This window comes from Cherax quadricarinatus, chromosome 3 (genome assembly GCF_038502225.1).
Source record: "Cherax quadricarinatus isolate ZL_2023a chromosome 3, ASM3850222v1, whole genome shotgun sequence".
Classification (NCBI taxonomy): domain Eukaryota; kingdom Metazoa; phylum Arthropoda; class Malacostraca; order Decapoda; family Parastacidae; genus Cherax; species Cherax quadricarinatus.
This window is the reverse complement of record NC_091294.1, coordinates 39,930,231-40,002,319: the sequence shown is the minus strand read 5'-3', so window position 1 is coordinate 40,002,319 and position 72,089 is coordinate 39,930,231. Positions and strand designations below refer to the sequence as shown.

Here is a 72,089-nt window from a genome sequence, read left to right as displayed (position 1 = left end):
TGTTGCATCGTCTGCCAAGTCTTTTGCTTTCGTAGTGAGTGATTTTCGTGTGCAAGTTCGGTACTAGTCCCTCTAGGATTTTCCAGGTGTATATAATCATGTATCTCTCCCGCCTGCGTTCCAGGGAATACAGGTTCAGGAACCTCAAGCGCTCCCAGTAATTGAGGTGTTTTATCTCCGTTATGCGCGCCGTGAAGGTTCTCTGTACATTTTCTAGGTCAGCAATTTCACCTGCCTTGAAAGGTGCTGTTAGTGTACAGCAATATTCCAGCCTAGATAGAACAAGTGACCTGAAGAGTGTCATCATGGGCTTGGCATCCCTCGTTTTGAAGGTTCTCATTATCCATCCTGTCATTTTTCTAGCAGATGCGATCGATACAATGTTATGGTCCTTGAAGGTGAGATCCTCCGACATGATCACTCCCAGGTCTTTGACGTTGGTGTTTCGCTCTATTTTGTGAGACTATGATCTAGATTATTAATGTTTGAAGGTCTAATGAAAATATATTTAATTTTGTTTAAGACTGAACTAACTGTTGCTATGTAATGTGCAATATGAGTTGCAGCAATTGTTGCAACACCAGCAGTAGGAACTTTATATATATATATTTTTATTATTATTAACACACTGGCCGATTCCCACCAAGGCAGGGTGGCCCGAAAAAGAAAAACTTTCACCATCATTCACTCCATCACTGTCTTGCCAGAAGGGTGCTTTACACTACAGTTTTTAAACTGCAACATTAACACCCCTCCTTCAGAGTGCAGGCACTGTACTTCCCATCTCCAGGACTCAAGTCCGGCCTGCCGGTTTCCCTGAACCCCTTCATAAATGTTACTTTGCTCACACTCCAACAGCACGTCAAGTATTAAAAACCATTTGTCTCCATTCACTCCTATCAAACACGCTCTCGCATGCCTGCTGGAAGTCCAAGCCCCTCGCACACAAAACCTCCTTTACCCCCTCCCTCCAACCTTTCCTAGGCCGACCCCTACCCCGCCTTCCTTCCACTACAGACTGATATACTCTTGAAGTCATTCTGTTTCGTTCCATTCTCTCTACATGTCCGAACCACCTCAACAACCCTTCCTCAGCCCTCTGGACAACAGTTTTGGTAATCCCGCACCTCATATATATATATATATATATATATATATATATATATATATATATATATAGATATATATATATATATATATATATATATATTTATATATATATACATATATATATATATATATATATATATATATATATATATATTTATATTTATATATATATATATATATATATATATATATATATATATTTATATATATATATATATATATATTTATATATATATATATATTTATATATATATATATATATATATATATGTATATATATATATATGTATATGTATATATATATATGTATATATATTTATATATATATGTATATATATATATACATATATATATATATATATATATATATATATATATATATATATATATATATATATATATATATATATATATATATATATATATATATATATATTTTATATATATTGTATATATAATATATATAATATATATATATATACATATATATATACATATATATAAACATATATAATATATATATATATATATATATATATATATATATATATACATCTAATATATATATATATATATATAAATATATATATATATATATATATATATATATATATATATATATATATATTTATATACATATATATATATATACATATATATATATATATATATATATATATATATATATATATATATATATATATATATATATATATATATATATATATATATATATATATATATATGCACGTTTCTCAGGTGTATAAATTCTAAAGACAGCATAATGCAATTCACATCAGAACAAAAGGCGGATAATAAATAATCTTATTTTAAATTTATTTATTGAAAACAATGGCGGTGCACTTAGCGCATCCGCATATATAAAAAGCAACTTTCACAGGCTTAACTACTAAATTTTCTTCTTTAATGCCTTTAAAATATAGCAAGAATTTGGTGTGGGTTCCCTGCGTGGGTGTGGGTTCCCTGCGGGAGTGTGGGGTTCCCTGCTTGGGTGTTGGTTCCCTGCGTGGGTGTGGGTTCCCTGCTCGGGTGTGGGTTCCCTGCGTGGGTGTGGGTTCTCCAGCAGGGATCTCAGATGATACCCGTGAAGGAGCTGTGAGTACACACAACTCTGGCGGCTTCCAGGAACTGCTGGTGGGTGTAGCCGTGCTCACACAAGTTGACGATGATCTTCAGGACTCTCAGAGCGTACGTGTTCTGTATGACAAAAAATGTATATTTAAGTATGTATGTATATTTTATTTTATTATCACACTGGCCGATTCCCACCAAGGCAGGGTGGCCCGAAAAAGAAAAACTTTCACCATCATTCACTCCATCACTGTCTTGCCAGAAGGGTGCTTTACACTACAGTTTTTAAACTGCAACATTAACACCCCTCCTTCAGAGTGCAGGCACTGTACTTCCCATCTCCAGGACTCAAGTCCGGCCTGCCGGTTTCCCTGAACCCCTTCATAAATGTTACTTTGCTCACACTCCAACAGCACGTCAAGTATTAAAAACCATTTGTCTCCATTCACTCCTATCAAACACGCTCATGCATGCCTGCTGGAAGTCCAAGCCCCTCACACACAAAACCTCCTTTACCCCCTCCCTCCAACCTTTCCTAGGCCGACCCCTACCCCGCCTTCCTTCCACTACAGACTGATACACTCTTGAAGTCATTCTGTTTCGCTCCATTCTCTCTACATGTCCGAACCATCTCAACAACCCTTCCTCAGCCCTCTGGACAACAGTTTTGGTAATCCCGCACCTCCTCCTGACTTCCAAACTACGAATTCTCTGCATTATATTCACACCACACATTGCCCTCAGACATGACATCTCCACTGCCTTCAGCCTTCTCCTCGCTGCAACATTCATCACCCATGCTTCACACCCATATAAGAGTGTTGGTAAAACTATACTCTCATACATTCCCCTCTTTGCCTCCAAGGACAAAGTTCTTTGTCTCCATAGACTCCTAAGTGCACCACTCACCCTTTTCCCCTCATCAATTCTATGATTCACCTCATCCTTCATAGACCCATCCGCTGACACGTCCACTCCCAAATATCTGAATACATTCACCTCCTCCATACTCTCTCCCTCCAATCTGATATCCAATCTTTCATCACCTAATATTTTTGTTATCCTCATAACCTTACTCTTTCCTGTATTCACTTTTAATTTTCTTCTTTTGCACACCCTACCAAATTCATCCACCAATCTCTGCAACTTCTCTTCAGAATCTCCCAAGAGCACAGTGTCATTAGCAAAGAGCAACTGTGACAACTCCCACTTTATGTGTGATTCCTTATCTTTTAACTCCACGCCTCTTGTCAAGACCCTCGCATTTACTTCTCTTACAACCCCATCTATAAATATATTAAAGAACCACGGTGACATCACACATCCCTGTCTAAGGCCTACTTTTACTGGGAAATAATTTCCCTCTTTCCTATGTACTCTAACTTGAGCCTCACTATCCTCGTAAAAACTCTTCACTGCTTTCAGTAACCTACCTCCTACACCATACACCTGCAACATCTGCCACATTGCCCCCCTCTCCACCCTGTCATACGCCTTTTCCAAATCCATAAATGCCACAAAGACCTCTTTAGCCTTATCTAAATACTGTTCACTTATATGTTTCACTGTAAACACCTGGTCCACACACCCCCTACCTTTCCTAAAGCCTCCTTGTTCATCTGCTATCCTATTCTCCGTCTTACTCTTAATTCTTTCAATAATAACTCTACCATACACTTTACCAGGTATACTCAGCAGACTTATCCCCCTATAATTTTTGCACTCTCTTTTGTCCCCTTTGTCTTTATACAAAGGAACTATGCATGCTCTTTGTCAATCCCTATTGTGTGTGTGTGTGTGTGTGTGTGTGTGTGTGTGTGTGTGTGTGTGTGTGTGTGTGTGTGTGTGTGTGTGTGTGTGTGTGTGTGTGTGTGTGTGTAAAAAAGCTGACAAAGTAAGTGAAATAAAAACACATAACAATATTAACCAAAGAATTACAAAAAATTTAGTACAAATTATCAGGAGGATATTTATTTTAAAACGCAGCTGAGGAGAGAGAGTTACGTTATAAGATGGTGAATAATTCAACCATTAACAGTTTGACACACTAGATAAAACATACTAAGAAAAGTGAAAATAAGGGAGAGTAAAAGGGTTTAGTTAGGATTTATTTAGGCTATTTTTATTTATTTTGGGTCGGCGCAGCGACTTAATAAGAAGAAATGAGCAGTGTAGCAGCGCGTCAAGAAGTGGATACGTCAGCTTTCCATCAATACGTCTTGCAACGTAACACAACAGGGCTTTAGAATTTAATATTAAACGCTGATGAATATTCTATGCCCCCCCCCCCCGCCCCCTACAAAAAAATACGTGACTATAGTTCGTAGCCTTCGGCAAAAATTTGCAGCATTTTGACAATTAGAGATAATAATAAATGCTTATTACAGTAATTTATTGATTTATTGCATATGAAGCGCTAAACCCGTGCGGCACATTCAGTGTAAGGGCTGGGGGGCGCACGAGCCTCATCACTGAAAATGTAAATATCAATCGGGGTGCTTCTTGCTCGTTCCTGAAGCCTTTTACTGTCATCGAACATTTAACTATTTACAACAACGTATTTTTGTTCTGCTTTTATTGACACTATGTTCTTAAAATAAGTTAATTCACGGGTACAACAGAAGATAATAACTTCAATACCACAGGGATGACAGAATCATTAGTCTATCTGCGTGTAGAGACATAAATGCCTACCTAAATGGATTACTAAGTCTATTAATTTCGTGTATGTGGTGGAAGAATATAGAACTGGCGATAGTGAAGGGGCGGGTGTAAGGGGCGGGTGTAGGGGATGACTGACCTGGGACAGATCAAAGCAGTGTGTATGGAAGGTCCTGACGGAGTCTTGGTAGCAATCCCAGCGGGAGATGTCGTGGCTGTGATCCTTAGCTGTGATCATCGTTGTCACCACCTGATTTCCAGTCATCTCCGACACCAGGCTCTGCATCACGGACCTTACGTGAACCCGGTTCTGAAGAAACGAAGAGATGGTGAATCAGTAATTCTCTCTGTCTGTCTGTCTGTCTGTCTGTCTGTCTCTCTCTCTCTCTCTCTCTCTCTCTCTCTCTCTCTCTCTCTCTCTCTCAGTCTCTCACTCTCAAAGCTACCCACAAATGCATATCTACAAATGTTCAGGAAAACTAAAGTTCACTTCCCGATGACTCTACAACTAATTTCCTCAATGGAAGTTCATTTGCTCTCCTTAGAGCTCTTACCAGCAGTAGGGATTTGAGAGCTTCCTTCCAGTGTTGCTTTTCAAGAGCGCTGGCAGCTGAGCGCACGCGAGACTTGAGGATGGCCACGGGAACGTCGTCACTAGCGACGGAGGTATTCTGGCAATGAGGGCAAGAGAAGAAAACAATAGTATATATGTGGCTGTGAACTTTGCAGATACTGGAATATCAGTTCAGTGAAAGGCATATTTTAAGTTTTAAAGGTATGATTAAATGCTCACTTGCCTTCCCATCAATTTAGTTATTCCAGACAATTTACTTATTAGAACTTCAAACTTGACTTATAGGTCACTCATAACTTGTATATATCTCGAGAGAAATAATATACCGTCGTATATAACTTGATCACTGGGTAAACTCTCATATCTGAGAGCATTTGTATTTTCATTATAAAAGTCATATGTTCATAAGTGCAGCTGAAGGATTTGTAATGAACTCAAAGTCACCTCTGAGAACGAAAAGACAATGGGTCACTGAGATAGAGAGACACGGTCATCAAGATTATATTGACGCGACGGGCTGGAGTTTTGAGACTCTATGACCGCGGGTTCAATCCCGGCCGGGGGTATGATTATATTGACGTATTACCATGAATCTAATACTCACACAGGAGACTTAACTTCAAATTAAACTCCTTCTTTCTACTATTCCTCCTGTTTAGTCTTCGATTATCCGAGTAACTTACCAAACAAGGATCGTTCCATTTCGATATTGTTGGGTAGTTTACGAGATTTTCGATGTCGGTAGCGACACTGAGTTGGCTGGTGTTGGGATGGGAGTCCTTATTACCGAGGAACCTGGAGAGTTTCTGGGATGCCAGTCGTAGTTCTCCCCAGTGCATGACGGTAGAAGTCACCACCTCGTGGCGCACAAGTTTGTACTGCTGTTTCAAAGTCTCCTTTTTGAGGTTCTCCTGAAATTGAAGGTCCGTGTTAGTAAAGACGATAATTAAATTATTTTATCTTAACTATGCAAGACAAGCCACGGGGAGGGGGGGGGGAAATCTTTAGCCCAAGTATTTTCACACTTCTCAGTGCGTCATTAGGAGCTATGTAATGTTGCAAGGTAGCAGCTGAAGCAGAAGTTTTCTCAGAGTAGCGCAGTGCGGGTCTGTCACCGGCCGCAGGCTCTCTCATTCTGAAAACATTTTAATTTTAAGCTCTTTTTCTAGTGGTATTTAAGCTTCTGTTGCAATCACTTCCCACCTCACTCTCACATCATCGACCCAAAAGGTTAAGTATAATGGAGGGACTTTCGGGGGTCAATTGTTTATCAACAAAATTAGTATCTCATTAGATACCAATAAGCAGTAGATAGTGCTCTGCTAAACATGGCAAGGTGAGCGAAAATCACACATGACGCTCTAACCCACGGTACCATGCAATCCTACAAGAATCAAGCACCCAGCAGAGCTAGGTGTTTTACCTTGATCTGAGAACATACGGTGGTGTGGGTGCTTCTGAGTTATTTTCATTCTACTCCCCGTTTGGTGCACTAGCCTCACGAGCAGTATATATATATATATATATATATATATATATATATATATATATATATATATATATATATATATATATATATATATATATATATATATATATATATATATATATATACATATATATATATACATATATATATATATATATATATATATATATATATATATATATATATATATATATATATATATATATATATATATATATATATATATATATATATATATATATATATATATATATGCAATAAGATCACAGTAAACAGGTGATTTCAGAATATGCAAAACAACCACTCTGAAAGAATAGAGAAATTCCAAGTGCTTTCGTAACTACTCACATTATCAAGATAGTTCCTTGATAATGTGAGTAGTCACGAAAGCACTTGGAATTTCTCTATTCTTTCAGAGTGGTTGTTTTGCATATATACATTTATATATATTTTCAACAAGTCGGCCGTCTCCCACCGAGGCAGGGTGACCCAAAAAAGAAAGAAAATCCCCGAAAAGAAAATACTTTCATCATTCAACACTTGCACCTCACTCACACATAATCACTGTTTTTGCAGAGGTGCTCAGAACACAACAGTTTAGAAGCATATACGTATAAAGATACACAACATATCCCTCCAAACTGCTAATATCTTGCTAATATATTGCCATTTTTAGCAAGGCACTAACTACAATTTACTAGTATCAGCAGAGAGCTGTACCACCTAATTTTGTTAATAATAAACAATTGACCCCCGAAACTCCCTCCACATTTCTTAACCTTGTGGGTCAATGATGTGAGAGTGAGGTGGGAAGTGACCGTAAACAGATGCGTAAGTATCACTAGAAAACGAGCTTAAAATTAAAATATTTTCAAAATAGAGGTAAATATTTATTATAATACTCCAAACACATGTTGAACCACTGTATATTTATTTCAACAAACAATTCACACGAAATCGTAATGACACGATTGCAAACAAACCATACCACGGGCGGGGATAGAACCCGTGGGTTCTATCCCCGCCCGTGGTATGGTTTGCATCATGATGCTTCGCCACCCTTCATGGAACGTCTTCTCCCCTGACCTAGGCTTGATAGGCAGCGTCTCAGAGAACTCACTAGCAGGTAAGAAAATGCATTTCTTACCACGTCGGTATCCTCCATCCACTTGACGCTGAAGACGTCGCCCAGGAAGGTATGAAGAGTGTCGTCCTCATAGCAGGCGTATGAGTGTTGGTCAGGGGCAGACGCACTCAGCGCGTACACTGTTAGTAAGCCACAGGATGCAGGTCAGAATTTAGAGAGAGAAAAAACTGCAGGATGTCCGAAATGTCGTCTAAAGTTTTATCTCCAAAGTATAGATTATCATAGGTGGCAAAGCAATGCGGAATGATATTCATTCCTCAGCTGACTCAATTTCAAAACGTGTTCTTGCTACGGTCTGTTGGCAACAGCTTCACCTTGGCATTTAATGAAAAATTCATACTTTCAGGCCTGTTGATTAAGTCTGTAATAAAGTTTAATAGATCTAGGTTTTGAACTGAGCTGAGACAGGATAGCAGCTCTTAAGTATTGACACTTTAGTTCCTAGGTGAGAGAGAGAGAGAGAGAGCAGAACTCACCTTTTATATCATCAGGAAGGAGACTCTTGAAGAGGGAGCCAGACTCACACGACTCCACATACATCACCATCTGTGGACGTAAACAACCAAAATATCAAGGCTCAACAGAACTTTTACACCATCGTGAATACAATATCTTATATAAATAAGGTCTCATGTGGCTTGTGCCAGCGCCCGCCTGTTGGCAACCTAACGCCTCAACATCTACTCTACTGTATCAAGTAACCAATGAAAGAACGACATTTGTTCACGCTGCACTTGCTCGGAGAGGTGGATAGCAGACTTACCTGGCTGTATCTGCTGGCTCGATGCATAGCCAGAATAGCGTCAACGAGATCGGTGGCGTTGAGGTAGTCGTTAGGAAAGGCGAAGATGCCAGGGGCACCGTGGTCCACCATGTTGATGAAGACACGATCGTTGGGACCACTCTTCAGCACCTTGCCAGAGCCCACACCCCTCAGGCTCTCAGCGTCGCCGCTAAGTACCTTCAGGAAGTTCTCTGGAGTGACGTCCCTGCCAGTGTAGTCCTTGAGAACGCCCTCGTAGACGTTAGGTCCTCCTGGACGGTTGATGATCACACCAGGGGTCGGGTTCCTGAACATCAAGAAAGCTTAACAGCTTCGACAGTTTGTTTTAAGTAGATTATACAAGCAAATTTATTTTTCCTTTCACTAGCTGACATCTGTTTGCTTGATTGCGCTTCGAAGTCCTTTAAAAAATAAGAAAACCCACATCTTTGTTATGGTACGAGTATCTAAAATTTGGTTAGTAATAAAGTTTCCAATCTATTTGGAAAAATAAATCGTCTTCGAGTAGCTTAGAAAAACTTCGTCAACGGTGAAAAAAATTATATTTTTAAGTAATCTTTGATAAAACTACCACAAATGGTCTCAGATTATCTGGTCACTGACCTGGCACTAATAGTTCAACACCTGGTAGTAATAAGTACTGATACTAACACGATAAATGATGACTCTAGGATGAATAAGCTGGTACAATACACAAATATGTTGGGTAAAGTGAGACAAGTGCAACTAATGTGATATTTTATTGACAAAGTTCCTGGAGAGCGAAACGTTGCCACAATAAAATGTCACATTAGATGCACTTGTGTCCTTTCACCTAACGTATTGCCGGTAATTCTACGAACATTATTACCATATACGAATAATGCACAGAGAGAGAGAGACCTTAAGACGAGGTACAGGTGCGTCCTCAGCTATTTTCTTGTCGCAAATGAGAGAGGAAGAACAGAGATAACCGGAAAGAAGGCTGACAATAACACTCTAATTACTGATGCTAATAAAGCAACTACTGGCACTCATGCCCTATTGAATGGCACTCACTGAACGTCCTGGGCGATGTCGTCATACATCATAACGATGATATGGTCGTCAGGAACACCGTGCTGGTGCAGGATCTGGTAGGCATGACACACATCCGCCTGCAGTGGAAGACTTGGTCTTAGTGTTTACATACACACAAAGACGGAGGATCGAGCCTCCTCCAGTCCTTGCGCTGAATGATCCTTACGGGTTTTACGCTTCTGTGAAATACAGCTTCCCCCAACGAGCCACACAGGTGGCATAAGAAAATCAGTGGAAGGGCAGTAGGAAGACGGGAAGGAAGGGACGGGAGGGAGGGGACGTGAGAGAAGGAACTGGAGGTGAGGGACGGGAAGGGAGGGTGAGAAGATGAGGGAGGGCAGGGGAGAGATAGGAGGGAAGAGACAGGGGTGTAGCAGAGAGCCTGGGAGTGAGTAACCTCAGAACTGTTTCAATATATATAGTCTGGTTATAGTTATATAGTCTGGTGTGGACCCAGGTATACTTAGCCTTTTTCGGAATAAAAACAAGACTTGAAGAACTAATATGAAATTTCCCTACAGTTTAATAATAATAATAATAATAATAATAATAATAATAATAATAATAATAATAATAATAATAATAATAATAATAATAATAATAATAGAGTGATACAGACCTGGTGACGGTAGTTAAACCAGCCGCTAGAGCCAGCCAATAATACTGCCCAGATATCTCCTTGATTGTCGTCCTGCTGCTGTTGTTGCTGCTGCTGCAGCAATAATCTCTGAAAATCTACGTTGTCACTGAAGGCCGCCGTTACGACTGCTTCCAGCAGAGCCACTATCACCAGCAGGTACTTCATGGCCCCTCCTGACGAGGTGTTCGTGTGAAAGAGGATTCAAGGTCGATTCTGGACAAACTGTCATCATAGAGATTGAAACTCCAGCTATGACCAATTTTTTTTTTTTAATTATTTTTAGTGGTAACAAGATTTATATTTTTGAGATTCTGTTCCTTACTGCACTATGTACAACAACTATATAAAGGAACTGTAAAACAAAAAATGATTAATATTCCTTTCTAGTGATTTTACAATGTTCAGTGGTGTCTGATGACCGCTGTAATCCTGTTTTCTTGAGTTACCGCTCACAGGATGAGTTGCAGGTGCACAGTAAACTAGCAGCTCAGGCGGTATAACTAAACCAAAAGTCGGTTCTGAGAGATGTGGAAGAGAGGAGTCAAGGTCGGTGCTGAGACGATGTGGAAGAGAGGGAAGAAGGTCACTTCTGCGAAGTGTGGAAGATGGGGAACAAGGTCATTTCTAAGAAATGGGGAAAAGAGGAAGAAACTATTGCAATGATTAAAGTTCTCGCAAATTGTGGAATACTTTGTACATTCTGCACACACATAAAGCTCGGGGAAAAAAGACCGTGTTTAATTTATGGATATTAGTAATGCAGAGTAAACATAGGACACAGTAACTCTCCACCCCAAGGGTCGTTACTCTCAGTCCTGTAGTAGTAGTAGTAGTAGTAGTAGTAGTAGTAGTAGTAGTAGTAGTAGTAGTAGCAGTAGTAGTAGAAGTAGTAGTAGTCGTAGTAGTAGTAGTAGTAGTAACAGTAGTAGTCGTAGTAGTAGTAGTAGTAGTAGTAGTAGTAGTAGTAGTAGCAGTAGTAGTAGAAGTAGTAGTAGTCGTAATAGTAGTAGTAGTAGTAACAGTAGTAGTCGTAGTAGTAGTAGTAGTAGTAGTAGCAGTAGTAATCGTAGTAGTCGTAGTAGTAGTAGTAGTAGTAGTAGCAGTAGTAGTCGTAGTAGTAGTAGTAGTAGTAGCAGTAGTAGTCGTAGTAGTAGTAGTAGTAGTAGTAGTAGTAGTAGTAGTTACTAGTTGTGGAAAATTGCATTTATCTGAATGTATCATTATATACATAACAGTAAATGAACATTGATAATTATTATTTATCAGTTAGACAAGTAGGAATTTGGGACATTTAGGTCGCAAAAAATGTCCCCCTTCGATACCTACCACTGTCATATCCACAAGTTGCTCTGGACCTATTACTTACAAATAAAAAATACATCACCAGGAATGCTGGTAAATATATAAATTTGTGGACTGTATATTAAAAATAATAAATGATTATATATATACATATACATAACAGAAAGAGAATATCTTAATCTTAACACTCACCAATTTGACTGGAGATTAATGTGTCATGTACAGGGCCCCCCCTTTTGCCTACATTTATGAAAATTTTACTGGCCAGAAATTAAACATAAATTAGACAGCTTATCTGAGGTTCCTGGAGTTGTCCTGTCCTGTCGCCTGATATCTCAAGTTATGTAGGAATGCACATCCAACAATTTCGCCTCCTATTTGAGAGGTGTCAGCCCAATTTTAACCTCTAGAGCACGAAAATTCCTTCCTATTACACTAACGTTGTATCCAATTCAAAAACCAAAATGGCGACTGTCCATCTTTTAAAAATACACTTTTATTAAATACAATATAGGGCATCTATTTACCTATAAATTACCCTATTTCCGGAAAATATATACAGTATTTTCCACACTGCGGCCGGCCGGAGTTCGTTGCTAAATGACTCAAATTACTCCTTCCTTTATGAGACGATTCCAGCCAGTTCTGGCTTGAGTGGCTGTTCTCCTAGTAAGTCTTACTGCGATTTCATCTTCCGGCATCATTTGGTCAGCGTTATCTTCCATATCACTCGTGTCACTTTCCCTCAGATTTTCATTTACGTTTGATTGAACGCCATTTAATTCCAAGGGAATCAATTTATTAATTATGCATAAACTTTCCTGGCCATGACACAACACTTCGACATTCCTGACAACACCTTGTACATCTGGGTTCAATGTCAATACTTTGCCCAGAGGCCACAATGTTCGATGTTGTTCAGTGTCAATTAACACAATGTCACCTGGTTGAATGGTCTGTCGATTTACTGCCTCGGTCGCACCATAAAAGTGTTCACGTAGTGTAAGAAGATATTCCTTATGCCACACATTAGACCAATGATCAATTACTTTATTTAACATTTTAAATTTATTGCACAACACTGCCGCATCATTATAATCTTCATCACTTTCTTCCAGATTATCTCTATAGACAGGGGCAGCTTCCAATTTCCTTCCACATATTAGGTGAGAAGGTGTTAATACATCTGCATCAGGTGTATCACTCATGTACGACAGAGGCCTATTATTTATACGATTTTCCGCCTCCACTAACACTGCATGGAATTCTTCCAAATTAATTCTCTTCCGGTGTAGTACTTTATGGAGACACCTCTTCACTGTGCCTATCAGTCTTTCATACAGCCTACCCTGCCAAGGGGCTCTAGGAGTAATAAATTTCCGGGGACACCCTTGCTGGGTTAACAGAGATTGAACATCGTTACTATTATTTAATTCTATCAAGTATTGAGCACCTGCAACAAAATTTGTGGCATTATCCGAAATTATCAACCTCGGACAGGATCTCCTAGCTGCAAATTTTCGAAACAGCTGTACAAACTGTTCTGCAGACAAGTCCTGTGCCACTTCTAAATGAACTGCCCTAGTTGCAGTACAGGTGAACAAACATACGCTTTCAGTGGAACACCATTTGACGTACCTGTTAAAATTATTGGACCACTATAGTCTACACCTGTTACATCAAATGGTTTCACTAATTGTGCATGCTCCTTTGGCATTGGTGGAGGACCTGGGTACATATAGGATCTGGCATCCACACGGCGACATATTACACAAGATTTAATCACCCTTTTTACACTTTGCCATCCTTGTGGAATCCAGAAAGTTTCCCTAATACAATTTAAGGTATCTTATACCCCACCATGCATTACATTTTTATGGGCATTTAGCACAACTAAATTTGTTAGATGATGAGTTTTGGGCAGTAAGATAGGGTGTTTAGCATAATCACCCAATTCAGCATTTTGTAACCTACCTCTGCACCTAATTACATTGTTCTCTAAATGCAGCCCCAATTTCTCTATTATGGAACCTTTCACAATTTTTCTTTCCATCATCAGTTTAATCTCATTTCCATAGATTTCCTCCTGTACCCTCTTTATCCAATATTCAAGAGGATGTGAAAACTTAAATGAAATATTCATCTTGTTTAGAAATTTAAACACCAACTTAGTTACATTGAATAGTTTGGGTAAAGAAGAATACCTATTTATATCAATGGCTAAGGGAGGACAAACTATTGGAGCGATGGTCACAGTAATTTCAACAGAAGCAATATACGCCTTTTGTACAGGCCAATTAGCTTTATTTACCAACCAACTCGGTCCTTTAAACCATGACACAGCATTTACAAATTTAGCATAAGGTAAACCTCGAGACAACAAATCAGCTGGATTCTCCTCACCAGGTATATGATTAAATGTTAACATATGCTGACCCAAACTATTATACTTCTCTTGCATCTGATTAATTTCAGCGACTCTGTTTTGTACGTACACAATTTTACTGTTTCCATTACGAATCCATTGTAAGGATACCTCATTATCAGACCAAATTACAGTGTCGCTAATATTTATCTCCTGCAACTTATTTCTTATATAATTAGCTAATTTGACACCTACATAAATGGCTGTTAATTCCAACTGAGGTAAGGTACATGATTTAATTGGAGATACTTTAGCCTTAGACATAACAAGAGAAATAACACTATTACATTGAAGATAAGCAACTGCTCCATATGCCAATTTTGAAGCATCACAAAAAATGTGGAGTACATTTTTTCCATTTGGATTGGCCACCTGGCGTGGGAACTCCAACATTGGAATTTTCTCATAATCACCAATTAATTCATCCCACCTGTTAATGAATTCCTCAGGTACAATTTCATCCCAAGCACATTTAAGTTTCCATGCTTCCTGAATTAATAATTTCCCTCTTATAGTAAGGGGTGACACTAAACCTAGTGGATCAAAACATTTGGAAACTTCAGCAAGCAAAACTATCTCAGTTAATTTATTGGGCATACTCTAATTATTAGGTTTTAACATTAACAAATCTCTCTCAGTATCCCAAGTTAAACCCAATACATTACTACATTTTGGCACTTCATCTCCAGGGAAATCTTTACTTATTTTGTCCTTTAATTTGGACGAATTACTATTCCATTCCCTCAGAGGCATATTTGCACTTTGCATTATTTTATTAGCCTCTCCATAAGTCATTAACAATTCATCTTCAGTTGACGTCACACCCAGGAAATTGTCCACATAAAATTACTTTCTCATTACTTTACTCAATGGACTTCCCTTACGTTTAAGGTGTGCATTTATCGTCGCTTGAAGTACGAACGGACTGGATGTAGCACCAAATAATACGCTCCTAAAGCGAAAGGTTTTCAGAGGGCTAAGTGGGTCAATAGGATTCTCAGGCCATAAGAAGCGGGTACCATCCCGGTCAGCCTTTTGTAAACCCACTCTTAGAAAAGCTTTACTTATGTCAGCCATAAAGGCATAATGCTTCACTCTGAAATTTAATAAGATATCTCCTAATTTTTCCGTCAACGACGGACCTGTCATCAAACAGTCATTTAAACTAGGTACATTTTTGTTACTCCTGGCACTACAATTAAACACAATTCTCAGAGGAGTGGTCTTAGAATCCTTCTTCACTCCGTGATGTGGCAAATAGTGACCATAAATTTTGGCTTGCTCAGGAGGCACCTCTTCTATAAATTTATTAATTAACTGCTCAGCAATTATATCATTATAGGCAGTTAACAATTCTGGTGTCTTACTCAGTTCGCGGAGCTGAGCCTTTAATTGTCCATATCCCATTCTGTAATTAGTGGGCAATTCTGGATGGTTCAGTCTCCTCGGAAGTCGCACCCAGTATTGTCCAGATTCAAATTTTACGTCTTTCAGGTACTGCTCCTGTGTAAAAGAATCGTCTGGACTTTCTTCATTTACATTTATTCCAATGCTGTCTAATTCCCACAATTTATGCACTGGCTCAACACCATCCTCTATGGAAGAACTATACTGGGGTACAACTTCATGAGTAAGACACACAGTTATGGTATTTGTAGTTTCCTCTAGTCATGAATTATTATTACGAGGAATCCTACCATACATTACATGGCCTCCTGCAGTCTTCAAAAGGGTGACACCACATTTCTTTACCATACCCTTTATAAAGGAGGCATAATAGTCACTACCTATCAAAATATTTATTGGGCCTACAGAATCATCACTTACACCAGAAGGTGCTAAATTTACATTATGTGAAAGTCTTTATGTAGCTTTACTAAGCCCTACTGTAGATATTTTCTCTGGAAGTCTATCTACAATTACTGCATTAACACGTTTTTTCTCATTGCCCAACCTGACAGTTACATAAACAGTGTCATACAATTGAGCTCTTTTATCTGAGAGAAAACCAGATGATTTTAAAGTTGTGGGATCTCCCATCTGTACTTTCATACCATCAAGACATTTACGTTTTATAAAAGTACGCTGGGATCCCTGGTCTAATAATGCAGTTACATTTTTTTGATTTATGCCTTTTATCATCAATTTTTACCTGTAACACAGGTAAGGCTACTTCAGCAAAACCATCATTATTAACATTAGCAGCAATTTTTACATTAGTCACTGTTGTGCCAGGATTGTCAACATTATCATTATTATCAACATTATCATATAGACCCTTACACATGACTATATGGTGTCTTCCTTTGTGACATTGATAACAGAAGTTTAATTTGGCATAACAATCCTTTACATTGTGATTACCTAAACACCTGATACATCTGTCAAGTTCCTCCAATCTTTCAACTTTATCATTCCATGAATTGTATGCATTGCAATTCTTAGAAAAATGAGTACCCTTGCAGAAGAGACAATCTCTCTTTTCTCTGACTGGTTTCTTATTAACTGGGCTACTCTTAGGAGGGTACTTATTCTTCTTACCTTGTGGAGAATCATTATTTCTGATTCCTGCTACTTGATATGCACCTATGCAACTATTTTTAGGAAATGAATTTTGATTATTACCATTGGGATATTTTTTTCCCTTTGTGAAACTTGACAGATACCTCAGAGTTATTATGTGTTGCATCTTTAAAATAAGTTAGTTGGCTGGTCTGCAACTGAACAATTAATTCTTGTAGACCTAGTCTTATTTCCTCCAGACCAAAATAACCCTTGTGATATTTATTCGAGAGTCATTCAAGTGTTTTACAGCTTAATTTATTCTGTACCATGGCACTCAATAACCAGTCTGATTCCTTCAGAATATATTTATTACTTAAAGTTTTGAGAGTGCTCTCAAGTTTAACTCTAAACTGTTGTAAATCTTTGTAAGTGTGATCTGGAGATTTTAAATTAACAATGATATTCACTAGATCCAACCTACTTTGTTTTATATTACCATAAGTGACTTTCAACAAGTCAACTGCTTACTTGTAAGAGTCATTTACATTGGGAAAGGCTTGTATGAGTATGTGAGCATCTCCTCTTACCTGTCCTTTGAGGTAATATAATTTAGTTACACAGGCTAGGTCACTCCTATCATGCACAGCTGCTTTAAAAATTGACCAAAATTCCTCCCAATTTTCTCCAGGATTAAACACAGGCAAACACAATTCTGGGAGTTTTGGCAAAGACATATTATTTGTTGGAGCAGACTGACCAACTGCCTGGTTTACACATTTTAATTTATTCAAGGCCTGACTTTTACAAGAAAGAATCTTTTCCTCTAATTCATAATACTGATTAATCATGAGATCTATTTCAGTCTCATCTACACAGTTTACTAATAAATCTCCTTCATATTTGTTGTAATATAATTTGTATGAATCATATCTATTCCCTAAAGCATCTAAATACAATTTTAGAACATCAGTATTCACAGTTTCTTGATTCATTAATTCCAAACATTTATTATATGCCTTTGTTACATGACCCTTTCTAGCTTGCAATGACGCTTTCTTTGCTCTATATTCCATATGTTTGTCTTCTACATTAATTTCCTCATTTTCAGCCATGATGCAATGTATTAAATTCAAATTAACACTGATTACAACTTACAACACTGATACAACTTACCTCTGAAAAACTCCTAGCTACTTGAGCTTAGCAATTACATATAAAAAATTATAATATAATTTTAAATGTGCATTAATACAAACCTTTAGGCAAACTTGGCTTATCAAAATTAATATTATACAAATTAATAAATCCTTGCCAGAATTTGGCATAGCAAAATTAATATTATATACATTAACACTCTTTAGCCACACTTTTCTCATCAATTACACATACACTGATATAAATCTTGGCCAGAATTGTCTTATCAAATTAATATTATAGAAATACATTAATATAAACTTAGCCAGACTTGACTTATCCAAATTAATATTGTAATAATTATAATCCACTACACATTAAGTAAATTTGTGAACTTAACATCCACCTCCTTCTGTCATTTCACATATAATTATTAAGTAATTAACTAATTAATGACTTCACTAATTACCTCCGGTTCAAGAAGGACCAACGGGCAAATTAAATATGGAAAATTGCATTTATCTGAATATATCATTATATACATAACAGTATGTGAACATTGATAATTATTATTTATCAGTTAGACAAGTAGGAATTTGGGACACTTAGGTCGCAAAAAATGTCCCCCTTCGATACCTACCACTGTCATGTCCACAAGTTGCTCTGGACCTATTACGTACAAATGAAAAATACATCACCAGGAATGCTGGTAAATATATAAATTTGTGGACTGTATATTAAAAATAATAAATGATTATATATATACATATACATAACAGAAAGAGAATATCTTAATCTTAACACTCACCAATTTGACTGGAGATTAATGTGTCATGTACAGGACCCCCCCTTTTGCCTACATTTATGAAAATTTTACTGGCCAGAAATTGAACATAAATTAGACAGCTTATCTGAGGTTCCTGGAGTTGTCCTGTCCTGTCGCCTGATATCTCAAGTTATGCAGGAATGCACATCCAACAATTTCGCCTCCTATTTAAGAGGTGTCAGCCCAATTTTAACCTCTGGAGCATGAAAATTCCTTCCCATTACACTAACATTGTATCCAATTCAAAAACCAAAATGGCGACTGTCCATCTTTTAAAAATACACTTTTATTAAATACAACATAGGGCATCTATTTACCTATAAATTACCGTATTTCCGGAAAATATATACAGTATTTTCCACACTAGTTGCCAAAGGCACTTGTTGATAGACACTTGGCCTGTTGTGTGGTGTTTGTGTGTGAATGTGTGTGTGTGTGTGTGTGTGTGTGTGTGTGTGTGTAGTCACCTAGTTGTACTCACCTAGTTGAGGTTGCAGGGGTCGAGTCCGAGCTCCTGGCCCCACCTCTTCACTGATCGCTACTAGGTCACTCTCCCTGAACCGTGAGCTTTATCATGCCTCTGCTTAAAGTTATGTATGGATCCTGCCTCCACTACATTGCTTCCCAAACTATTCCACTTACTAACTACTCTGTGGCTGAAGAAATACTTCCTAACATCCCTGTGATTCATCTGTGTCTTCAACTTCCAACTGTGTCCCCTTGTTACTGTGTCCAATCTCTGGAACATCCTGTCTTTGTCCACCTTGTCAATTCCTCTCAGTATTTTGTATGTCGTTATCATGTCCCCCTATCTCTCCTGTCCTCCAGTGTCGTCAGGTTGATTTCCCTTAACCTCTCCTCGTAGGACATACCTCTTAGCTCTGGGACTAGTCTTGTTGCAAACCTTTGCACTTTCTCTAGTTTCTTTACGTGCTTGGCTAGGTGTGGGTTCCAAACTGGTGCCGCATACTCCAATATGGGCCTAACGTACACGGTGTACAGGGTCCTGAACGATTCCTTATTAAGATGTCGGAATGCTGTTCTGAGGTTTGCTAGGCGCCCATATGCTGCAGCAGTTATTTGATTGATGTGCGCTTCAGGAGATGTGCCTGGTGTTATACTCGCCCCAAGATCTTTTTCCTTGAGTGAGGTTTGTAGTCTCTGGCCCCCTAGACTGTACTCCGTCTGCAGTCTTCATTGCCCTTCCCCAATCTTCATGACTTTGCACTTGGTGGGATTGAACTCCAGGAGCCAATTGCTGGACCAGGTCTGCAGCCTGTCCAGATCCCTTTGTAGTTCTGCCTGGTACACAAATAACCCGCACATAAAAGACAGAAGCTTACGACGACGTTTCGGTCCGACTTGGACCATTGACAAAGTCACAGTGTGACTTTGTCAATGGTCCAAGTCGGACCGAAACGTCGTCGTAAGCTTCTGTCTTTTATGTGCGGGTTATTTGTGTATCGTTCCAGTCACGGTATTGTGCCTTTTTGTTATTTAGTTCTGCCTGGTCTTCGATCGAGTGAATTCTTATCATCAACTTCACGTCATCTGCAAACAGGGACACCTCAGAGTCTATTCCTTTCGTCATGTCGTTCACAAATACCAGAAACAGCACTGGTCCTAGGACTGACCCCTGTGGGACCCCGCTGGTCACAGGTGCCCACTCTGACACCTCGCCACGTACCATGACTCGCTGCTGTCTTCCCGACAAGTATTCCCTGATCCATTGTAGTGCCTTCCCTGTTATCCCTGCTTGGTCCTCCAGGTTTGCACCAATCTCTTGTGTGGAACTGTGTCAAACGCCTTCTTGCAGTCCAAGAATATGCAATCCACCCACCCCTCTCTCTCTTGTCTTACTGCTGTCACCATGTCAGCAGTAAGGTTTGTGACACAGGATTTCCCGTCCCTGAAACCATGTTGGCTGCTGTTGATGAGATCATTCCTTTCTAGGTGTTCCACCACTCTTCTCCTGATAATCTTCTCCATGATTTTGCATACTATACATGTCAGTGACACTGGTCTGTAGTTTAATGCTTCATGTCTGTCTCCTTTTTTAAAGATTGGGACTACATTTGCTGTCTTCCATGCCTCAGGCAATCTCCCTGTTTCGATAGATGTATTGAATATTGTTGTTAGGGGTACACATAGCGCCTCTGCTCCCTCCCTCAATACCCATGGGGAGATGTTATCTGGCCCCATTGCCTTTGAGGTATCTAGCTCACTCAGAAGCCTCTTCACTTCTTCCTCGGTTGTGTGCACTGTGTCCAGCACATGGTGGTGTGCCCCACCTCTCCGTCTTTCTGGAGCCCCTTCTGTGTGTGTGTGTGTGTGTGTGTGTGTGTGTGTGTGTGTGTGTGTGTGTGTGTGTGTGTGTGTGTGTGTGTGTGTGTGTGTGTGTGTGTGTGTGTGTATGTGTGTGTGTGCAAGCTCTCTGCTATGCTGATGATACCTGTGTAGTTAAACGCCTGCACTGCTGCCTTTCATCCTGCTTTTTTTACACTCCAGTGATCCAGTGAAAAGTAAACGTACATATGCAACACTTATAACAGTTTCACTGAAGAAAGTTTTTGCTCACAAAGGTTTTGTCAAAGCCCCTAATAGGCAAAACCTCTCTTCAATAGAGCTGTTGTATTATACATGGTGTTTATTACGCAGTCTGTTGGCACTGACATTCCTCGTACACATGCTAAGGAAAGGTTGCTGAATCAGTAAATATTTATTTATATATCAGCTTAACTATTTATTTAATAAATAATTTTCATTGTTGCATCTTGCATCTAATCAGCATTTTAACTCGTGCCACCAACAGCAAAATTAGAAATAAAGTTACGCGGACAAATCACTAATAACTATCGTAAATTCATCCGTCATCATATTGCAGTAACTTGGCAAATTCAAAGCACTTGGGAAACCAGCAATAAATCAGGATCCAGAGAGTTTATATCTTGCAAAAAAAGGATACACGGTCTATAACTGCACCTCTGACAGGTTGAGATCAGCCAGTAAACACCACCAGGAAAGTTAAGAGCACTGAGCGAGGGACCAGCGAGTCCACCTAGTAGGGACACGCCGGCAAAGATGTACTCACCACTTTGCGCTTATAAACACTAACGTGAGTTGGTTGGCTGGCCTTGCACCATCCTACCAGGCTGCCTGCCACCCGCGCTCAGTTGCTGTTCTTCGCCCGATATTCAATCCTCTGTAGTGTCACTACCGCTAAATAAGGTCAAGGCTCACGTAGGAGTATAGTTTCCGTGATCCTCTAAATCTGTGTTTGTTGTCTAGGGCTCTAGGATATGACGGCAGAAAAGGGTAAGCATATGGACTATAAATCTTTGATTATTACTGTCTGGGACCCATTCCTGATGCGTCGGGTTGCTGACCACCGGATCCCGGTGTTGTCTGCAAATGTTGCGCCACGTTAGTAAATGCAACCACACTGAGAAGAAGGACAAGAACAACTCGCAGCTAAAGACCCACTAGGGGTGTGGGGGTAGTGGGGATAGTCCTGCAACCACAAATGGGTGAGCACACACAAACACACACGTCAAGTGTTGGTCAGGCCTATATTGGAGTATGCAGCACCAGTTTGGAACCCACACCTAGCCAAGCATGTAAGGAAATTAGAGAAAGTGCAAAAAATTGCAACAAGACTAATTCCGGAGCTAAGGGGCATGTCCTACGAGGAGAGGTTAAGGGAAATCGACCTGACGACACTGGAGGACATGAGAGATAGGGGGGATATGATAACGACATATAAAATACAGTGAGAAATTGACAAGGTGGGCAGAGACAGGATGTTCCAGAGATGAGACACAGCAACAAGGGGGTCGCAATTGGAAGTTGAAGACTCAGATGAATCACAGGGATGTTGGGAAGTATTTCTTCAGTTCACAGAGTTGTCAGGAAGTGGAGTAGTCTGGGAAGTGATGTAGTGGAGGCAGGATCCATATATAGCTTTAAGAAGAGAGGTATGATAAAGCTCATGGAGCAGGAAGAGTGACCTAGTAGCGACCAGTGAAGAGGCGGGACCAGGAGCTGTGACTCGTCCCCGGTATCCTCAACTAGGTGAGTACACACACAATTAAGTAAGTACAATTAGGTGAGTACACACACACACACACACACACACACACACACACACACACACATATAACCAAGGAGGAGGTGAAGAAGCTGCTATGCGAACTTGACACCTCAAAGGCGGTGGGACCAGACAACATCTCTCCATGGGTCCTTAAAGAGGGAGCAGAGATATTGAGTGAGCCATTAACAAAGATCTTCAACACATCATTTGAAACTGGGCAACTCCCTGAGGTATGGAAAATGGCAAATGTAGTCCCAATTTTTAAAAAGGGAGACAGACATGAGGCACTAAACTACAGACCTGTATCACTAACGTGTATAGTATGCAAGGTCATGGAGAAGATCATCAGGAGGAGAGTGGTGGGGCACCTGGATAGAAACAAGTGTATAATTGACAACCAGCACGGTTTCAGGGAAGGAAAATCCTGTGTCACAAATCTACTAGAGTTTTATGACAAGGTGACAGAAGTAAGACAAGAGAGAGAGGGGTGGATCGACTGCGTATTTTTGGACTGCAAGAAGGCTTTCGACACAGTTCCTCACAAGAGGTTACTGCAAAAGCTAGAGGACCAGGCACACATAACAGGAAAGGCACTGCAATGGATCAGAGAATATCTGACAGGGAGGCAACAACGAGTCATGGTACGCGACGAGGTGTCAGAGTGGGCGCCTGTGACAAGCGGGGTTCCACAGGGGTCAGTCCTAGGACCTGTGCTGTTCTTGGTATACGTGAACGACATAACGGAAGGGATAGACTCAGAAGTGTCCTTGTTTGCAGACGATGTGAAGTTAATGAGAAGAATCGAATCGGACGAGGATCAGGCAGGACTACAAAGAGATCTGGACAGGCTACAAGCCTGGTCCAGCAACTGGCTCCTTGAATTTAACCCTGCCAAATGCAAAGTCATGAAGATTGGGGAAGGGCAAAGAAGACCGCAGACACAATATAGTTTAGATGGCCAAAGACTGCAAACCTCACTCAAGGAAAAAGATCTGGGGGTGAGTATAACACCGAGCATATCTCCTGAGGCGCACATCAATCAGATAACTGCTGCAGCATACGGGCGCCTGGCAAACCTACGGATAGCGTTCCGATACCTCAGTAAGGATTCGTTTAAGACTCTGTACACCATCTACGTCAGGCCCATACTGGAGTATGCAGCACCAGTTTGGAATCCACACCTAGTCAAGCACGTCAAGAAATTAGAGAAAGTGCAAAGGTTTGCAACAAGACTAGTCCCAGAGCTACGGGGATTGTCCTATGAAGAAAGGTTGAGGGAAATCGGCCTGACGACACTGGAGGCCAGGAGGGTCAGGGGAGACATGATAACGACATATAAAATACTGCGCGGAATAGACGAGGTGGACAAAGACGGGATGTTCCAGAGATGGGACACAGACACAAGAGGTCACAATTGGAAGTTGAAGACTCAGATGAATCAAAGGGATGTTAGGAAGTATTTCTTCAGTCATAGAGTAGTCAGGCCATGGAATAGCCTAGAAAGTGATGTGGTGGAGGCAGGAACCATACATAGTTTTAAGGCGAGGTATGATAGAGCTCATGGGGCAGGGAGAGAGAGGACCTAGTAGCAATCAGCGAAGAGGCGGGGCCAGGAGCTGTGAATCGACCCCTGCAACCACAAATAGGTGAGTACAAATAGGTGAGTACTCACACACACACACACTCACACACACACACACACACACACACACAGTTATACTCGTATAGCGCTACCATATATTAATGGAAGAGCACTAGCGCTCACTACTGATAGAAAACAATGCCAGCATATATTTACCGGGAGATTGTACTGTCGTATGCTTGAGGGAATGCATGGAAGTCAATATGCAAGGACTTATACGTATTGAGGTGTTACGCACCAGTATGGGTGTGTGTAACAGAGATGTCCCCCCAAGGCTGTTTTAGGTACCATCGGTGACTTGTACATGTAAATGACCTGCATGAGGAATCACAAACTTTTATGGAAATTTTGAAGAATTACGCAAAAAAGTAATGGGTAGAATACGAATGTAAAATGAATTCCGAGGGTTAACTCAAGATGAGAAACCCATGGGCGGGAGAGAATAACAAACATGGTTCCCCAGGACTGGTAATAGAGCCCATGGTATTTTTAATTGTATATTATACCTGCCAAACGGGATATAATTCTCTGGATTGTTGTTTACTGTAGACGAAAAACTAGTTAGCAGAAAAAAACATTAGATTAGGATAGGGAGAAGTTTTAATCAAGTCGTATAAGAAGTTTAAACAAGTGGTTAATGAAGTTCAGTCCAGGCAACATAAGAATATGCAAATCAGAGAGGAAGAGTAGACACAGAACAATAATTAGGAGGAAAGAAACTACTAGAAGCATGCAAAGAAATGATGTGGGAGCGAACATTACACCAAACATATGCAAAAACATACTCACAGATATACATATAAATCGCGTGATGCTAACATTAAATGTGAGGCTCACTAATCATACATCAGCCTTCACAAACCACAGGAAATAATCCATTAGGCAACTGCATTTTGTAGCCTATTTTACAATATACTGTAGCAGCATGGGGTACACATATGAGAACACATTTCAAAACCTACCTAGGAAAAAAGGTTTACAAATTAGTTCTCGAATTTAGAGGTTTTGAACAATGAGAGGTTTAAATAAATTGAACCTACCTTGGGGGTTAGTTTTTTTTAAATTTCAGAATGATAAGCAAACAGAATAAACAAAATGAGGAGATGGAATCGAATTCCATACACTGTTTCAAGAATAGGTATGAGGTGGTCTGAGAGGTCAGGAATCATGTATAAGTTGCATCATGAACTTGTAGAAATAAATATTATTATTATTATTATTATTGTTATTATTATTATTATTATTAGTGCCAGTTAATTGAAAAGAGGTGGATCCAGGAGCTGAGTCTCGACCCCCAAACACAACTAGAACAATAATAATAATAATACTAATATAAATTTATATGTAAGTTAGGTTTTGAGTCATTGAATGGTTATATATGTCAGTTTATGACCCAGTTACTGTGTTTATTTGTAGCTATATTCTTGCCGTAAGTTATTCTTGTATGTTATACAGCTATATCATGCAAGTATATAGGTGCAATCCATTTGTGTTAGTTTATTTTGTGTTGGGTTTCTTATGTCAATGTCCGAACCTTCAGGATTGACATCCATACTGTTTTCTTTTATTTTTATTTTTATGTATACTGTATTGGTTTTAAATAAAATATAAAAAAAAAGTTAAAAAAAAAAAATAATAGTAATACTACTACCACTACCACTACAAATAATAATAATAATAATAATAATAATAATAATAATAATAATAATAATAATAATGTTTTTTCTGAAAGTACTGTACACAATTGATATAAGATTAAGTGGCAATATAGAAAGCCCCTGGTTATGCAGAGCAGTTCTAGATACTTGAAGATTACCTATTAACTACTGTACAAATATTTCATTAAGCTGGTTTCCAAGAATGTTATATTTCACAGTGTTTAACATTAACTTTCACAATACGGTTTCTATAACGTTTGTAGTGGTTATTACATACTTTGAAATATACTGATGACAGAGAGATGACAGTAAGAATGAACCCTGAAACGGGTGGGATTTGAACCCATGGCAAGTGAGTCGTAAAACTCACTTGCCATGGGTTCGACCCCCACCTGTTCGGTGGTTTGTTTGCGATCGTGTCATGATGATTTCGAGAGTAATAATAAGAATGATAATTTGATATGGATAAACAGAGATACTGTTGATAAATTGGGCGCTAATTAACATAATTAGTTTATGCAGAGTTTAAGTTAGATGAAGGAGGAACTTTTTAACTATATCCTCGCCAGGGAACTTTACACATCGTCTGGAAGGAAGTATCAAATTTCAAGTCTCTTTATTGTCATGGAGTTGCTAGATAGGTTGAGCCGTATATGTGGTATGTAAAAGAGGCACTTGCTACTTGTATTATGTATATATATATACATATATATATATATATATATATATATATATATATATATATATATATATATATATATATATATATATATATATATATATATATATATATATATATATATGCAAAACAACCACTCTGAAAGAATAGAGAAATTCCAAGCGCTTTCGTGACTACTCACATTATCAAGAGCTTGGAATTTCTCTATTCTTTCAGAGTGGTTGTTTTGCATATTCTGAAATCACCTGTTTACTGTGATCTTATTGCATATATATATATATATATATATATATATATATATATATATATATATATATATATATATATATATATATATATATATATATATATATAAACAAGTCGACCGTCTCCCACCTAGGCAGGGTGACCCAGTAGTGGGCAAGTTAAGACCTTTGAATAGTAGGTGTGGGTGTTGTCTTAAACCTGATTGAGTGATTATTCTCCTGGATAATTTCTGTTGGGTAAGAATATATTTTCGGTGATGCGCTGGTATAGATCCCCGAGCACAGATACCTTACCATAGATTAGAGTATAGAACAAAGTGAGTAATATTGTGTGAGGTACATAGCGTATTTCTGACAGAAAGTTCACAGTTTTGGTAATTTTCTTAGATATGTATTGGATGTGATTATTGAATTTCAGGTTTCAGTCAAGGTTTACACAACATATATTTCACATCAGTACGAAAGGTAGATAATAATGCACTTTAATTTGGGTAAATTTATTGAAAACACTGGCGGGGCGCTCAGCGTATCGGTACAAAGCCTACTTTAAATTTTCTTTTTTATTAACCATTTTTGAAGAAAAACAGACTGGTGTTGGTCTCTCTTGTTAGGGAGGGAGGGAGGTGCTGCTTCCTTGCTGAGCTAAAAAGTTAAAACCTAACTTAATAGTTATAACTGACTATAATTTTTAAAGGAGTGGACCGGTAAGCCAGCGGAAGCCCCTCGGTCAGATGACTAAAAGCTCCAACAGCGGGTCATCATCTAAGACCCAAGTTAGGAAACACTTTTCCTGTTTCCTGACGAACCTTACCTAACCTATCGGAGCTAAATGACACTAGTAAAGTCATTGGTTCTACTGGGAGTACACACGGATTTGACGGCGTCCACGAACTGCTGGTAAGTGAAGCCATGCTCGCACAGGTTGATGATGGGAGTCAGCAGCCTCAGCACAAACGTGTTCTGCAAGTATGACGCATTCTATGTTAAACTGGTCCACAAGTCTGTCTCATACATCTCATTTTTGGGGGAAATTATTTATAAACATTAGTTCATTTTATCTGTTACAAACGATGTTAAAAACCCCGTCCCTACCTAGGATCTTCATTCCTTGACGATGTTACACTTCAGGGTATCCGAAAGGGATATATGTAGTATATATATATATATATATATATAAACAGTAGACCACTCGAAAAGCTGCTGGTAAGTGAAGCCATGCTCGCACAGGTTGATGATGGGAGTCAGCAGCCTCAGCACAAACGTGGTCCTGGTATGTAGCAGGTCCATCACTACAGCAGTGAGTTACGATGTTTACAATAGGAAGACTTGTAAAGTAAAAGGACACAAGTGCAACTAATGTGACATTTATTGTGGCAACGTTTCGCTCTCCAGGAGCTTTATCAAGCCATTACAAACAATACATGGACACAGAGGGTATATAAAGGCTCAGAGTGAGGTGAATACTAGTGAGGTACCATTTCGATGTTCACTCTTGGTAGTAGTAGTAGTAGTAGTAGTAGTGGTAGTGACAAAAGTAATACAATATGGTAGAGCAATTAATTCGTACATGAGTAAAAGGATATAAAAGCTATTACTTGGGTAACATAAAAGTAGGTTGGACAAATATAAACTGGAATGAGGCAGCTTGTTTCAGTGTTCACTCTCTGTGCTTTGTGTAGTATAACAGGAGAGACTACTACACAAAGCACAGAGAGTGAACACTGAAACAAGCTGCCTCATTCCAGTTTATATTTGTCCAACCTATTTTTATGTTACCCAAGTAATAGCTTTTATATCCTTTTACTCATGTACGAATTAATTGCTCTACCATATTGTATTACTTTTGTCACTACCACTACCACTACTACTACTACTACTACTACCACTAGTGAACATCGAAATGGTACCTCACTAGTATTCACCTCACTCTGAGCCTTTATATACCCTCTGTGTCCATGTATTGTTTGTAATGGCTTGATAAAGCTCCTGGAGAGCGAAACGTTGCCACAATAAATGTCACATTAGTTGCACTTGTGTCCTTTTACTTTACATATTGTCGGTAATTCTACCAACTTTATTACAATAGGAAGACTTACCTGTGCTGCTAGCACCAACTGTGACTACTGTCTCCCTCACAGCTCCAGAAGCTATTCTCATACTTGTCAGAGCCATAGTACAGAGGTGGGAGACTAACCTGGGCTAGATCATAGCAATGGGTGTGGAAAGCTTTGACACAGTCGTCGTAACATCCCCAGCGGGTGATACCGTGGATGTGTTCTGTTGTTGCTATCTTCGCCGCCATCATGCTATCTTTAGTCAGCTCCCACACTAGGCGGACCATCAACAAACTCGCCTGAATCCTCTTCTGGAGACATGACGAGATGCTGAATCAGTAACGTCTCTCTCTCTCTCTCTCTCTCTCTCTCTCTCTCTCTCTCTCTCTCTCTCTCTCTTTGTCTCTCAAAACTGCCCACAAATACATACCTATATAATGCAAAACAAACAACGGGGAAGGGGAAGGGGGAGGGTGGAAATCCTTAGATCAAGTACTTTCACACTTCTCAGTGTGTCATCAGGAGCTGTGCAATGTTGCAAGACAGTAACTGAACGATTTAGCGGAAGTTTTTTTTTAGAGTAGCACAACGCGGGTTGACACCAGCTGCAGTCTCAGAGTGAGACTGCAGCTGGTGCCAACCCGCGCAGCACTATGAGAAAAAACTTCCCCTCAATCCTACAGTTGCTGCCTTGCAACATTGCACAGCTCCTGATGACGCACTGACAAGTGTGAAAGTACTTGAGCAAAAGATTTCCATTCAACCCCCCTCCCCTTGTGGCTTGTCTTGCACTGTTAAGATCGCCTGTCTGCGATTGTTTGCATACCTACATACATGCATTCACACCCATGAAAACGAAATTTAATTAGCCAATGACTCTACCACAAGTTTCTTCAACACAAGTTCACTCGCCATTATCAGAGCTCTTACCTGCAGAAGAGACTGGAGAGCTTCCTGCCAGTGTTTCCCTTCAACAGTATTGTTGGCTGACTTCAAGCGAGACTTGATGATAGCTACAGGCACGTCGTCACTCACCATGGAGGAGCTCTAGCAATATATATATAACTTTAATGTTAAAAACAACATAGACTAGTTGATAAATTAAGCTCCTTGACTGACATAAATGATTTTAACATGGTTAGTTTTGATGTTACTTCCTTGTTTACGAAAGTTCCTGTTGATGATTTATTAAGTTTCTTATTTGAAGAACTCGTTAACTATGATTTACCATTGCCAGTTCCTACTATCATTAAACTTATTAAACTTTGCATTGTTGATGCAAAATTTGTATTTAATGATAAGTTTTACACTCAGAAGTTTGGTATGGCAATGGGAAATCCTCTTTCACCTGTTCTTAGTAACCTATACATGGAATTTTTTGAAACAAGGTTGCTTAACACAATCCGCCCTAATAGAGCTAAATGGTTCAGATATGTTGATGATATTTTGTGTCTTATGCCCAAAAATGTAGTTATACACCATTTCCTTGGAAAATTAAATAGCTTAGCCCATTCTATAAACTTTACTGTTGAGTTTGAAGAAAATAATTCATTGCCTTTTCTAGATGAGGAAATATTCAAAATTTATGAAATAGGTAAGGATTTAAAATACCCAAGAAATGTAATTGATAAATCTTTTAAAGTTGCTAGAAATACTTTTTACAATCCATAAACGGACAACCTGCCTCATTCAACTAAAAATATGTTGGTTCTCCCTTACCATGAAAACTTGGTTGATATGCCTTCTCTTCTTAAGACTTTTAATATTACAGTTGTATTCAAAAATCTTGATACAGTAAAAAAAACTTTTGATAAAGAATTCCCCCCAAAATGCTGATGGATGTGTCTATAAGATTCCTTGTAAAATTTGCGATGAAGTTTATTACGGTCAAACTGGTAAAAATCTCGAGCTAAGATTAAAACAACATAAATATAGCATTAGAACTGGACAAGATTCCAATGCTCTATTTATTCATGTAAGAGATTTTAACCATCCAATTGATTTTCAAAAACTTGAGAAAGTAGTATCAAGCAAGTCCATGGTCGACAGGAATATAATTGAATCTTGTTTCATAAAAAGCAGTTTTGACAATAATATGAATATTTCCTTTGGTTTATATAAATTAGATCCATTTATAATTAATAGAATTTGGGAAGAATTTAATAATACACTGGACAAATAATAATTTAAAACATTTTTCTTGGGTAGAATAGTTTGTTGGTGATTGTGCAAAGGACCTGTCCAGTTGGGCCGGCGTGCATCAGGTGTTTAACCGTTGTGGGATTTGATAGTGAGGTGTTGGCCAGACCCCTTATATACCTTCCTTGGATGCTTTACTTTCATAGTTCCTTGACAATGTGAGTAGTTACGAAAGCGCTTGGAATTTCTCTATTCTTTCAGAGTGGTTGTTTTGCATATTCTGAAATCACCTGTTTACTGTGATCTTATTGCATATATATATATATATATATATATATATATATATATATATATATATATATATATATATATATATATATATATATATATATATATATATATATATAGGTGGTAGGTTGGTAGACAAAAACCACCCAGGGAAGTACTACCGTCCTGCCAGGTGACTGTGAAACAGAAACCTGTAACTGTTTTACGTGATGGATGGATTGCTGGTGTCTTTTTTTTTCTGTCTCATAAACACGCTGGATAACAAGTATATCTTGCTACTTCTGCTTACACTTAGGTAACAATACATAGGCATGCACGTGCATATATATATATATATATATATATATATATATATACATACACATATCTAGGGTTTTTCTTCTTTTTCTTAATAGCTCTTGTTTTTGTTTTTTCTTCTCTATTGTCCATGGTGAAGTGGAAAAGAATCTTTCCTCCGTAAGCCATGCGTGTCGTATGAGGCAACTAAAATGCCGGGAGCAATGGGCTAGTAACCCCTTCTCCTGTACACATTTACTAAAAATCAGAAGAAGAAAAACTTTACAAAACTGAAATGCTTGAATGTGCGTGGATGTAGTGCGGATGATAAGAAAGAGATGATTGCTGACGTTATGAATGAAAAGAAGTTGGATGCCCTGGCCCTAAGCGAAACAAAGCTGAACGGGGTAGGCGAATTTCAGTGGGGAGAAGTAAATGGGATTAAGTGAGGAGTATCTGAGAGAGTTAGAGCTAAGGAAGGGGTAGCAATAATGTTGAAGGACCAGTTATGGAAGGAGAAGAGGGAATATAAATGTGTAAATTCAAGGATTATGTGGATTAAAATAAGGGTCGGATGTGAAAAAGGGTCATAATAAGCGTGTTTGCACCTGGAGAGGAGAGGAGTGTAGAGAAAGAGAGATTTTGGGAGATGTTAAGCGAATGTACAGGAACCTTTGAACCAAGTGAGAGAGTAATTGTGGTAGAGGACCTAAATGCTAAAGTGGGGGAAACATTTAGAGAGGGTGTGGTAGGTAAGTTTGAGGTGCCAAGTGTAAATGATAACGAGAGCCCTTTGATTAAACTTTGTATAGAAAGGGGTTTAGTTATAGGTAACACGTATTTTAAGAAAAAGAGGATAAATAAGTATACAAGGTATAATGTAGGGCGTAATGACAGCAGTTTGTTGGATTATGTATTGGTAGATAAAAGACTGTTGAGTAGACTTCATGATGTACATGTTTATAGAGGGGCCACAGATATATCAGATCACTTTCTAGTTGTAGCTACAGCGAGAGTAAAAGGTAGATGGGATATAAGGAAAATAGAAGCAGCAAGTAAGAGAGAGATGAAGGTGTACGAACTAAAAGAGGAGGCAGTTAGGGTAAGATATAAACAACTATTGGAGGATAGATGGGCTAGTGAGAGTATAGGCAATGGGGTCGAAGATGTATGGGGTAAGTTTAAAAATGTAGTGTTAGAGTGTTCAGCAGAAGTTTGTGGTTACAGGAAAGTGGGTGCGAGAAGGAAGAAGAGCGATTGGTGGAATGATGATGTAAAGAGAGTAGTAATGGAGAAAAAGTTAGCATATGAGAGGTTTTTACAAAGTAGAAGTGATGCAAGGAGGGAAGAGTATATGGAGAGAAAAAGAGAGATTAAGAGAGTGGTGAAGTAATGTAAAAAGGAGCAAATGAGAGAGTGGGTGAGATGTTATCAACAAATTTTGTTGAAAATAAGAAAAAGTTTTGGAGTCAGATTAGTAAGTTGAGGAAGCCTAGGGAACAAATGGATTTGACAGTTAAAAATAGGAGAGGAGAGCTATTAAATGGAGAGTTAGAGGTATCGGGAAGATGGAGGGAATATTTTGAGGAATTGTTAAATGTTGATGAAGATAGGGAAGCTGTGATTTCTTGTATAGGGCAAGGAAAAATAACATCTTGTAGGAGTGAGGAAGAGCCAGTTGTGAGTGTGGGGGAAGTTCGTGAGGCAGTAGGTAAAATGAAAGGGGGTAAGGCAGCTGGGATTGATGGGATAATGATAGAAATGTTAAAGGCAGGAGAGGATATAGTTTTGGAGTGGTTGGTGCTATTATTTAATAAGTGTATGGAAGAGGATAAGGTACCTAGGGATTGGCAGAGAGCATGCATAGTTCCTTTGTATAAAGGCAAAGGGGATAAAATAGAGTGCAAAAATTATAGGGGGATAAGTCTGTTGAGTATACCTGGCAAAGTGTATGGTAGAGTTATTATTGAAAGAATTAAGAGTAAGACGGAGAGTAGGATAGCAGATGAACAAGGAGGCTTTAGGAAAGGTAGGGGGTGTGTAGACCAAGTGTTTACAGTAAAACATATAGGTGAACAGTATTTAGATAAGGGTAAAGAGGTTTTTTCTGGCATTTATGGATTTGGAAAAGGCGTATGACAGGGTGGATAGGGGGGCAATGTGGCAGAAGTTGCAGGTGTATGGTGTAGGAGGTAAGTTACTGAAAGCAATAAAGAGTTTTTATGAGGATAGTGAGGCTCAGGTTAGGGTATGTAGGAGAGAGGGAGATTATTTCCTTAGACGAGGATGTGTAATGTCAGCGTGGTTGCTCAATATATTTATAGATGGGGTTGTAAGAGAAGTGAATGCTCGGGTGTTGGTAAGAGGTGTGGAGTTAAAAGATAAAGAATCAAACACAAAGTGGGAGTTGTCACAGTTGCTCTTTGCTGATGACACTGTGCTTTTGGGAGATTCTGAATAGAAGCTACAGAGGTTGATGGATGAATTTGGTAGGGGATGTAAATGAAAATTAAAAGTGAATATAGGAAAGAGTAAGGTTATGAGGATAACAAAAAGATTAGGTGACGAAAGATTGAATATCAGATTGGAGGGAGAGAGTATGGAGGAGGTGAATGTATTCAGATATTTAGGAGTGGACGTGTCAACAGATGGGTTTATGAAGGATGAGGTGAATCATAGAACTGATGAGGGGAAAAGGGTGAGTGGTGCACTTAGGAGTCTGTGGAGACAAAGAACTTTGTCTATGAAAGCAAACAGGGGAATGTATGAGAGTATAGTTGTACCAACACTCTTGTATGGGTGTGAAGCATGTGTGATGAATGTTGCAACGAGGAGGAGGCTGTAAGCAGTGAAGATGTCATGTCTGAGGGCAATATGTGGTGTGAATATAATGCAGGGAATTCGTAGTTTGGAAATTAGGAGAAGGTGTGGGATTACCAAAACTATTATCCAGAGGGCTGAGGAGGGGTTAAGGTGGTTCGGACATGTAGAGAGAATGGAACGAAACAAAATGACTTCGAGAGTGTATAAATCTGTAGTGGAGGGTAGGCGGGGTAGAGGTCGGCCTAGGAAGGGTTCGAGGGAGGGGGTAAAGGAGGTTTTGTGTGCGAAGGGTTTGGACTTCCAGGAAGCATGCGTGAGTGTATTTGAGTGAATGGAGACAAATGGTTTTTGACACTTGACGTGATGTTGGAGTGTGAGCATTTATGAAGAGATTCGGGGAAACCGGCATATATATATATATATATATATATATATATATATATATATATATATATATATATATATATATATATATATATATATGTATATATATATATATATATATATATATATATATATATATATATATATATATATATATATATATATATGTATATATATATATATATATATATATATATATATATATATATATATATATATATATATATATATATATATATATATATATATATATATATATATATATATATATGTCGTGCCGAATAAGCAGAACTTGCCATCTTGGCTTAAATAGCAACGCTCATCTTGCCATATAGGACAAGTGAAAATTTGTGTATGCAATAATTTCGCCAAAATCATTCTGAACGTAACGAAAAAAATATATTTCACTGTGTTTGTCTAGAATTAAATTATTGTAAACAAATCTAAAATATATATAGTTGGGTTAGGCTAAAATAAATTGTTCTTGTTGTAATAAGGTTAGGTAAGTTTTCTAAGATTCTTTTGGTGCAAAATTAAATTTTTTTACATTAACATTAATGGAAAAAATATATCTTTAAACGTATACGAGAAAATTTTAGGAAGGACTTAATTTTAAATGAGTTCTTGCTAATTGACCAGTTTTACATATACATATTCGGCACGACATATATATATATATATATATATATATATATATATATATATATATATATATATATATATATATATATATATATATATATATATATACATATGTATATATATATATATATATATATATATATATATATATATATATATATATATATATATATATATATATATATATATATATATATATATATATATATATACTATATATATATATTTTTATTATTATTATTATTATTATTATTATTGTTAAGATAGGTGTGAACTACGCCGGTGCTGGAATATCAGTGCGAGAAAAACTAATTTTAAATATGTAGTTTAACAGCCACTTGCCTTTCGAACAATTTAGTCATCCCAGACAACTAAATGATTGTAACTACTCACCGGAGTTATGTTCTCTTCATAACTTATAAACAAACCGCCAGAAAGCGTGAACATTTTCTTTGTGTCTGATCACATATCTGAGAAATTTATATTGTTTTACCACTATAAAGCCCTTGAGAGAATGAGCTGCGCTGTGGTGATGATAGTGGCGTGTTAGTGGTTTTTATTGTGACTAGCAAGTGTTCCAGTGTACATGGTTGCAGGCACAGGATCTGTAATGAACTCAAAAACTCCTTTGAACAGCAAAAGACCATGCATAACTAAAACAGCTTGAATATTGAGTCCACAAAGACGGCATACCTGCAGAACAACAGTCCTTCTCTCCAACATCCTTTTCTCCTCCTTTCATGAGCTCAAATCACTTACCAGACAAGGATCTGCCAATGTTGATATCGGTGAGTAAGACAGGTAGTTGTTAATGTTGGCAGCGTAGTTCTTCATGTAGCTGCTCCTTGGATCCACATCACCCAGGAAGCTGGCTAGTTTTTCCGACGACAACTGAATCTTTCCCCAGTTCATGACGGTAGAAGTCACCACGTCGTGACGCACACGCTTGTATTGCTCATCTAGCGTCTTCTCCTTCAGGTTCTCCTGAAAATGAAGGTGCGTCTTAGTAAAAATCAATGATATTGAATTCTTTAGTCTTTACCGTAAGATAGCCTCTTGGATTCTTTTGCTATGTGTTAACATTTACAATACAAATGACAATATCATATTATCTCTCAGTAGTATTTTGATACATATACATATACATATATATATATATATATATATATATATATATATATATATATATATATATATATATATATATATATAAATATATATATACATACATATATATATATATATATATATATATATATATATATATATATATATATATATATATATATATATATATATATATATATATATATATATATATATCCCGATGGATCAGGGCCTGATCAACTAGGCTGTTACTGCTGGCCTCACGCAGTCCAACGTACGAGCCACAGCCCGGCTGATCCGGCACTGACTTTAGGTATCTGTCCAGCTCTCTCTTGAAGGCAGCCAGGGATTTATTGGCAATTTCCCTAATGCTTGATGGGAGGCTGTTTAACAGTCTTGGGCCCCGGACACTTATGGTGTTTTCCCTTAGTGTACCCTACTTTTAATTGGGGGCATTTTGCATCGCCTGCCCAGTCTTTTACTTTCGTAGGGAGTGATTTCTGTGTGCAGATTTGGGACCATTCCTTCCAGGATTTTCCAAGTGTAGATTATGATATATCTCTCCCTCCTGCGTTCCAACGAGTACAAGTCAAGTGCTTCCAAGCGTTCTCAGTAGTTAAGGTGCTTGACAGAACTCATACGTGCAGTAAAGGATCTCTGTACACTCTCTAGATCTGCGATTTCACCTGCTTTGAATGGAGATGTTAATGTACAGCAGTATTCCAGCCTAGAGAGAACAAGTGATTTGAAAAAGATCATCATTGGCTTGGCATATCTCGTTTGGAACGTTCTCATTATCCATCCTATCATTTTCTTTGCACGTGCGATCGTGCACTGTTGTGATCCTTGAAAGTGAGATCCTCATGCATTACTACTCCCAGGTACCTTACATTATTTTTCCGCTCTATTGTATGGCCAGAGTCTGTAGTATACTCTGTTCTAGTTATTATATCCTCCAGTTTTCCATAACGGAGTAGTTGGAATTTATCCTTATTGAACATCATATTGTTTACCGTTGCCCACTGGAAAACTTTGTAAATATCTTCTTGGAGGTTAACCGCGTCCTCAACAGATGACAGCCTCATGCAGATCCTAGTATCATCCGCAAAGGATGATACGGTGCTGTGATGTATATCTCTGTCTATGTCTGATATGAGGATGAGGAATAAGATAGGGGCGAGTTCTGTGCCTTGTGGAACAGAGCTCTTCACTATGGCAGCCTCCGATTTAACTCTGTTGACCACTACTCTTTGTGTTCGATTTGTTAGGAAGTTGAAGATCCATCTCCCCACTTTCCCGGTTATTTCTTTAGCACGTATTTTATGGGCTATTACGCCATGATCGCATTTGTCAAATGCTTTTGCCAAGTCTGTGTATATTACATCTGCATTCTGATTTTCTTCCAGTGCATCCAAGGCCATGTCATAGTGATCCAGTAGTTGTGAGAGGCAGGAGCGACCTGCCCTGAACCCATGTTGCCCTGGATTGTGCAGATTTTGGGAATCCAGGTGATTTGCAATCCTGCTTCTTAGCACTCTTTCAAAGATTTTTATGATGTGGGGCGTCAGAGCTATTGGTCTATAGTTCTTAGCTAATGCTTTGCTACCACCTTTATGGAGTGAGGCTATATCCGTTGTTTTAAGTGACTGTGGAATTTCACCCATGTCCAAGCTCCTCCTCCATAGTGTACTTAGGGCACGCGAGAGGGCTGAGTGCATGGGCTCATCAAAGAAACCAAGGACCACAGGGCGACCAGCTTCCTCTTTCAAAGACTCAGTGTTGCGATCCAGAGAGGAAATGGCTGCAGCATTCTGGGCACGCGGCCCACCGCAGGGAAGCTGGACGAAGTATTCGAGATGTAGTTCTGAGTTACCTATGTTGTTTTACTTTCTGTTGTATTTTTGTGAATGTTTGGCCAATGTATTTTGTCTTTAAATAAAACATACTTGAAATATAGGGGGTGGTAGGAGAAAATTCTCAAACAGCTTCAGGGAGAACCTTGAGTTTTCCCTGAAGCAAGTTTATACTTTTCTCTGAGGATGAGGGTCCCTAGGACAGTTCTAGAGGTGGTACCTCCCTATATTTATATATATATATATATATATATATATATATATATATATATATATATATATATATATATCGTGCAGAATAGGCAGAACTTGCGATCTTGGCTTAAATAGCAAGGCTCATCTTGCCATATAGGACAAGTGAAAATTTGTGTATGTAATAATTTTGCAAAAATCATTCTAAACATTAAGAAAAAAATATGTTTCATTGTGTTTGATTAGTATTAAATTACTGTAAACGTATTTAAAATATATTTAGTTGGGTTAGGCTAAAATAAATTGCTCTTGTTATAATAAGGTTAGGTAAGTTTTCTAAGATACTTTTGGTGGAAAATTAAAAATTTTTGCATATATATATATATATATATATATATATATATATATATATATATATATATATATATATATATATATATATATATATATATATGTTGTGAATGAAAAGAAGTTGGATGTCCTGGCCCTAAGCGAAACAAAGCTGAAGGGGTTAGGGGAGTTTCGGTGGGGGGAAATAAATGGGATTAAATCTGGAGTATCTGAGAGAGTTAGAGCAAAGGAAGGGGTAGCAGTAATGTTGAAGGATCAGTTATGGAAGGAGAAAAGAGAATATGAATGTGTAAATTCAAGAATTATGTGGATTAAAGTAAAGGTTGGATGCGAAAAGTGGGTCATAATAAGCGTGTATGCGCCTGGAGAAGAGAGGAATGTAGAGGAGAGAGAGAGATTTTGGGAGATGTTAAGTGAATGTATAGGAGCCTTTGAACCAAGTGAGAGAGTAATTGTGGTAGGGGACCTGAATGCTAAAGTAGGAGAAACTTTTAGAGAGGGTGTGGTAGGTAAGTTTGGGGGGCCAGGTGTAAATGAAAATGGGAGCCCTTTGATTGAACTTTGATAGAAAGGGGTTTAGTTATAGGTAATACATATTTTAAGAAAAAGAGGATAAATAAGTATACAAGATATGATGTAGGGCGAAATGACAGTAGTTTGTTGGATTATGTATTGATAGACAAAAGACTGTTGAGTAGACTTCAGGATGTACATGTTTATAGAGGGTCCACAGATATATCACATCACTTTCTAGTTGAAGCTACACTGAGAGTAAAAGGTAGATGGGATACAAGGAAAATAGAAGCATCAGGGAAGAGAGAGGTGAAGGTTTATAAACTAAAAGAGGAGGCAGTTAGGGTAAGATATAAACAGCTATTGGAGGATAGATGGGCTAATGAGAGCATAGGCAATGGGATCGAAGAGGTATGGGGTAGGTTTAAAAATGTAGTGTTGGAGTGTTCAGCAGAAGTTTGTGGTTACAGGAAGGTGGGTGCAGGAGGGAAGAGGAGCGATTGGTGGAATGATGATGTAAAGAGAGTAGTAAGGAAGAAAAAATTAGCATATGAGAAGTTTTTACAAAGTAGAAGTGATGCAAGGAGGGAAGAGTATATGGAGAAAAAGAGAGAGGTTAAGAGAGTGGTGAAGCAATGTAAAAAGAGAGCAAATGAGAGAGTGGGTGAGATGTTATCAACAAATTTTGTTGAAAATAAGAAAAAGTTTTGGAGTGAGATTAACAAGTTAAGGAAGCCTAGAGAAAAAATGGATTTGTCAGTTAAAAATAGGAGAGGAGAGTTATTAAATGGAGAGTTAGAGGTATTGGGAAGATGGAGGGAATATTTCGAGGAATTGTTAAACGTTGATGAAGATAGGGAAGCTGTGATTTCGTGTATAGGGCAAGGAGGAATAACATCTTGTAGGTGTGAGGAAGAGCCAGTTGTGAGCGTGGGGGAAGTTCGTGAGGCAGTAGATAAAATGAAAGGGGGTAAGGCAGCCGGTATTGATGGGATAAAGATAGAAATGTTAAAAGCAGGTGGGGATGTAGTTTTGGAGTGGTTGGTGCAATTATTTAATAAATGTATGGAAGAAAGTAAGGTACCTAGGGATTGGCAGAGAGCATGCATAGTTCCTTTGTATAAAGGCAAAGGGGACAAAAGAGAGTGCAAAAATTATAGGGGAATAAGTCTGTTGAGTATACCTGGTAAAGTGTATGGTAGAGTTATTATTGAAAGAATTAAGAGTAAGACGGAGAATAGGATAGCAGATGAACAAGGAGGCTTTAGGAAAGGTAGGGGGTGTGTGGACCAGGTGTTTACAGTGAAACACATAAGTGAACAGTATTTAAATAAGGCTAAATAGGTCTTTGTGGCATTTATGGATTTGGAAAAGGCGTATGACAGGGTGGAAAGGGGGGCAATGTGGCAGATGTTGCAGGTGTATGGTGTAGGAGGTAGGTAACTGAAAGCAGTGAAGAGTTTTTACGAGGATAGTGAGGCTCAAGTTAGAGTATGTAGGAAAGAGGGAAATTATTTCCCAGTAAAAGTAGGCCTCAGACAAGGATGTGTGATGTCACCGTGGTTATTTAATATATTTATAGATGGGGTTGTAAGAGAAGTAAATGCGAGGGTATTGGCAAGAGGCGTGGAGTTAAAAGATAAAGAATCACACATAAAGTGGGAGTTGTCACAGTTGCTCTTTGCTGATGACACTGTGCTCTTGGGAGATTCTGAAGAGAAATTGCAGAGATTGGTGGATGAATTTTGTAGGGTATGCATAAGAAGAAAATTAAAAGTGAATACAGGAAAGAGTAAGGTTACGAGGATAACAAAAAGATTAGGTGATGAAAGATTGGATATCAGATTGGAGGGAGAGAGTATGGAGGAGGTGAATGTATTCAGATATTTGGGAGTGGACGTGTCAGCGGATGGGTCTATGAAAGATGAGGTAAATCATAGAATTGATGAGGGGAAAAGGGTGAGTGGTGCACTTAGGAGTCTGTGGAGACAAAGAACTTTGTCCTTGGAGGAAAAGAGGGGAATGTATGAGAGTATAGTTTTACCAACGCTCTTATATGGGTGTGAAGCATGGGTGATGAATGTTGCAGCGAGGAGAAGGCTGGAGGCAGTGGAGATGTCATGTCTGAGGGCAATGTGTGGTGTGAATATAATGCAGAGAATTCGTAGTTTGGAAGTTAGGAGGAGGTGCGGGATTACCAAAACTGTTGTCCAGAGGGCTGAGGAAGGGTTGTTGAGGTGGTTCGGACATGTAGAGAGAATGGAGCGAAACAGAATGACTTCAAGAGTGTATCAGTCTGTAGTGGAAGGAAGGCGGGGTAGGGGTCGGCCTAGGAAAGGTTGGAGGGAGGGGGTAAAGGAGGTTTTGTGTGCGAGGGGCTTGGACTTCCAGCAGGCATGCGTGAGCGTGTTTGATAGGAGTGAATGGAGACAAATGGTTTTTAATACATGACGTGCTGTTGGAGTGTGAGCAAAGTAACATTTATGAAGGGGTTCAGGGAAACCGGCAGGCCGGACTTGAGTCCTGGAGATGGGAAGTACAGTGCCTGCACTCTAAAGGAGGGGTGTTAATGTTGCAGTTTAAAAACTGTAGTGTAAAGCACCCTTCTGGCAAGACAGTGATGGAGTGAATGATGGTGAAAGTTTTTCTTTTTCGGGCCACCCTGCCTTGGTGGGAATCGGCCAGTGTGATAATAAAAAAAAAATATTATATATATATATAAATATATATTAAATATATATATTATATATATATATTATATATATATATATATAAATATATATTAAATATATATATTATATATATATATTATATATATATATAAATATATATTAAATATATATATATATATATATATATATATATATATATATATATATATATGAATATATATATATATATATATATATATATATATATATATATATATATATATATATATATATATATATATATATATATATAAATATATATATAGAGTGGGTAGGGGATGTGTAGATCAAGTGTTTACATTGAAGCATATGTGTGAACAGTATTTAGATAAAGGTAGGGAAGTTTTTATTGCATTTATGGATTTAGAAAAGGCATATGATAGAGTGGATAGGGTAGCGGTGTGGCAGATGTTGCTAGTTTATGGAATAGGTGGTAAGTTATTAAATGCTGTAAAGAGTTTTTATGAGGATAGTGAGGCTCAGGTTAGGGTGTGTAGAAGAGAGGGAGAATACTTCCCGGTAAAAGTAGGTCTTAGACAAGGATGTGTAATGTCACCATGGTTGTTTAATATATTTATAGATGGGATTGTAAAAGAAGTAAATGCTAGAGTGTTCGGGAGAGGGGTGGGATTAAATTATGGGGAATCAAATACAAAATGGGAAGTGACACAGTTATTTTTTGCTGATGATACTGTGCTTATGGGAGATTCTCAAGAAAAATTGCAAAGGTTAGTGGACGAATTTGGGAATGTTTGTAAAGGTAGAAAGTTGAAAGTGAACATACAAAAGAGTAAGGTGGTGAGGGTATCAAATGATTTAGATAAAAAAAATTGGATATCAAATTGGGGAGGAGGAGTATGGAAGAAGTGAATGTTTTCAGATATTTGGGAGTTGACGTGTCATCGGATGGATTTATGAAGGTTGAGGTTAATCATAGAATTGATGAAGGAAAAAAGGTGAGTGGTGCATTGAGGTATATGTGGAGGCAAAAAATGTTATCTATGGAGGCAAAGAAGGGAATGTGTGAAAGTGTAGTAGTACCAACACTCTTATATGGGTGTGAAGCTTGAAGGTTGTAAATGCTGCAGCGAGGAGACGGTTGGAGGCAGTGGAGATGTCCTGTCTAAGGGCAATGTGTAGGGTGAACATTATGCAGAAAATTCGGAGTGTGGGAATTAGGAGAAGGTGTGGAGTTAATAAAAGTATTAGTCAAAGGGCTGAAGAGGGGTTGTTGAGGTGGTTTGGTCATTTAGAGAGAATGGATCAAAGTAGAATGACATGGAGAGCGTATAAATCTGCAAGGGAAGGAAGGCGGGGTAGGGGTCGTCCTCGAAAAAGTTGGAGGGAGGGGGTAAAGGAGGTGTTGTAGGCGAGGGGTTTGGACTTCCAGCAAACGTGCGTGAGCGTGTTAGATAGGAGTGAATGGAGACAAATGGTATTTGGGACCTGACGATCTGTTGGAGTGTGAGCAGGGTAATATTTAGTGAAGGGATTCAGGGAAACCGGTTATTTTATATAACCGGACTTGAGTCCTGGAAATGGGAAGTACAATGCCTGCACTCTAAAGGAGGGGTTTTTGAGTGTTTTGTGAGTGAGGTGAAAGTGTTGAATGATGAAAGTATTTTCATTTTGGGGATTTTCTTTCTCTTTGGGTCACCCTGCTTCGGTGGGAGACGGCCGACTTGTTGAAAAGTTAGGCCCCAGTGAGCTCCAGTTGGTAATAAAAAGGATTCCACTCACCACTTCGGTGTCTTCCATCCATTTTACGCTGAAGACGTCACCCAGGAAGGTGGATCGTTCTTTGTCTTCGTAGCAGGCGTATGAGCTCTGGTCGGGTCCAGCAGCACTCACCGCATACACTATCAGCAAATCAGAAGATGCAGTAATTCAGAGAGAGAGAAAAAAAGTGTTCGAAATATCTAGGGTTTTATCTCCAAAGCATAATTTATCGACGATAGTGAAGTTTTAATAATATCAATGGAACAAATGTTCATTAAGGTGATTAGAATTCAGAACATGTATTAATTTGTTAGAATTACCGAGAATATGTTAGGTAAAAGGATACAAGTGCAACATTATTCACATTAGTTGCATTTATGTTCTTTTACCTAAGATTCTGAACCTATTTTTCAGTGTAGTATTTACTGACAGTATAAGCGGTCACTTAGGGCCCCTGTTACTGAGGATGGGGGCCCCCTAATTGTTAACTATTTGCTTCTTAATCCATCGTATCACCCAAGCCAACAGGCTTGAATGAGCGTGTTAGATAGGAGTGAGTGGAGGTAAGTGGATTTTATGACTTGACGTGCTGTAGTAGTGAGAGTAAGGTAACTTTTTTAATGTTATATGTATGTTATACAAAGTAACATTGATGAAGGGATTCAGGGAAACCGGTTAGCCGGACTTGAGTCCTGGAGGCGGAGAGTACAGTGGCTACACACTCAAAGATGGGGGAGAGGATGCTGCAAATCGGAGGATCACCTGAGCTGTGATGCCAGCAAGCTTATAAGAAAACAGTGACTGAATGATGGAGAAAATGTTTCTTCTTTTACGATGGTAGACGGCCAATGTGTTAAAAAATATAAATAACTTTTTCAACTTTGAAATCAGAGTGCATTTTGTTGAGTTTTTCATCTTCACAAGTGATTGTGGATAAATTAGACACATGTGCAACTCTTGGGTATCTTTATTGTGGAAACGTTTCGCCACACAGTGGCTTCATCAGTCCGTACGTGCGGACTGATGAAGCCACTGTGTGGCGAAACGTTTCCACTATAAAGATACCCGAGAGTTGCACATGTGTCTAATTTATCAACATGTCGGTTCTCTGAACCATTCATCTACAAACAAGTGATTGTCAACAACAACACTCTCTCAGTTGCAAGTGGAAGATGGTGTTGTTGGGGATAGCCAGATTAGGTACATGGATAGGGCATTATGCTTGAAGGATAGGAGTAGGAGGCAGAGAGTTTGCTTTCCTGGGGCTGGGATGAAGGATATTGTTAGCCGTCTGGATGACATCATGAGAGGTAATGGGAGCAATCCTATTATCTGTCTCAGTGCTGAAGGCAACGATGTTGGCAGACGTAGGAGTGAGGACCTGATTAGCAGGTATAGGTCAGCAATAGAGATAATTAGGAGGAAGGGTGGGAAACCTGTCATATGTGGCATTTTGCCAAGGAGAGGAGTTGGAAATAAATGGTAGTCCAGAGCAATTGGTGTCAATTGCTGGCTGGACAAATACTGTAAGGAAAATGCAGTAACATTCATTGACAACTGGGACCTCTTCTATGGCAGAAATGACATGTATGTCAGGGATGGGGTTCACTTATCTAGGTGTGGGGTGGGAGCACTGGCCAACGCAGTGGAGGGAGCTGTTAGGTCTTTAAACTAGGAATAGTTAGTGGTATGGGTTTTTGCGGGAAAACTGTGAAGTCTCAGGGTAGTAATAAGAGTACTAGGAGAACTAGTAATAGGCAAAATGAGGTGGATATTGGAAAGCCAGTGGCACTAATTGACAAGGACAGTAACAGGTTTAGTGGAATAACAGAAAGGAGCAGGAATGGTAAAGAGAAAGGAGGGTCCTTAACTATATATTACACAAATAGTCGCAGTGCTAGGAATAAGATGGACGAGTTGAGACTAGTTGCTAGTGCAGGTAACATAGATGTATTTGCCATTACTGAGACGTGGTTTAATTCAAAAAGTCGGGACATGCCTGCAGAATGTCACATTCAGGGTTTCAAATTGTTCCAAGTAGATAGAAGCATCGGGAAGGGGGGTGGGGTGGCATTGTATGTCCGAGATCGCTTGAACTGTTGCATAAAAACGGGTATTAAGTCTGAAGTAACACATACAGAGTCTGTTTGGATAGAATTTTCAGAGGGGCATGAAAAATTAACTTTAGGTGTGATATACCGTCCCCCAAATTTAGATAGGGACCAGGGGAGACTACTATGGGAGGAAATTGTTAGGGCCACAAGGCACGATAATGTAGTAATTCTAGGAGACTTTAACTTTAGTCATATTGATTGGAATTTCTTGACTGGGAATTTAGAATCATACGACTTCTTAGAAGTAGTTCAGGATTGTTTTTTGAAGCAGATTGTGACAGAACTTACAAGGGGTAATAACCTGCTTGACTTAGTTCTGGCAAACAATGAATCCCTTGTTAATAATTTAGAAGTTTCAGAGGAACTGGGTGCTAGCGACCACAAATCAATTACATTTAGAATTGAATGGAAGTATGATAGTAGGGATAACTCAGTAACAGTCCCAGATTTTCGACTGGGGTAACGAAGAGAGCTATCAATATGACAGTTTTCTTAACACAATACATGCTGCTCAAAGAACATTTATCCCTTATAAAGAAATTATCTCAAATAGAAATGACCCAAAATGGATGAATAATAGGCTGAAATATCTACTAGGGCATAAGAAAGGAATTTATAGGCGTATCAAAAGAGGCGAGGGTCATCTTATGAATCAGTATATTGACATTAAGAGGGACATTAAAAAGGGGATAAGAAAAGCTAAAAGGGACTATGAAATTAAAGTTGCTAGGGATTCTAAAACTAACCCAAAAAGTTTTTTCCAGGTCTATAGAACAAAAGTCAGAGAAAAGATAGGTCCCCTTAAAAATAACTATGGGCATCTTACTGACAAAGAGAATGAAATGTACTCGATTTTAAATAATTATTTTCTCTCGGTTTTTACACAGGAAGACACTAATAATATTCCGGTAATTAATTTTTATAGAGGATCAGAAGAAGATAAATTATGTAACATCACAGTCACTAGTGAGATGGTTGTGAAGCAGATAGACCGACTGAAGCAAAATAAGTCACCGGGTTCTGATGAGGTTTTTTCAAGGGTTCTAAAGGAATGCAAAATGGAAGTCTGTGAACCATTAACTAATATTTTTAATTTATCTCTTCAAACAGGTGTAGTGTCTGATATGTGGAAGATGGCTAACGTAATTCCTATTTTTAAAACAGGGGACAAGTCGTTACCGTCAAATTACCGCCCAATAAGCCTGACCTCAATTGTAGGCAAATTACTAGAGTCAATTATAGCTGAGATTATAAGAAGCCATCTCGATAAGCATAGCTTGATTAAGGCCTAGTATGGGCCAACAGGCCTGTTGCAGTGTTCCTCCTTTCTTATGTTCTTATGTTCTTATGTAATAAAGGGGACATTAATAAGGTCTTGAGGATGTCTCTCCAAGAGAGAACCCGCAGTAAGTGATTTAAATTAGACAAGTTAAGATTTAGAAAGGACATAGGAAAGTATTGGTTTGGAAATAGGGTAGTTGATGAGTGGAACAGTCTACCTAGTTGGGTTATTGAGGCTAGGACTTTGGGTAGTTTCAAATTTAGGTTGGATAAATATATGAGTGAGAGGGGTTGGATTTGAGTGGGATTTGCAAATGAGTGGATAGAGTTATCAGAGCTTATTTCTTGGGTAGCATTGAAAATTGTGTTGGGCAAAAGTTTTGTTAGTGGGATGGATTGTAAAGGACCTGCCTAGTATGGGCCAACAGGCCTGCTGCAGTGATCCTCCTTTCTTATGTTCTTATGTAAACAACCAGTAACGCGTCTGGCTCTAATGTTAGAATTTAATTTCCATTAAAGCAACAGTTGACAACAGCGAGGAGCTCCTTGGAAGACTACTCCAAATATTTTTCCACTTAACCTTGTTAGAGATGTTCTTTAACAAATAAAACAATACCACTGTAATGTATAGTGTTGTGTGTGAGAGTGTATTACCACTGTAATATACGGTGTGTTGTGTGTGAGAGTGTATTACCACTGTAATATACGGTGTGTTGTGTGTGAGAGTGTATTACCTCTGTAATATACGGTGTGTTGTGTGTGAGAGTGTATTACCTCTGTAATATACGGTGTGTTGTGTGTGAGAGTGTATTACCACTGTAATATACGGTGTGTTGTGTGTGAGAGTGTATTACCACTGTAATATACGGTGTGTTGTGTGTGAGAGTGTATTACCACTGTAATATACGGTGTGTTGTGTGTGAGAGTGTATTACCACTGTAATATACGGTGTGTTGTGTGTGAGAGTGTATTACCACTGTAATATACGGTGTGTTGTGTGTGAGAGTGTATTACCACTGTAATATACGGTGTGTTGTGTGTGAGAGTGTATTACCACTGTAATATACGGTGTGTTGTGTGTGAGAGTGTATTACCACTGTAATATACGGTGTGTTGTGTGTGAGAGTGTATTACCACTGTAATATACGGTGTGTTGTGTGTGAGAGTGTATTACCACTGTAATATACGGTGTGTTCTGTGTGAGAGTGTATTACCACTGTAATATACGGTGTGTTGTGAGTGAGAGTGTATTACCACTGTAATATACGGTGTGTTGTGTATGAGAGTGTATTACCACTGTAATATACGGTGTGTTGTGTGTGAGAGTGTATTACCACTGTAATATACGGTGTGTTGTGTGTGAGAGTGTATTACCACTGTAATATACGGTGTGTTGTGTGTGAGAGTGTATTACCACTGTAATATACGGTGTGTTGTGTGTGAGAGTGTATTACCTCTGTAAAATACGGTGTGTTGTGTGTGAGAGTGTATTACCTCTGTAATATACGGTGTGTTGTGTGTGAGAGTGTATTACCTCTGTAATATACGGTGTGTTGTGTGTGAGAGTGTATTACCTCTGTAATATACGGTGTGTTGTGTGTGAGAGTGTATTACCTCTGTAATATACGGTGTGTTGTGTGTGAGAGTGTATTACCACTGTAATATACGGTGTGTTGTGTGTGAGAGTGTATTACCACTGTAATATACGGTGTGTTGTGTGTGAGAGTGTATTACCACTGTAATATACTGTGTGTTGTGTGTGAGAGTGTATTACCACTGTAATATACGGTGTGTTGTGTGTGAGAGTGTATTACCACTGTAATATACGGTGTGTTGTGTGTGAGAGTGTATTACCACTGTAATATACGGTGTGTTGTGTGTGAGAGTGTATTACCTCTGTAATATACGGTGTGTTGTGTGTGAGAGTGTATTACCACTGTAATATACGGTGTGTTGTGTGTGAGAGTGTATTACCACTGTAATATACGGTGTGTTGTGTGTGAGAGTGTATTACCACTGTAATATACGGTGTGTTGTGTGTGAGAGTGTATTACCACTGTAATATACGGTGTGTTGTGTGTGAGAGTGTATTACCACTGTAATATACGGTGTGTTGTGTGTGAGAGTGTATTACCTCTGTAATATACGGTGTGTTGTGTGTGAGAGTGTATTACCTCTGTAATATACGGTGTGTTGTGTGTGAGAGTGTATTACCACTGTAATATACGGTGTGTTGTGTGTGAGAGTGTATTACCACTGTAATATACGGTGTGTTGTGTGTGAGAGTGTATTACCACTGTAATATACGGTGTGTTGTGTGTGTGAGTGTATTACCTCAGTAATATACGGTGTGTTGTGTGTGAGAGTGTATTACCACTGTAATATACGGTGTGTTGTGTGTGAGAGTGTATTATCACTGTAATATACGGTGTGTTGTGTGTGAGAGTGTATTACCACTGTAATATACGGTGTGTTGTGTGTGAGAGTGTATTACCACTGTAATATACGGTGTGTTGTGTGTGAGAGTGTATTACCACTGTAATATACGGTGTGTTGTGTGTGAGAGTGTATTACCACTGTAATATACGGTGTGTTGTGTGTGAGTGTATTACCACTGTAATATACGGTGTGTTGTGTGTGAGAGTGTATTACCACTGTAATATACGGTGTGTTGTGTGTGAGAGTGTATTACCTCTGTAATATACGGTGTGTTGTGTGTGAGAGTGTATTACCACTGTAATATACGGTGTGTTGTGTGTGAGAGTGTATTACCACTGTAATATACGGTGTGTTGTGTGTGTGAGTGTATTACCACTGTAATATACGGTGTGTTGTGTGTGAGAGTGTATTACCTCTGTAATATACGGTGTGTTGTGTGTGAGAGTGTATTACCACTGTAATATACGGTGTGTTGTGTGTGAGAGTGTATTACCACTGTAATATACGGTGTGTTGTGTGTGAGAGTGTATTACCACTGTAATATACGGTGTGTTGTGTGTGAGAGTGTATTACCTCTGTAATATACGGTGTGTTGTGTGTGAGAGTGTATTACCACTGTAATATACGGTGTGTTGTGTGTGAGAGTGTATTACCACTGTAATATACGGTGTGTTGTGTGTGAGAATGTATTACCACTGTAATATACGGTGTGTTGTGTGTGAGAGTGTATTACCACTGTAATATACGGTGTGTTGTGTGTGAGAGTGTATTACCACTGTAATATACGGTGTGTTGTGTGTGAGAGTGTATTACCACTGTAATATACGGTGTGTTGTGTGTGAGAGTGTATTACCACTGTAATATACGGTGTGTTGTGTGTGAGAGTGTATTACCACTGTAATATACGGTGTGTTGTGTGTGAGAGTGTATTACCACTGTAATATACGGTGTGTTGTGTGTGAGAGTGTATTACCACTGTAATATACGGTGTGGTGTGTGTGAGTGTAATACCAATGTAACATACGGTGTGGTGTGTGTGAGTGTAATACCAATGTAACATACGGTGTGGTGTGTGTGAGTGTAATACCAATGTAACATACGGTGTGGTGTGTGTGAGTGTGTATTACCACTGTAATATACGGTGTGTTGTGTGTGAGAGTGTATTACCACTGTAATATACGGTGTGGTGTGTGTGAGAGTGTATTACCACTGTAATATACGGTGTGTTGTGTGTGAGAGTGTATTACCACTGTAATATACGGTGTGTTGTGTGTGAGAGTGTATTACCACTGTAATATACGGTGTGTTGTGTGTGAGAGTGTATTACCACTGTAATATACGGTGTGTTGTGTGTGAGAGTGTATTACCACTGTAATATACGGTGTGTTGTGTGTGAGAGTGTATTACCACTGTAATATACGGTGTGTTGTGTGTGAGTGTATTACCACTGTAATATACGGTGTGGTGTGTGTGAGTGTAATACCAATGTAACATACAGTGTGGTGTGTGTGAGAGTGTATTACCACTGTAATATACGGTGTGTTGTGTGTGAGAGTTTATTACCACTGTAATATACGGTGTGTTGTGTGTGAGAGTGTATTACCACTGTAATATACGGTGTGGTGTGTGTGAGTGTGTATTACCACTGTACTGTATGGTGTGTGGTGTGTGAGTGTGTATTACCACTGTACTGTATGGTGTGTGGTGTGTGAGTGTGTATTACCACTGTACTGTATGGTGTGTGGTGTGTGAGTGTGTATTACCACTGTACTGTATGGTGTGTGGTGTGTGAGTGTGTATTACCACTGTACTGTATGGTGTGGTGTGTGTGAGAGTGTATTACCACTGTACTGTATGGTGTGTTGTGTGTGAGTGTGTATTACCACTGTACTGTATGGTGTGTTGTGTGTGAGTGTGTATTACCACTGTACTGTATGGTGTGTTGTGTGTGAGTGTGTATTACCACTGTACTGTATGGTGTGTTGTGTGTGAGTGTGTATTACCACTGTACTGTATGGTGTCGTTATTAAGTTTCGGGTTAAGTGCAATTCTAGTGCAGTAATCTTTTGTCGTGTATCTTTTAATATATTTCTGTCATTTGTATCGCACTGTTTTAAATAAAATATAAAAAAAAAAATATTTTTCCACTGAGAGCCCCCGGACTTCTAAATCCACCACAGGACTTCAGAGAGTCAGCAACAACTAAGCACTTTACATTATATGCATGTTGCTTAATGTGGCAGACATACTTACACATCTGTTAACCATTAGAAAAAGTATTATAGAGGCAAATTTTGAAATGAGCTGAAATATGATTAGCAGCTCTTAGCTTTTCAATTCTTACTAGAACGTCTTGTCTTAGAAGTTAGTGCTTAGTGCTTAGGCATAAGAGAGTGAGAGAGAGAGAGAGAGAGAGAGAGAGAGAGAGAGAGAGAGAGAGAGAGAGAGACAAATGACTACCACTCACTACTTTGTGACCGTCAATATGGCTTCAGGAAAGGTTACTCTGCTGCTGATCTGTTGTTAAACCTCTCCACTAAGTGGCACCAGTCACTGGATGAATCCAAAGTCAGCTGTGTGGTAGCACTGGACATTGCTGGCGCTTTCGACCGAGTGTAACACCAGGGCCTCTTAGCAAAACTTCAAGCACTGGGAATTGCAGGCTCTACATTGCGTCTCCTCAGTGATTACCTTCATGGTAGATCTCTAAGTGTAGTTCTCAATGGAACGGAATCAGCAAGACATCCTATTGGGGCAAGTGTTCCACAAGGAAGCGTGCTGGGACCATTGTTTTGGAATGTCTACTTCAACGACCTTCTTCATCTCTTCCCAGAATCCCATGCATATGCAGACGACTGTACACTGACATTCATTTATCGAAGAGAAGAAATGCCAGCTGCTCTAAGCTACATCAATCACCAGCTAAGAGCTATATCACCTTGGGGAAATAGATGGAAAATAACATTTGTACCTGAGAAAACGGAAATGATGATGGTCTCTAGGCACCATGATGGTAATGCTGGTGCAGTAGTAAGGATGAATGGGAGGGTGTTGGCACCTGGGGAAGAAGTTGATATCCTTTGGGTGAAATTTGACTCCAAACTGACCATGAAGAACCATGTTGTAAATCTTGCAAACAAGGTAGCCAGGAAGCTTATAGCACTTCGCCGTATCTCGCATTTGTTTGACAGTAGGGGTTGCAAGATTCTGTACAGGGCACAAGTACGCTCACACCTTGAGTATGCTCCACTTTCTTGGTTTGCCTGCCCCCCTCTCATCTGCGACTGCTTGACAGAGTAGAGAACAGAGCAAAACGTCTCATCTCTCGCCTGGACCCATCCTGGATAGATCTGGCATTTCAGCAGACCCTTCAACATAGGAGGGATGTGGGTGGCCTTACTGTTATGTACAAGGCCAATATTGTCAAAGTACCACACTTGGATCCACTTCGAGGACTGCGTGAAACAAGCTTTTATGCCACAAGACGGGCAGAAAGCAGCAACTTCACTCTGGCTCTACCCTTCATAACATCACTCCATCTGAGATCATATATACCCAGGATGACTCGAGTATGGAACACATTCGTTCAACATAATGATGACAACGAGATGAAGTCAGCTGATCAAATGAAAATGCTGGCCCATAGATGGCTCCAACTTCATTCTGTTCCCTACTTGCATGTCTCATAACAATAAAAATGCTTTCAAATGAGCTGATGTAGGTAACAGCTCTTAGCTTGCCAATAAAGTTAGGAATCTTTAACCTGTAAATAGCTTGTCAATAAAGCTAGGGATCCTTAGCCTTGTCAAACCCTGTGTAAAAAAAAAAAAAAAAAGACAGAGATAAATGAGAGAGAGAGAGAGAGAGAGAGAGAGAGAGAAGTATCAACAGCAGAACTCACCTTCTATATCTTCAGGAAGGAGATTCTCAAATAGTGAGCCAGAATTACACGACTCCACATACACGACCATCTGTGAACATAAATAACCGGAATATCTAGTCAGCCTTATGATTCCGCTCCTCGAAGAGAGCATCACAATTCACTCGTGTTCAAAAGACAATGTATGGAACACGGTTGCCAGCCGAAAGACTCCCTCAAACGTATGATGAACGGTGTTCTCTAAAGATGGCTTTCATTGTTACAAGACGTTACACAGAAACAGACAGAGTACGTTCAAGATAAAAACATTGGAAGATCCCTAAGTAGAAGAGGTGGCAGAGAGGAAGGTAACATGTGGGGTGTGTGGTAGCTGGAAGGGACCAGGTGTCATGAGACAGGCTTGGGAAAGACATTGCCTACATATAAATATATTAAGCAAATATATCTAACCAAGCGATACAGGATGCAAAACAACCACGGGGGGAGTAGAATGATAGCGCTAGGCCTTTCGTGTTGCAATCAACACATCACCAGGAGCTTGCAAAACTGCAGAAAAGAGGAGATTGTCCACGCAAACACGTTCCCAGAGGACCGACTTCACTCCAGTGAAGGCTGTCCACTGGGAACGTATTTACGTGGACAATCTCCTCTTTCCTGCAATTTTGCAAGCTCCTGATGATGTGTAGATTGCAACACGAAAGTCTATCATTCTTCTACCCCGTGGTTGTTTTGCATATAAATGTATGTGTACAAGAATATAAACTACGTCACCCTGTTAAAATTGTCTCTGAGGAAGTAGATCTCTCCTCATTCCTTATTGCGCTTAACTTTTCAAAGCTCCATTACATCTCTAGTTTTGTAAATGAAAAATATTGTGGATTGATGCAACTGGTCAGTAATGTAAGCAACAATCACGAGTTTTTCAATACAGGAAAAAAAGGCATCCATCACAAGGGTAAACTAAAGCAAATGCCATCAACGGCATTTGTAATGAACAACTTAAAATTAATGTACAGTTACTCGGTGCTCTATTTCATAGGTGACTATGTAACTTTGCGTTAGTATAAATTTTAGATATTGTAACATTATTAGGTTAATTTGTGTAACTTAGTTATATTTGAAGTTTTATGACTCTAGATAATTTTTTTTATATAGACCAGCTATTCTGCCTGGTAACCGTTCTTTATATTTTTGCGCTGACGGTGGGAGACTTGAATGTTTGAAAAATAAATGAAGTTGTTTACCACGACTTTGATAATTCTGTTTCTTTTTCTTCTAAGATTCCGGAGAGGAAAATCTATTCCTCAAGAACTTATGATTGTTCACGACAGATTTCTTTAATCGTTAAAAGAAGGTCGGGAGGGTGGGGGGAGGGTAGGAAACCTATACTCTGGTTCGTTTTGGGGTGACGAGTGGAGGTCTCTGTAAAAACTTAACGATATAAGCTGTTAATAGTCCCAAAGTGCAGTTTCTATCAGGTCTGAAATCTTCATATTAGAGGTATTAGTGCGATAGTGCGTGGGGTTTGGGTTTGCATGTTGCCAGTGCTGTATTTTCTCAGCGCAGTGGATAGCAGATTTACCTTGTTGAACCTGTTGTCTTGGTACATTTTCAGGAGAGAGTCGACGAGATTAGTGGCAGTGAGGTAGTCGTAAGGGAAGGAGAAGATGCCAGGGGCGCCGTGGTTCACCATGTTGATGAAGACACGGTCGTTAGGACCACTCTTCAGCACTTTACCAGAGCCCACACCCCTCAAGCCCTTAGCGTCACCGCTAAGTACCTTCAGGAAGTTCTCTGGAGTGACGTCCCTGCCAGTGTAGTCCTTGGGGACGCCGTCGTAGACGTTGGGTCCTTCTGGACGGTTGATGATCACACCAGGGGTCGGGTTTCTGGGAAATGAAAGATCATTATAAGTGAATTTTGCAATCACTATCGTTTTTCCTTTCACTAGTCCAAAAATGTGGCTTAATTGTGCTACCAAGTCCCCCCCCTAAAAAAAGAAAAAAAAAAGAAAGGAAGCTTACATCTCTGCTATGACAACAGTATCTAATACCGGGTTTGCATTGCAGTTTCCAACTTCTATAGTTACGATGGAAATAAATGGTATAAAATACCGACACAGCGGAAAAATAAACACAGAAGCAGTGTGATGTGATCCTTTATTGACAACGTTTCGCCCACACAGTGGGTTTTATAAAGTTACAAACAGATCTGTTTGTGACTTGATAAAACCCACTGGGAGAAACGCTGTCAATAAAGGATCACATTCTACTGTTTCTGTGCTTATTTTTCTTAAGTTACATAAAGAACATAAGCTATTTAGATGCTCGCGAACTTCAGACAACTTTGTCATTGCTGTAAGAATTGTTTTCTTTCTTTAGCCATTTAAGATGATCTCGGAGGGACTTATTCAGACTTGTGTTGACTGGCCAATGACTGATGCTGGTTATTTACCAATTGGCATTAATGCACTAAGCTCTGGCACTAGCACAGTAACTAATGGCATCAACACATTAACATCATCTGGCACTCACTGCTTGTTGTTGGCGATGTCGTCGTACATCATAACGATGATGTGGTCGTCAGGAACACCGTGCTGGTGCAGGATCTGGTAGGCATGACACACGTCTGACTGCAGGGGAAGACAGGGACTTAGTATTTTGATCTTTATTCTGAGAGAGAGAGAAAGAGAGAGAGAGAGAGAGAGAGAGAGAGAGAGAGAGAGAGAGAGAGAGAGAGAGAGAGAGAGAGAGAGAGAGAGAGAGAGAGAGAGAGAGAGAGAGAGAGAGAGAGAGGCACCATGATGGTAATGCTGGTGCAGTAGTAAGGATGAATGGGAGGGTGTTGGCACCTGGAGAAGTTGATATCCTTGGGGTGAAATTTGACTCCAAACTAACCATGAAGAACCATGTTGTAAATCTTGCAAACAAGGCAGCCAGGAAGCTTATAGCACTTCGCCGTATCTCGCATCTGCTTGACAGTAGGGGTTGCAAGATCCTGTACGAGGCACAAGTACGCTCACACCTTGAGTATGCTCCACTTTCTTGGTTTGCCTGACCCCCTCTCATCTGCGACTGCTTGACAGAGTAGAGAACAGAGCAAGACGTCTCATCTCTCGCCTGGACCCATCTTGGATAGATCTGTCATTTCAGCAGACCCTTCAACATAGGAGGGATGTGGGTGGCCTTACTGTTATGTACAAGGCCAATATTGTCAAAATACCACACTTGGATCCACTTCGAGGACAGCATGAAACAAGCTTTTATGCCACAAGACGGGAAGAAAGCAGCAACTTCACTCTGGCTGTACCCTTCTCCAGAACATCACTCCATCTGAGATCATACATACCCAGGATGACTCGAGTATGGAACACATTCGTACAACATAATGATGTCAACGAGATAAAGTCAGTTGATCAAATGAAAATGCTGGCCCACAGATGGCTCCAACTTCATCCTGTTCCCTACTTGTATGTCTCATAACAATAAAAATGCTTTCAAATGAGCTGATGTGGGTAACAGCTCTTAGCTTGCCAATAAAGTTAGGAATCCTTAACCTGTAAATAGCTTGTCAATAAAGCTAGGGATCCTTAAGCTTGTCAAACCCTGTGTAAAAAAAAAAAAATAAGAGAGAAGGAACCACTGAAGATCCTGTTCGCCTATTCTAATAATATCTTTATTTCTACAAGTACATGTACAAGGTATACAGTCCTAGCTAACATCAATAATATACTACTATATAGAAAACCGCTTGTTATGCAGAGCATTTCGGGCAAATTAGATCAGTTTTGTCCCAGGATGCGACCCACACCAGTCGACTAACACCCAGGTACCCATTTTACTAATGGGGAACATAGACAACTGGTATAAGGAGACACACCAATTGTTTCCACCCTAGCCTTGAATCGAACCCGGACACATCGCCGTGTGAAGCGAGAGCCATAGCCACCAGGCCACGGGACATAGACAACCGGTATAAGGAGACACCCATAATGTTTTCACCCTAGCTGGGAATCGAACCCGGACACATCGCCGTGTGAAGCGAGAGCCATAGCCACCAGGCCATGGGACATAGACAACCGGTATAAGGAGACACCCATAATGCTTCCACCCTAGCTGGGAATCGAACCCGGACACATCGCCGTGTGAAGCGAGAGCCACAGCCACCAGGCCACGGGACACCATGTAAGCAGCACAAACATGGAGCCTATGCTTCGCTAGTCATATAAATATACTGGGAGATGGTTAAAATTTACCCATCAGACTGGTGCCAAAGTTAATTAACCGGCAGTTTAGCCTACAGAAATTAATGCTCAAGGAATGAACCAATGAACTCTGCCAAGGAAGCTGAGACTGTCCTAACCAGCTATGGTAAGTAAGTAAGTAAGTAAGTAAGTTTATTCAGGTATACACAAATACAGTTACATAGATTATCATACATAGCAGCATATGTGTAGAGAACCTGGGATAACCCAAAAAAGTCAGAGTGACTTATTTCCATTTCATTTCCTTGGTCACAAGGAAGAACGGACAGACCGAGCAAGTATATCACACACATACAAAATATTTAGAAGTATAAACAGGTGGAGGATAAGAATGGAGGATAGAGTTTCTGACAGTTTCAAGAAATATAACACAGAATCCAAATGAGCTACAAAATCCAGGTAAAATGGAGAGTGTACAAGCTGGGGGCGGAAAGGAAAGAGAGAGAGAGAAAAAAAATCTAGTCAAAGGGAGACGATCAGTGGTTTCCAGGGGAGATTAAAATCAAATTTCGTGGCTCATATTATCCTATTTTCATGAGCTATATTATGTTTACCTCAATTTTCTTTTTTCGTCCTTAAAATAATGTTATTATTACCACCTATGAAGGAGCATATTGACTCGTCTGGGTCACTAACAAATTGGACAACCAAACTAAAATTAAAATAAAATCTCATCAAGCAAATTTTTAAGCAATACCCTTTATCCATTTCGATATTTTTTTTTATATCTCAGGGTGCCAGTTGTACTATGAAGCTGGAATTCAAAAAAATCACTACATTTTTGTAACGCTGTGATCTGCTATGTGCCATTTCACATAAGATTATTATGTGTGAGAGTTTGAGTTAGTTCGGTCTATTGATTTTCGCTTCCCCTGAATTTATAATAATTTAGACACTCTGTAAACTGAATTTCGTTCCGCAACTCTAGGAGAATCTTCAGCCAATCATCGCCGAGTGGCACTCGGCGATGATTGGCTGTGCACATACGATGATTGGTATGTGCACATATGATGATTGGTATGTGCACATACGATGATTGACATGTGCACATACGATGATTGGCATGTGCACATACGATGATTGGCATGTGCACATACGATGATTGGCATGTGCACATACGATGAGTGGCATGTGCACATACGATGATTGGCATGTGCACATACGATGATTGACATGTGCACATACGATGATTGGCATGTGCACATACGATGATTGACATGTGCACATACGATGATTGGCATGTGCACATACGATGATTGGCATGTGCACATACGATGATTGGCATGTGCACATACGATGATTGGCATGTGCACATACGATGATTGGCATGTGCACATACGATGGCTGGCATGTGCACATACGATGGCTGGCATGTGCACATGCGATGACTGACATGTGCACATGCGATGAGTGGCATGTGCACATACGATGGCTGGCATGTGCACATACAGTGATTGACATGTGCACATACGATGATTGGCATGTGCACATACGATGGCTGGCATGTGCACATACAGTGATTGACATGTGCACATACGATGAGTGGCATGTGCACATACGATGATTGGCATGTGCACATACGATGATTGACATGTGCACATACGATGACTGGCATGTGCACATACGATGATTGACATGTGCACATACGATGACTGGCATGTGCACATACGATGATTGGCATGTGCACATACGATGATTGGCATGTGCACATACGATGATTGGCATGTGCATATACGATGATTGGCATGTGCACATACGATGATTGGCATGTGCACATACGATGATTGGCATGTGCACATACGATGAGTGGCATGTGCACATACGATGATTGGCATGTGCACATACGATGATTGGCATGTGCACATACGATGATTGGCATGTGCACATGCGATGACTGACATGTGCACATGCGATGAGTGGCATGTGCACATACGATGATTGGCATGTGCACATACGATGATTGGCATGTGCACATGCGATGACTGACATGTGCACATACGATGATTGGCATGTGCACATGCGATGACTGACATGTGCACATGCGATGAGTGGCATGTGCACATACGATGATTGGCATGTGCACATACGATGATTGGCATGTGCGCATGCGATGACTGACATGTGCACATACGATGAGTGGCATGTGCACATACGATGATTGGCATGTGCACATGCGATGACTGACATGTGCACATACGATGAGTGGCATGTGCACATACGATGATTGGCATGTGCACATACGATGATTGGCATGTGCACATGCGATGACTGACATGTGCACATACGATGAGTGGCATGTGCACATACGATGATTGGCATGTGCACATGCGATGACTGACATGTGCACATACGATGAGTGGCATGTGCACATACGATGATTGGCATGTGCACATACGATGATTGGCATGTGCACATACGATGACTGACATGTGCACATACGATGAGTGGCATGTGCACATACGATGATTGGCATGTGCACATGCGATGACTGACATGTGCACATACGATGAGTGGCATGTGCACATACGATGATTGGCATGTGCACATACGATGATTGGCATGTGCACATACGATGACTGACATGTGCACATACGATGAGTGGCATGTGCACATACGATGAGTGGCATGTGCACATACGATGAGTGGCATGTGCACATACGATGAGTGGCATGTGCACATACGATGAGTGGCATGTGCACATGCGATGACTGACATGTGCACATACGATGATCGGCATGTGCACATACGATGAGTGGCATGTGCACATACGATGACTGACATGTGCACATACGATGATTGGCATGTGCACATACGATGAGTGGCATGTGCACATACGATGATTGGCATGTGCACATACGATGAGTGGCATGTGCACATACGATGAGTGGCATGTGCACATACGATGAGTGGCATGTGCACATGCGATGACTGACATGTGCACATACGATGATTGGCATGTGCACATACGATGAGTGGCATGTGCACATACGATGACTGACATGTGCACATACGATGAGTGGCATGTGCACATACGATGAGTGGCATGTGCACATACGCACTCTCACGTATGTGTACAAGAATATATAGGCGTACGTTTATATGCACATGTATAAATACGTGCATACGTGAGCATACATACGTGCAATTATATATTCCCACGCATACACTCATACATCACCCAACCATCACACATACATCACTTAGACATTTATAAATACAAGCAGATTCGCAAGCATACATACACACATGTATACATTAGCACACATACACGCATCCGTAAACACAAACATGAATTCACCAACATACATAAAGGTAACGTATTCCCTTAAACACGGGGATTAAACTAAACTCTCCGAGACTGTACACGGAGAGACATACACCTCTCCGTGTATATGTTCGTGTGTCTCAAGTTTTCTCTTTGCAAGAATGAGAATAAAATGGTAGAACAAATAGGGCCTTTCCCAGAAAGAATATAATAATACTACTACTAATAAATAATAATAATAATAATAATTAATAATAATAATAATAACAATAATAATAATAATAATAATAATGATGATGATGATGATGATGATGATGATGATGATGATGATGATGATGATGATGATAATAATAATAAAAATAATAATAATAATAATAATAATAATAATAATAATAATAATAATAATAATAATAATAATGTAGGTTGATACTGACCTGGTGACGATAGTTGTACCAGCCTCTGGAGCCAGCCACTAGCACTGCCCAAATATTCCCTTGTTTGTCCCCCTGCGCTTGCTTCGGCTGCTGACTCTGCATCTGCTGCGGTTGCAGCTGCGGTTGCGGCTGCGGCTGCGGCTGCGGCTGCTGGCTCTGCATCTGCTGCTGTTGCGGCTTATATAACTGCCTCTGTTGCGGTTGCGTCTGATACGACTGCTGTTGCTTGTACTGCGGTTGATCCGGCTGCTGCATCCGCTGCTTCAGGAACGGCTGCGGCTGATACAGCCACTGCTGGTACATCAGCTGCTGCGGCTGATACATCAGCAGCTGATTTGGCTGTTGCTGCTGATTCAGGAAGTTCCTCAGAAATTCCCTGTTGTCATGGATGACTTCTGTTACTACTGCCGCCAACAGAGCGGAAACCACCAGTGTGTACCTCATGGTCTCTCCTGAGAGATATGAAAGAAAAAGGAAGCTTCTGAGAGATATGGAAGAAAGGAAAAAGTTCTGAGAGCTGTGGAAGAGAGGACACAGCTCAGAGAGCTGTGGAAGAGAGGACACAGCTCAGAGAGCTGTGGAAGAGAGAACACAGCTCAGAGAGCTGTGGAAGAGAGGACACAGCTCAGAGAGCTGTGGAAGAGAGAACACAGCTCAGAGAGCTGTGGAAGAGAGGACACAGCTCAGAGAGCTGTGGAAGAGAGGACACAGCTCAGAGAGCTGTGGAAGAGAGAACACAGCTCAGAGAGCTGTGGAAGAGAGGACACAGCTCAGAGAGCTGTGGAAGAGAGGACACAGCTCAGAGAGCTGTGGAAGAGAGAACACAGCTCAGAGAGCTGTGGAAGAGAGGACACAGCTCAGAGAGCTGTGGAAGAGAGGACACAGCTCAGAGAGCTGTGGAAGAGAGGACACAGCTCAGAGAGCTGTGGAAGAGAGAACACAGCTCAGAGAGCTGTGGAAGAGAGGACACAGCTCAGAGAGCTGTGGAAGAGAGGACACAGCTCAGAGAGCTGTGGAAGAGAGGACACAGCTCAGAGAGCTGTGGAAGAGAGAACACAGCTCAGAGAGCTGTGGAAGAGAGAACACAGCTCAGAGAGCTGTGGAAGAGAGGACACAGCTCAGAGAGCTGTGGAAGAGAGGACACAGCTCAGAGAGCTGTGGAAGAGAGGACACAGCTCAGAGAGCTGTGAAAGAGAGGACACAGCTCAGAGAGCTGTGGAAGAGAGGACACAGCTCAGAGAGCTGTGGAAGAGAGGACACAGCTCAGAGAGCTGTGAAAGAGAGGACACAGCTCAGAGAGCTGTGGAAGAGAGGACACAGCTCAGAGAGCTGTGGAAGAGAGGACACAGCTCAGAGAGCTGTGGAAGAGAGGACACAGCTCAGAGAGCTGTGGAAGAGAGGAAGTCAGGTATTGCGTTAATTAAAGTGTGTGGTAAAACAACAGTAAGTGTGTTACAATGTGTCAGGGGCGAGTGTGAGGGCAAATGTAAGCAAGAAAAACTGAGAAAACCGATAAGGGGGATAGAGAAGAGACAGGAGTAGAAGTGAGAGAAAATGAGTAAAGATAAAAGAGGTAGAAGAGGTATGAAAGGAGTTGGATAATAAATTAATTAGTAGGGGATATATAAAATAAATATAAGTGGGATAAAATAAGTAGTTGAGCGATAAAGGGAGTAGGGAAGAGATAAAAGGAGTAGATGAGAGATAAAAGGAGTAGAGGAGAGATAAAGGAAATAGGAGAGGAATAAATGGGGTAGATGAGAAATATGAAAGGGGGGCAGAAGAGAAATAACAGATCAAACATTTATTTAAGAAGTATTTAGTTGTTGTATCAAATAGAATTAGATATGTTAGGTAAGACACATATGCAACAGTTAGACAACTTTATTCCGAAACGTTTCGCCTACACAGTAGGCTTCTTCAGTCGAATACAGAAAGTAGGCAGGAACAGTAGAGATGTGAAGACGATGTAATCAGATCTCTACTGTTCCTGCCTACTTTCTGTATTCGACTGAAGAAGCCTACTGTGTAGGCGAAACGTTTCGGAATAAAGTTGTCTAACTGTTGCATATGTGTCTTACCTAACAACCTGTCGGTATTGTATACCATTGTGATGTTCAGAATTAGATATAAATCAAGTTGCTTGAGGAGGAAACATGATTGTTACTGTTGTAACAGTAATCTGTTCTGGTTGTGTGGCCAGAATACACAATAAAAACAGTTCCGCATTGACAGGATATGAACGGTTCCATACTGACAGTAAATAATCTGTTCCACATTGTCAGAATAAAAACCGTTCCACATTGACAGGATATGAACTGTTCCACACTGACAGGATATGAATTGTTCCACACTGACAGGATATAAACTATTTCACACTGACACTATATAAACCCTTCTACACTGACAGGATACAATCTCGTCCATACTACACAAATAACCCGTACATAGGAGAGAGGGGCTTACGACGACGTTTCGGTCCGACTTGAACCATTTACAAAGTCACACTGACAGGATATCAACTCTTCCACACTGACATTATATAAACCTATCTACACTGGCAGAATATAAATTCCTCCACAGTGACAGTCATAACAAGCAAGTGTGTCAAGTAATAACATTTACCAGAAACAAATTAACTGTTGCAGTGAAAAAGATAATTTTTTTAATATTATAATCACAGGGGAGACAAAAATCATGGTAGGTTAAACAAGGCGAGCCAAAGCATTGTAGAATAGGTCCATTTCCTTGAATCAAGAGCCCATGACCTTCATCAAGGCACTTTCCTTCATGGGAAACAGTATACAAAGAAGGAAGACATTACGGAACTCATCACTGTATTTTCTTGAAAGACGTAAAATTGATCGTAGTTTTGCTATATCGATCCCGAATTTAGAAGGTGAAAGAGGGAGAATTATTATTAATAATAAAGCACTAACCGACAAGGGTCATGTAACGCTGTGGGACAGAAAATAGTGCCGGGGCTATAAACAGCTAGGTGGAGAGGGAATCAGAGGTGAGGGGAGATATGGGCTGGGAGGGACGCTAGGGGCTATGCGTCAAAGTTTGTATAGTAAAGCAGATGCTGACAGAAAGTCAATAAGTGATCGGAAGTTAAAGGCAGGTCCGTCTTCAAGAAAGGAAGATAAGGCAAGAGCGGTAGGGCGGCGGCGTCGGAAGTAAATTCTTCCATCAGGAGAATTAATGTTCTCTAAGGCACTGTTCCAGATTTCATGCGTCTCTCCCACGTACATTTGGTCACAGCTATCACACGCGATCGCCCGCCGTCCTCCACTGATACCGAATTATTGAGTTCTATAAAGTTTTCCACCAATGTCCATAAACCTAAATAAATATTAGATATTATTACCACGAATCACCGGTTAGAAGATACTGAGATCAAAAAAAAAAAAAAAAAAAAAAGCTACGTAAAAGGAATCATCACCGTAGCCGTTCCCTGAGCCCACTAAATCTATATCACAAAATTGATAATCCTTGTTGATGGGAACAGCATCCTAGTTACCACAACTGACAAAGACAGCAGAGTGGCAATATTCAGTAGTTCCAATTGCACCTCTAGACCTCATAACCTCCCTGGCGAACATAATACTTTTGAAATGTTATAAGACTGTCAGCTACAAGAGGTAACTGAAGGTTTGCTTCAATAAGGTCGACGCCTCTTCTGTGAGACTGATCAGGGCAGGACCCGACTATACCTTCTTCCTGGTAATCCATAACCTGTTATGTTACATGGGATTCCAACTCAGGTATTGGTACATATTAGTAGCACTCCAAACAGGCTCGTGGATCTACTTGCTAAGCACATTTTTAAATTACTTGGTACCATAAGTTAAGCCTACCTAAAACACTCTGGAGAACTTATCTCATGTATGAGGGGCATCAACGACAAAAACAGAAATATTGCCAGTTTTGACATCATCTCCTATTTTTTTTATTAATGATCCCACCACACAGGTCAGCAGCAGAGTTAGAAACAGCCACATGTATGAAACTCAAATAACTTTCGTAAATTCAGCTGTCATCAAATTAATGGCAGTAACTAGGAAAATTTAAAGCAATCCGAAAACCAGACAAAATAAGGATCCATACAACAAAGCATTGTAAAAAAAAAAAAACAGTAAACAATCGATTACTGTACCTCTTACAAGCTAAGATTAGCGAGTAAATATCACCGGGAGGGACCAATAAGTCCACCTTGTAGGGCACTCACAGCAGGCATGTGATTATCACTTTGGCAGCATATAAATACTAGCGTGGCCTTGATCACCCTTCTATTTAGTTGCTGTTCATCGCCGGATATTCAATCCTCAATGGTATCATTGCTGCAAAAGACGATCAAGGCTCACGTAGGATTATACTCTCCTTGATCCTCTAGCTATGTTTTTGTTGCTTAGAACTAGGGTAGGACCACTGACAGGCTGAGCATGAGAGCTATAAATTCTTGCTTTACTGCACGTATGGAATTTATTCCTAATGTACATTGCTACTGACCAAAAAATTCTTGGTGTTGTCTACAAATGTTACACCACGTTAATAAATGCTAGCGCACGTCGAACTGTACTTACACACATGCACACATACACACACACACACACACACACACACACACACACACACACACACACACACACACACACACACACACACACACACACACACACACACACACACACACACACACACACACACACATGGTATCACAGTGGGCACCTGTGACGAGCGGGGTCCCACAGGGGTCGGTCCTAGGACCAGTGCTATTTCTGATATATGTGAATGACATGATGGAAGGGATAGACTCAGAAGTGTCCCTGTTCGCAGATGATGTGAAGTTAATGAGGAGAATTAAATCAGATGAGGATCAGGCAGGACTTCAAAGAGACCTGGACAGACTGGACACGTGGTCCAGCAGCTGGCTTCTTGAATTCAACCCTGCCAAATGCAAAGTCATGAAGATCGGAGAAGGGCAAAGAAGACCGCAGACAGAGTATAGACTAGGTGGCCAAGGGCTGCAAACCTCGTTCAAGGAGAAAGATCTGGTGGTGACCATAACACCGAGCATGTCTCCGGAGGCATAAATCAACCAGATAACTGCTGCGGCATACGGGCACCTGGCAAACCTGAGAACAGCGTTCCGATACCAAAGTAAGGAATCGTTCAAGACACTGTACACCGTGTACATCAGGCCCATACTGGAGTATGCAGCACCAGTTTGGAACCCACACCTGGTCAAACACGTCAAGAAATTAGAGAGAGTGCAAAGGTTTGCAACAAGGCTAGTTCCGGAGCTCAGGGGTATGTCCTACGAAGAAAGGTTGAGGGAAATCAGACTGACGACATTGGAGGACAGGCGGGTCAGGGGAGACATGATAACGACATACAAAATACTGCGTGGAATAGATAAGGTAGACAGAGACAGGTTGTTCCAGAGAGGGGACACAGAAACAAGGGGTCACAGTTGGAAGCTGAAGACTCAGACGAGTCAGAGGGATGTTAGGAAGTATCTCTTCAGTCATAGAGTCGTCAGAAAGTGGAATAACCTAACAAGTGATGTAGTGGAGGCAGGAACCATACATAGCTTTAAGACCAGGTATGACAAAGCTCTGGAAGCAAAGAGAGAGGACCTAGTAGCGATCAGTGAAGAGGAGGGGCCAGGAGCTGAGTCTCGACCCCTTCAACCACAATTAGGGGAGTACACACACACACACACACACACACACACACACACACACACACACACACACACAGAGGTTTGTACCCAAGGGTAACAGGAGTAATGAAAAAGCCAGGATGAGCCCATGGTTTACCCAAAGGTGCAGGGAGGCAAAAACCAAGTGTGCTAGGGAATGGAAGAAATATAGAAGGCAAAGGACCCAGGAGAATAAGGAGAACAGTCGTAGAGCCAGAAACGAATATGCACAGATAAGAAGGGAGGCCCAAAGACAATATGAAAATGACATAGCAGCGAAAGCCAAATCTGACCCGAAACTGTTGTACAGCCACATCAGGAGGAAAACAACAGTCAAGGACCAGGTAATCAGGCTAAGGAAGGAAGGAGGAGAGACAACAGGAAATGACCGTGAAGTATGTGAAGAATTCAACAAGAGATTCAAAGAAGTGTTCACAGAGGAGACAGAAGGGACTCCAGAAAGACGGAGAGGTGGGGCACACCACCAAGTGCTGGACACAGTGCACACAACCGAGGAAGAAGTGAAGAGGCTTCTGAGTGAGCTAGATACCTCAAAGGCAATGGGGCCAGATAACATCTCCCCATGGGTATTGAGAGAGGGAGCAGAGGCGCTATGTGTACCCCTAACAACAATATTCAATACATCTATCGAAACAGGGAGATTGCCTGAGGCATGGAAGACAGCAAATGTAGTCCCAATCTTTAAAAGAGGAGACAGACATGAAGCATTAAACTACAGACCAGTGTCACTGACATGTATAGTATGCAAAATCATGGAGAAGATTATCAGGAGAAGAGTGGTGGAACACCTAGAAAGGAATGATCTCATCAACAGCAGCCAGCATGGTTTCAGGGACGGGAAATCCTGTGTCACAAACCTACTGGAGTTCTATGACATGGTGACAGCAGTAAGACAAGAGAGAGAGGGGTGGGTGGATTGCATTTTCTTGGACTGCAAGAAGGCGTTTGACACAGTTCCACACAAGAGATTGGTGCAAAAACTGGAGGACCAAGCAGGGATAACAGGGAAGGCACTACAATGGATCAGGGAATACTTGTCAGGAAGACAGCAGCGAGTCATGGTACGTGGCGAGGTGTCAGAGTGGGCACCTGTGACCAGCGGGGTCCCGCAGGGGTCAGTCCTAGGACCAGTGCTGTTTCTGGTATTTGTGAACGACATGACGGAAGGAATAGACTCTGAGGTGTCCCTGTTTGCAGATGACGTGAAGTTGATGAGAAGAATACACTCGATCGAAGACCAGGCAGAACTACAAAGGGATCTGGACAGGCTGCAGACCTGGTCCAGCAATTGGCTCCTGGAGTTCAATCCCACCAAGTGCAAAGTCATGAAGATTGGGGAAGGGCAAAGAAGGCCGCAGACGGAGTACAGTCTAGGGGGTCAGAGACTACAAACCTCACTCAAGGAAAAAGATCTTGGGGTGAGAATAACACCAGGCACATCTCCTGAAGCGCACATCAACCAAATAACTGCTGCAGCATATGGGCGCCTAGCAAACCTCAGAACAGCATTCCGACATCTTAATAAGGAATCGTTCAGGACCCTGTACACCGTATACGTTAGGCCCATATTGGAGTATGCGGCACCAGTTTGGAACCCACACCTAGCCAAGCACGTAAAGAAACTAGAGAAAGTGCAAAGGTTTGCAACAAGACTAGTCCCAGAGCTAAGAGGTATGTCCTACGAGGAGAGGTTAAGGGAAATCAACCTGACGACACTGGAGGACAGGAGAGATAGGGGGGACATGATAACGACATACAAAATACTGAGAGGAATTGACAAGATGGACAAAGACAGGATGTTCCAGAGATTGGACACAGTAACAAGGGGACACAGTTGGAAGCTGAAGACACAGATGAATCACAGGGATGTTAGGAAGTATTTCTTCAGCCACAGAGTAGTCAGTAAGTGGAATAGTTTGGGAAGCGATGTAGTGGAGGCAGGATCCATACATAGCTTTAAGCAGAGGTATGATAAAGCTCACGGCTCAGGGAGAGTGACCTAGTAGCGATCAGTGAAGAGGCGGGGCCAGGAGCTCGGACTCGACCCCCGCAACCTCAACTAGGTGAGAACTAGGTGAGTACACACACACACACACACACACACACACATACGCAAGGTGGACAAAAGACAGGATGTTCCAGAGAGGGGACACAGAAACAAGAGGTCACAGTTGGAAGTTGAAGACTCAGATGAATCTAAGGGATGTTAGGAAATATTTCTTCAGTGATAGAGTTGTCAGGAAGTGGAATAGCCTAACAAGTGACGTAGTGGAGGCGGGAACCATACATAGTTTTAAGACGAGATTTGATAAAACTCATGGAGCAGGGAGAGAGAGGACCCAGTAGCAATCAGTGAAGAGGTGGGGCCTGGAGCTATGTCTTGATCCCTGCAACCACAAATAGGTGAGTACAAAAAGGTGAGTACTCACAAACACAACACCTGTGAATTATTATTATTATTATGATTATTATTATTATTATTATTATTATTATTATTATTATTATTATTATTATTATTATTATTATTATTATTATTATTATTGTTGTTGTTGTTATTTATCTTAGAAGGATGACATTCAGGAGGCTGCCTAATTTTTTCTTTTTTTTTTCTTCCTCCTCCAACTTCTCAGTTACAATTACATAAACATGAGACCAACAAAAAAGGGGTTAATTTGATAGTACTAAATGGATGACCCAGGAACATGCGGGTTAATTTGACAGTATTAACTGGTTGACTCAAAAACAAGCGGGTTAATTTTACTATACTAGATGGTTGATGCAAGAACATGCTCCTCTGTCCTAACAATTACCACAGCTTTCAGAAGATTATAATGCAAAACTGAACTCATTAACATCACACATACAATGTTGGAATGTTTACTTAGCATGCACGAAAGGAAACCAAAGGACAATTAATAGAGCGTCAAGGTTTATATACCCTGAGAGGGACTGCAGATAAATGTTACGAAAACTGCAGATCAATTGAGTTTATGGGATTTTGTCTTAATGAAGAAGAAATGAAAATCTCCCGTTGTTACCCAGACAAATGAATCTTTGTAAATTAATATGAATCTGTGTTTACAGTGTTAATCTCAGGGCGAACGCTGTAAATTAATAACTTATACAATGAAGTATTCGACATCATTTGGGGAATTTGTACTTCAGAGGCTGATGGTACTCAACTCTTTATTGCACTCGTACTCTTTGGTGTTTTAAAGATTGGTCCTTCAGGGAAGTTTAGAGATGGCAGCTTGAGTCCTATGCAGGAATATATGAATTCGGAATTTCGAAGTATAGTAGTGTGATCACGATAGTTACAGCCGGTTATAGTCCTGTTGGAGATACCGTGTCAAAAGTTGCAATTTATAATGGTTGTTGGAGAAAATATAACACCAGCAGTGTTCACGTTATACCGTCTGTACAACTGAATTGATATTTGGGAGTCGATGTGTAGTGCTCCGCCTGGCCCCTGTGACGCGTGAGGTACTATACAAGGTTCTCCATGGTATATTGCTACCAGGAGCGACGATGTAACACTGGACGGTGGTGCAGGATGCTCTGTGTCGTGTGTGGTGAGCTAGACACACATTTTCATTCTGTGTATTTCTGTGAAAGGTTTGCGAGGGTTAGAATGTGAGTGACTATACATCTAGGTATAACATGTATCAACAGAGACAAAATTGGCTAACTAACGTTATGGTGTTTTACATTAAGATAATGTGATTGTTATAGGAAGTTCGAGGTCCGATTAGATTATAAGAATAATATAAGAATAATGAAGTGATGTTTGTAGTGTATAATGGGAAGTGATGTTTGTAGTGTATAATGAGAAGTGATGTTTGTAGTGTATAATGGGAAGTGATGTTTGTAGTGTATAATGAGAAGTGATGTTTGTAGTGTATAATGAGAAGTGATATTTGTAGTGTATAATAGGAAGTGATGTTTGTAGTGTATAATGGGAAGTGATGTTTGTAGTGTATAATGGGAAGTGATGTTTGTAGTGTATAATGGGAAGTGATGTTTGTAGTGTATAATGGGAAGTGATGTTTGTAGTGTATAATGGGAAGTGATGTTTGTAGTGTATAATGGGAAGTGATGTTTGTAGTGTATAATGGGAAGTGATGTTTGTAGTGTATAATGGGAAGTGATGTTTGTAGTGTATAATGGGAAGTGATGTTTGTAGTGTATAATGGGAAGTGATGTTTGTAGTGTATAATGGAAAGTGATGTTTGTAGTGTATAATGGGAAGTGATGTTTGTAGTGTATAATGGGAAGTGATGTTTGTAGTGTATAATGGGAAGTGATGTTTGTAGTGTATAATGGGAAGTGATGTTTGTAGTGTATAATGGAAAGTGATGTTTGTAGTGTATAATGGGAAGTGATGTTTGTAGTGTATAATGGGAAGTGATGTTTGTAGTGTATAATGGAAAGTGATGTTTGTAGTGTATAATGGGAAGTGATGTTTGTAGTTTGTAGTGAGGGTGTAATTTTTGTAGTGTAGAGAGGTTGTAATGTTTGTAGTGTAGTGAGGTTGTAATGTTTGTAGTGTTGAGAGGTTGTAATGTTTGTA

General features: G+C 39.8%; 2 protein-coding genes across 6 annotated transcripts; both read right to left on the bottom strand.

The window, feature by feature from the left end:
* Window positions 1-1,935: 1,935 nt before the first annotated feature.
* On the bottom strand, window positions 1,936-21,938 carry LOC128706393 (legumain). 4 transcript variants are annotated; one of them, XM_053801335.2, is made up of 10 exons: window positions 21,840-21,938; window positions 10,536-10,729; window positions 9,896-9,993; window positions 8,837-9,143; window positions 8,550-8,619; window positions 8,074-8,192; window positions 6,121-6,348; window positions 5,418-5,534; window positions 5,003-5,173; window positions 1,936-2,328 (listed from the first exon to the last, which is right to left on the bottom strand). In XM_053801335.2, exons 2-10 carry the CDS (start codon window positions 10,719-10,721, stop codon window positions 2,203-2,205), a joined length of 1,422 nt encoding a protein of 473 aa, XP_053657310.2. In that variant the 5' UTR covers window positions 10,722-10,729; window positions 21,840-21,938; the 3' UTR covers window positions 1,936-2,202. The 4 variants fall into 4 exon arrangements, with proteins under 4 accessions (XP_053657310.2, XP_053657297.2, XP_053657303.2 ...); XM_053801322.2 differs by having other exon boundaries at window positions 21,731-21,860; XM_053801328.2 differs by lacking the exon at window positions 21,840-21,938 and adding an exon at window positions 21,731-21,746 and having other exon boundaries at window positions 10,536-10,778.
* A 5,605-nt stretch (window positions 21,939-27,543) lies between these two features.
* LOC128684055 (legumain) lies at window positions 27,544-66,108 on the bottom strand. Of its 2 annotated transcripts, none has more exons than XM_070091364.1 (10): window positions 65,951-66,108; window positions 61,792-62,243; window positions 56,363-56,460; window positions 55,411-55,717; window positions 53,850-53,919; window positions 44,136-44,254; window positions 36,428-36,652; window positions 30,047-30,163; window positions 29,257-29,427; window positions 27,544-28,022 (listed from the first exon to the last, which is right to left on the bottom strand). In XM_070091364.1, the coding sequence occupies exons 2-10, from the start codon at window positions 62,233-62,235 to the stop codon at window positions 27,888-27,890; spliced, it is 1,686 nt and encodes a 561-aa protein (XP_069947465.1). In that variant the 5' UTR covers window positions 62,236-62,243; window positions 65,951-66,108; the 3' UTR covers window positions 27,544-27,887. The 2 variants fall into 2 exon arrangements, with proteins under 2 accessions (XP_069947465.1, XP_069947466.1); XM_070091365.1 differs by lacking the exon at window positions 65,951-66,108 and adding an exon at window positions 64,239-64,341.
* Window positions 66,109-72,089: the final 5,981 nt, after the last annotated feature.

Excerpts from the sequence above, each read along its gene's own strand:
- LOC128684055 (XM_070091364.1), bottom strand. The coding sequence starts at position 62,235 with ATGAGGTACACACTGGTGGTTTCCGCTCTGTTGGCGGCAGTAGTAACA. Across the intron at positions 56,461-61,791 it reads GGTACAACTATCGTCACCAG|TCAGACGTGTGTCATGCCTA; the intron begins GTCAGTATCAAC and ends CTTCCCCTGCAG. Across the intron at positions 30,164-36,427 it reads CATTGGCAGATCCTTGTCTG|AGCTCCTCCATGGTGAGTGA; the intron begins GTAAGTGATTTG and ends ATATATTGCTAG.
- LOC128706393 (XM_053801335.2), bottom strand. The coding sequence starts at position 10,721 with ATGAAGTACCTGCTGGTGATAGTGGCTCTGCTGGAAGCAGTCGTAACG. Across the intron at positions 9,144-9,895 it reads GACATCGCCCAGGACGTTCA|GAACCCGACCCCTGGTGTGA; the intron begins GTGAGTGCCATT and ends CTTGATGTTCAG. Across the intron at positions 8,193-8,549 it reads CCTTCCTGATGATATAAAAG|TGTACGCGCTGAGTGCGTCT; the intron begins GTGAGTTCTGCT and ends GCTTACTAACAG.